Raw genomic sequence first — 72,089 nt, forward strand, 5'->3', positions numbered from 1 at the left:
CACTTCCCTGACCCAAAAAAGCACACCGTACTATATGCCCCTACCCTCCTCTTTGAAGAGGTTGAGCGGTGTCATATTTCTACTGGGGCTGCTTATTATGAGGGGTTCCCACCATCCCTGTGCTGTGCTGACTTCCTCCTGGGTGTTCTTATTATGAGGGGCTCCCACCATCCCTGTGCTGTGCTGACTTCCTCCTGGGGGTTCTTATTATGAGGGGATCACACCATCCCTGTGCTGTGCTGACTTCCTCCTGGGGCTGCTTACGGTGCTGCTGTCAGCGCTGTATGTCACGGAGCTGCTGTCAGCGCTGTATGTCACGGAGCTGCTGTCAGCGCTGTATGTCACGGAGCTGCTGTCAGCGCTGTATGTCACGGAGCTGCTGTCAGCGCTGTATGTCACGGAGCTGCTGTCAGCGCTGTATGTCACGGAGCTGCTGTCAGCGCTGTATGTCACGGAGCTGCTGTCAGCGCTGTATGTCACGGAGCTGCTGTCAGCGCTGTATGTCACGGAGCTGCTGTCAGCGCTGTATGTCACGGAGCTGCTGTCAGCGCTGTATGTCACGGAGCTGCTGTCAGCGCTGTATGTCACGGTGCTGCTGTCAGCGCTGTATGTCACGGAGCTGCTGTCAGCGCTGTATGTCACGGAGCTGCTGTCAGTGCTGTATGTCACGGAGCTGCTGTCAGCGCTGTATGTCACGGAGCTGCTGTCAGCGCTGTATGTCACGGAGCTGCTGTCAGCGCTGTATGTCACGGTGCTGCTGTCAGCGCTGTATGTCACGGAGCTGCTGTCAGCGCTGTATGTCACGGAGCTGCTGTCAGCGCTGTATGTCACGGAGCTGCTGTCAGCGCTGTATGTCACGGAGCTGCTGTCAGCGCTGTATGTCACGGAGCTGCTGTCAGCGCTGTATGTCACGGTGCTGATGTCAGTGCTCTGTATTACGGTGCTGCTGTCAGTGCTCTGTATCTCCTGCACCCTCTTGTTTGCCTACCCTGGTCCCTGACCTTCCCTCTCCTCCATTGCCTTCATTAGCTCCATAGTCCTGAATTGTCAGAACAATTTCCCAAATAAAAAAAAAATGCTTGTAGTTATCGATCCCAAATTCACCTCATACATGTATTATGCTATTGTCCAGGTGGTGGGACTACGTGCTACCCCCTAATAATTACCCCGTGGCCGCAAATTCGACCTAAAGGTTTGCGAAATTCGCCTCCCATTGAAGTCAATGGAGCCCGCGGCGAACGGTCGTTTTCGCGAACGTTTGTGTCCGTTCGCGTTTCGCGTTCGCGAAACGTCCCGTCGGAAGTTCGTCCATCACTAGTGAGGTGTTCAGCCCAGCCACAGGGGGGCACTGTCTCTTCTGGCAGGCGTGGAACTATGGTCTGGTCAGGTGCTTAAATTACTCTCTCTCTCTGAGCCAGGTCAGCGGGAGTGGCCCTCTCGCTGTGCCCTCTGGGATAGGGTATTTAAGATGCGGATGTCATGTGGTTCGGGGTTCCAGTCCAGTATGATGTACTGATTACATGGTCCTGGTCCTCCTGACCAGCCCCCAGGAAGGCTATGGCCTGGGGTGCGGATTCACCTGACTTTGATGCCTCGGGGCTGGTTAGCCCAGGGTAAGGAAACTAAAGGAGGATTTTGAGGCGGTTGGGTGCCGTCTCCAGTTTGGGAGAGACCCATTGTACTTTGAGCATTCCAGGGGAGGATTCTTTAGAAGAACACCACGTACGGGTTGGTTTTCTTAACAAGAGCCTGGAAGGGCTGAAGTTACTGAGAGAATCCAGTCTTGTGGATATCGTCAAGCAGGCTGAAAGATCCAGGTATCCTACAAGTGTTCTAAAGCTTAGTTTCCCTACATGTTCTGCAACAACGTCTGTGACAAAGACTTTGTTCCTGAGTAAGCACGTTGTTGGCTGCTAGGCCTTGTGAGAGAGGGACTGTCCAACCTGGGTCTTCATCCAGCTGCGAATGGCTATTCTCTGGATGCAGTCAAAGCAAGCAAGTTCTTAACGTTTTTGGACTTTGACATTGAGAGTACCTGAACTCCCTTTCCAACCCTCTGATCCCAAGTTGAAAGACTGTTCAATGGTTCAAGTTTTGCAAATAAAATCCATTCAAGTGGATCTATTGTCAGTCTCAAGTTACTGGCTCATCTACCATGGGACATTCCCTAGACATGCCAAAAGGAGAACGGAAGGTAACGGTAAGCCCAAAAATAACCAGCATCTCCTTCGGGGGTTAGTGCTACATTAATAAAATATTACTGTTTATTTTTCTATGATTGGTGACTAGAAAGTCAATTTTTCCAGCTTCCTTTATTCATTCAACTAATATTTAGGACGTTGCACTGCACTACTTTAGGCTCCCACAGTTCCATCCTGTGTTGGTGCCTTTTGCAACTCTTTGATTCAGTTTTACAATGTTGATGCGGCTTTTTCTGCATCAGTGGAAAAGATTATATATGGCGGGGAATCAAAACAGGTACATGCCCAGTGAATAAGTTGTATCGCTCTGAGTTGTTCCCAGCCTCTCAACCTGTGGGGAACCCAGTTTGGTTAGGGTGAATAATATGGGGCATAAGGATCTTCAGTTGGGTTGCAAGGATTTTCGGCAAAAAAAATTATATCCACATTTAGGAGGGATATAGGTCTGTAATTTTTTGGGCACGGTAGGATCTTTGCCATCTTTTGGGATCACTGAAATATGGGTCAATAGTGCCTCTGGGGGAATGGCAGCGCCGACTTCTATGGAGTTAAAGTAGCTACACATCCAATCTGACAGCAGAGGGTAGAATAACCTATAATATGCTTTAGTAAACCCATCAGGGCCAGGAGTCTTCCCATTAGGCAATGACTTCACCGTTAATGCAATCTCAAGGGAGGTAATGAGAGACTCCATAGCAGAGCACTGTTTGTCAGTCAGCGGCTGAAGGCCAGAAGCAGCCAAATATTCCCGAATAGCAGTCGGTTTTGTCACCAGTGTGTCCGAAGATAGATTGGAGCCTATGTCATAGAGGGCAGCATAATAATCACAGAATCCTGAGGCAATATTAGAGGACTAAACCCAGACTTCTCCGGAAGAGGAATGCACCCTGTGTATATACATCTGTGCACGTTTCTTTCGAAGAGAACTTGCTAGCATTCGGCCACATTTGTTGCTGTGTTTGTAGTATTTATGTGACATGTATCAGAGTTGCCTACCAGCCTGTCGATCGAGCAGGAATAAGAATATTTCCCTTAGTTCTGTCAGCCCCTTCAGTGCCTCGGAGTCTCCTCCATGTTTATGCTTAATTTCAGCCTGCTGGAGGGCTTGAAGCACTCTCTGGAAGTCAGCCTGCCTTGCTTTCTTAGGCTTAGAGCCTAAAGAGATCAGCTCCCCCCTTACCACCACCTTATGGCCCTCCCAGACAATCCCCTCATTATTGCCCTCAGTTCTATTTTCCTTAAAATAATGGGTCAAACCCCCTGTTACCCCTGCGACCACCGCAGTGTCATCCAGCAGATTCTCACTCAGCGTGGCCATTACTGGGGCATGATCCGAGATAGTTATGTTTCCAATGGATGAGGACTGCAATAGCTCTGGGGTCAGGTGATCTACGCAAAGGAGATCTATACGAGTATACACGTTGTGGACCTTAGAGTAGTAGCTGAAATCAGAGGGGTGAAGCACTCTCCAGCTATCTATCAAGATGAGTAGGCAGACTGCAGAAAAATCACCTGTTCTCCTGACCGCTTCAACTCCCACCACAGCTTACTTCATTTACATGGTGAGCAGAGACCCCGAACATTATAAGAAATTACCTGAAGGGTCGCCATAAAGGATCCAGAAGTTGGGCAGAGCGCTTGAGCACACAGCACTGGAGGTAACTCATGGAGCCATGTGCTCTACTAGGGACAACCTGAAAAGTGTGCTTGATTCCAGTCCTGGTCTTGAGTCAGGGGACAGCATCAGGGGGCCAGATCGCCTCCTAAAAAAACAAAAATGGTGGAGATTGTCATTGAGTTTTCCTTCAGTCCCTCTGGGATGATGAGTTTGGAAGCAAACCAGAGGGAGGATGTTGCGGCTCTCTCTTGCAACTTCTGCGTTTAGCGGGTAGCCAGGTTTGGGGAAGTGAGATGATGGGGTAGTCCAAAGATCCTCTTCAGTCCGGAAAAGCTACTGGATCAAATCCATGGTTGGACAAGAAGTGCGGAAGGTCATCTTTAGTGCGCAGCGTAACCTGACTGCCATCTTTGGTCACCTGGAGATAGAATGGGACACCCCAACAGTAGGGCAGGCCTGCCTTATGGACATCAGCCAGCAGGAGGCAAAGGGCTCTGCTTTGCATTAGGGTACGCCTTGATATATCCTGATAAAACAAAAGGTGCGCTCCATCAAAGTCAAAGTATGGCTTCTCATGCATTTTCTGCATAATGCGATATTTAAAGGTATATTTGTGCAGTTTACAGATGATATCTCTTGGGTTATCCACATCTTGGGAAGGGTGTCTGAGTGCCCTGTGGGCACGATCTATTTCACTGTGCATTGCAGCGGATAGCCCCAAAATTTCCCAAAATATGTCCACCAATGTAGGGAATGGGATGATATCCTTAGGAGTCATGGCTTCTGGCAGGCCATGAATGTGGATGTTTGCCCGCTGTCTGAGGTTCTCAAAGTCATCAAGCAGGCATTAAAAAAGTCTACATTTTTATTACTTCTAGGCTGGAGCGTAGAGATGGCAGGCAGAGCCTCATCAAATCTGCGTTCTAGTGTTTCCAGTTTAGCCCCCAAGTGATCAGTATCAGACTTGAACTGTGCTATGTCCTCTTTGAAGGCTTTCTCCACACTGTCTGAAAATCTCTCCAGGTCTGCCCGAGTAGGAAGGGAGAAAATATGGCGCTTAAGCTCTTTATCATCTAGCAGATCTGCCATATCCGAGCCCCTGTCCTGAGAGGCTGTGGATCTCGGGAGGCTGGTCACTCACCGATGGGATCTGAGACTCCGTGTTCTGCTGGAGCTGGGTTGCGGCGTGCTGTGCAGCCTTAGTAACTTTCTGCTCTGGCGCAATCTTGGAAGCCACACGGCCCGATTTGCGGGTCCTGGAGAAGAAGGCATCTAGCTCCTCCTGCCTAGCTCCATCAGCCCTCTGTTGCTGGGCGAGTGCCCGCCATCGCTGGGACATGTTTGGTGCTGTGTGGGGGTGAAATCTCCCCTAGTTGCTAATGATAAGGCGGCCATGAACACGGAGCTGAGGAGATGCATGTTCTCATTTCTCCATAGCCAGACCACACCCCCAGTCACCATCAAATGTAACTGAACTTGAGCAGTTCTGCAAAGAAGAGTGCGCAAATATTGCAAAGTCTAGATGTGCAAAGTTAGTAGACACAATATCCCAACAGACTAAAGGCTGTAATTAAAGCAAAAGGTGGTTCAAAAATGGTGGTACAAAATACTGATACAATGGGGTGTGTTGATTTTTTTTCTGACTTGTTGGTGTTATATCTTTCACTTGGATGTTATATGTTGCACTAGTAAATACAACTGGATAAAAACAAAAACTGTGTCTGTCTTCATTTCATGCTGCAAAGAAACAACATGTGATTATTTTAAAGAGGGGTGATTTTTTTCTATTTCCACTGTAGATATACTGTGAGGTCATTGATAATCAGTATATTTCACCTCGCATTCATTCTATTGTAAGAGACTGAACCAGCCCAGATTTTTTCCAGCCTCTGTGGCAGGCTTGGTTTCGGTCCGGGTGTGGTGGTCAACTTGAGTCCATGCTCGGGTGGACTTTAGAGAGGAGCTCTGTTTGTTTGGCTTGGAAAAGAAGGTTTGCTTTACCTCATGTTTTGTGGGAGACGGGGACCAGCCCCACACCGCTTAGAGAGAAGTCTACTATTTAGTTTAGCGCCGGACAGCAAGGATTTGCTTTACTGTTTTTGTTTATTTTTATGACTTTGCAATCCCCTTGTAAATAAAGCTGGCGACCCGCCATATTTTAAAGAAACTGCCTGCACGCTGACCTTCATTTCGAGAAAAGGTGATCCCCACGAGCTAATCTCCCATACGTGGTGGAGAATGCGGGCAATTTCTAAAGATGGAGGAAATTATAAAGGCCCTGCTACATGCTAATGCAGCTGAGTGGGAAACCAACCACAAGGTTGCAGAGGCAGCACAACAGAGGCCCAGCAGGAGATGAACCGGCAGTTTGCAGACGCTCTAGTGGAACTGAAAAAGGGGTCCGCACCTCCTGAGCCAGTGGAACCAAAGATGGTATGTGCCTCCTACCACCTACAGAAAATGACACCTGCCAATGATGTCGAGGCATACCTTGAGACTTTTGAGCAAGTTGCTGTCTGCGAAGGGTGGCTCAAAGAACAGTGGGCGGGTCTCTTGGCCCCATTTCTGGCAGGAGATCCTAGGAATAAAGATGTAAAAAAATACTGCGCTGTGAAAAGATGTGTTCTACCCAGCTGCCATACTGAAGACTATACAGTAACATGCAAAAATTAAAACAAAAAAGTGTGGCGCTTAGGTGGCAACAAACCACATGAGCCAATAAGGCACTAATTCAAGCAAAGAAAATTACATACACTTCAAAAAAAGAAAATATGTGTAAATTCCGTTGTATATCAAGAGATCTTACTCCCAGGTGGAAGAGTGCATGAACCTCATGCACACAAAAGGTTAAAGTAAATAAAATTAATTTAACATATACAGTCCATCAAGTGAACGTCCAACAGTCCTTGAAATGTGTAATATCAATCACAATTCCAAACTTGAGGTGACGTAAAAAAAAAGGTGAAATTCAACTTCTGATGTGTAGAATAATACCACCACCACCGTGATAAAGAAGGAGAGAGGAGGCTTACCAAATGACGTGGACTCAGAGGAAGGCTTACGCTTCTCGAGTCATATGGGCCTGTAGGTTAGCAAACCAGATAATCATACATCTAGTGTGTAATCTTCTGCAAGTCTTCAGGTCATGAAATCATCCGTAGCGATCCTCCTATAGTGCTCATCCCACGAAAATAGGGGGCTCAGGTATCAAAGACCATGGAAGTAGAAAACTAGCATAGCGTGATAAGCCGCGTACACACGGGCGGACTGTCTGGCCAACTAAGTCCGTCAGACAATCTGACGGACAGTCCGTCCTACTTTTGAATGAACGGACTTGACCACACACGATGAACAGACAGTCCGTTGAAAGTTTGCGCGATGACGTGTACAGCACGTACGACGGGACTAGAAATACGACATCCAATACACTGCAATGCAACCTTCGGCCGTGTAAATCCTTTCTGAGCATGCGCCATACTTAGTCCGTCCAACTTGCCTACTCACGAGCGGACTGTCCGCTGAAACCAAAGTTGGACGGACAATATTACGGAAATTCCGAAATACTTAGTCCGCCAGACTGTCCGCTGAAAAAGTCCGCTGAAGCCCACACACGAGCGGACTGTCCGCTGAAATGTGTTTCAGCGGACTAAGTTGGACAGACAGTCCGCCCGTGTGTACGCGGCTATACCGTTTTAACATCCAATTTATTAAAAAATAATAATAAAATTACACTCACATTTGGTTCAATCGTAATAAAATAGTCAGAAAGTAGCGATGTCTGTAAGGGGGTCCACCCGACGCGTTTCAACTAAACAGTCGTCCTCTGGGGTCGACTGTTTAGTTGAATATATATATATATATATATATATGTACATTTCATTCTGTGTATTTTTCTTGCTAAAATCAATTTGGCCCTATTGCTTACACATGCTAGGAACTAGGAATCTTGCTAGCAGATATAAATTGGGATAAAATCTTAGGAACAAAGCACATGGAGGAGAGATGGGTTCGTTTTAAGAGCTTATTAAATAAGGGCATTGGCCAGTGTATCCCATTGGGTAATACATTTCAAAGAGTTAACAAAAGTCCTGGATGGCTTAAGGCCAATGTAAAAATGCATATAAAAGCAAAAGAGAAGGCCTCCAAAAAATAAGAGGTTGAGGGATCATTATCAGCATTCAAACTTTATTAAGAATGCAACAAGAAATGTAAGGGTGCAATTAGGGTGGCTAATATAGAACACGAAAGACACATAGCATAGGAGAGCAAAAAAAATCATAAGAAATTCTTTAAGTATATAAACAGTAAAAAAGGGAGGGCAGACAATATTGGCCCCATAAAGAATGAGGAAGGACATCTAGTTACAAAGGATGGGGAGATGGCAAATTTATTGAATTTATTCTTTTCCTCAGTCTTCAAGAGGGAATTGGGTGGCATCAGTAACAACAACTGCAGTGTTCATCCTCGTGACACATGACAGGAAGCACCCTCATGGCTAACAGAGGACAGAATTAGACTTGGGAAACTTAACATTAATAAATGACCAGGACCAGATGACTTGCACCCAAGGGTACTTAGGGAACGTAGTCAAATAATTGCCAGACCATTGTTCCTAATTTTTACTGACAGTCTACTGAGTGGAATGGTACCAGCTGATTGGAGAAAAGCCAATGTAGCACCAACATTTAAAAAAAGGCACAAAATACATCCCTGTGGATTTACGGACCAGCTAGCGTAACATCAATAGTATGCAAGCCCTATAGTCCCTTATCATGCAAGGGGATGATAAGGGACTATATATGAGATTTTAGTAATGAGAACGCTATCATTAGCAGTAATCAGCATGGATTCATGAAGAATTGTTCTTGCTAAACCAATCTATTAAGAGAAAAGAAAAAAAGACTGCTCTATGCCTCAAAACAATACAGACCTAAAAGCTGCCTACAAACAAACTAACAAAGTCCTAATCATATGCGGGTCAACGGACTATATGGCACTATATATGAGATTTTAGTAATGCGAACGCTATCATTAGCAGTAATCAGCATGGATTCACGAAGAATTGTTCTTGCCAAAACAATCTATTAAGAGAAAAGAAAAAAAGGCTGCTCTATGCCTCAAAACAATACAGACCTAAAAGCTGCCTACAAACAAACTAACAAAGTCCTAATCATATGCGGATCAATGGACATCTGGACTGGAGGCTCACAGTACCATCGGTAGAATGCAGTGTATGAGGAAAAGAGATGCAGAAAAAAAAACCGGAAAGACTCCGATAGTGCAGGTCTAGAGATATGCCCCAGTAGAAGACCCATTGAGTCGAAACGCATCGGCCCAGCTTGTCTTGTGCTTTTCACATTGCCTTTTTATGCATTGAGATCTCTTTTTATTGTCACATTTTGATGTGGATAAATCCAATTTTTTAAGTTTGGCCTGCACTATCGGAGTCTTTCCGTTTTTTTTCTGCATCTCTTTTCCTCATACACTGCATTCTACCGATGGTACTGTGAGCCTCCAGTCCTGATGTCCGTTGACCCGCAAGGGGATTGTCATCATCCTTTAAATCTGGTTCCGGTCCTGGAGTCCACCTTACCCTAGCGCAGGAGGTTGAGCACTGTAAGCCTGTATGACACACCGCTGTAGGGTGGCTGTGTCCAATGGATTTGGTAAGAGTACCTCATTATTTGCTTATTGTGACACCATCCTTGAAGTCTACCTCTGCAAAGTCTGTTGGAGTGTCAACGTTTGACTACATAGAGACTCCTGTAGACATCCATTGAACATTTGGCACTTTATGGGACACTTTATTCTATCTTGGGAGTAGTTGCACACCAATGCAATTACTCCTCTTATTCATTTATTTATTTCGTTTTTGTTACAATGTTTATTATTGCTTTTTACGCTTGAGAGTTTTGGCATGTATATGCTTTTCCTTTAATTCATACAAGACTTTAGCGCCACAATTTTTTGTTTATATACAAACCAATCTATTAACCTTCTATGAGGAGGTGGGTTGCCATCTAGATAAAGGAAGGCCCGTAGATGTAGTGTATCTGGATTTTGCAAAAGCATTTGACACAGTTCCCCATAAACCTTTACTGTACAAAATAAGGTTCGTTGGCATGGACCATAGGGTGAGTACATGGATTGAAAACTGGCTACAAGGGCAAGTTCTCGGAATGGTCAGGGGTGGGTAGTGGGGTCCCACAGAGTTCTGTGATGGGGCCAATCCTATTTAATTTGTTTATAAATGACCTGGGGGATGGGGTAAACAGTTCAATTTGCGGACGATGCTAAGCTAAGCAGGGCAATAACTTCTCCGCAGGATGTGGAAACTTTGTAAGAAGATCTGAACAAATTAAAGGTGTGGGCAACTACATGGCAAATTTTTAAATAATGCATTTGGGTGGCAAAAATATGAATGCAATCTTTACACAGAGGGAATCTAGGATGGAAAAGGACCTGGGGGTCCTAGTAGATGATAGGCTCAGTGATGACATGCAATGCCAAGCTGCTGCTAACAAAGCAAACAGAATATTGGCATGCATAAAAAAAATTGATTGTCTCCAGAGTATAGGGATGGAGGGAGGGAGGGGAAAGGAGATAATGACTGAAAAAGAAAATACAATTAATATACAATATTGAAATATATATTAACATATCTGTGTTCTTAATGTGTCCGTTAGGAGGAGAAAAACTCTCCCTCCAAGGGTACATGAGCCACTGTCAACTGTCCGGTGTACACCGAGCTGCTGAGGGTAGCAAGAGAGGGCGCAAGGAACTTCCCTGCAGAACACCAAGAGCCAATCATATAATTTCATTTTTCAAGCTAAAAATAAAAATGTAAGATTAAGGCAACCTCAGAGACAAAGAAGAGAAGAGAGAAAAAAAAAACTGTTATAATAAGGTGCCTAAATTATTAGGAACATTTCTTAAATAAGATTATGATAAAAATATTGATTGGAAGTCAGAGAAAAAACTCGGCAGTAGCCATTCTGTTGAAAAGGCAAGATAGTAGCCTCAGTACAAGTGTTTATCAGTCCACAGTGTCAGCCAGATCTGGATCCGGAGGTGGAGATTGTATGCGACTTCTTTTCTGTGGATTGTAGTCTTCTTCTCCTCTGGAAGCAGAGGAGGGATTATCAGCATATGAGGATGATTTTTGGCGAGTGTCCGCAGCATCTCTTGATGTGTTTATCATCCCTAGTTTCTGTAAAGTAGTTTGCAGGTCCTTAGCTGTTCAGCACATATATTTTCGACTTTGGAAAGAAAAACGCACTGAGAAAGGAAAGCCCCATTGGTAGATTATGTCATTTCGCTGTAATATTTGCAGTAGTGGTTTCAGGGTTCTTCTTTTGTTGATTGTAATTTGTGAGAGGTCTGTGAATAATTGATATTTATGACCCTGAAAAATTAGGGGATCTTTATTTCTAGCTGTATTTAGCAGTAGTTCCTTAGTGCGGTAGAAATGCAATTTTGCGATAATGTCACAGGGAGGACCATCTGTTTTTTTGGTGCTAGGGCTCTATGAACCCGGTCCATTTCAAGACGCTCTAGTGGGATAGCTGGTTGTAATTCTTGAAAAAGTGCAGTAATAGCACCGTTTAAATCAGTCACAGATTTAGGTATTCCTCTAATACATATATTGGAGCGTCTTGCACGATTTTCGAAATCCTCCAATTTGGATTGTAATATGTAATTTTCCTCTTTAAGAAAATCAATTTCTGAGGCAATGTTAAATGTATAATTTTCCAGATCGTCTGCTCTAATTTCCAGTGCTGATGTACGCTGACCAAGTACTCTAATTTCTTTAGTAAGATTTGTGGTGATGGTTAGGCTTGTGCAATTCGTTTCGTAACTAATCGAAATTCAGCCAAATTTGCATCTTTCGGACATTCGGATGCATCCGAATGTCCGAATAAAAAAATAAGGGCCGGTTCACACAGTGAGGCGCGGCGAGGCGTCTCCGACTTGCCTCGCCGCGACCTGCGGGGACCTCAGCGGCGACTTGCAGAGGACTTCTGTATAGAAGTCAATGCAAGTCGCCCCCGAAGTCGCCCCGAAGTAGTACAGGAACCTTTTTTCTGAGTCGGAGCGACTCGAGTCGCTCCTCTCAGAACGGTTCCATTGTACAGAACGGGGGCGACTTGCGGGAGCGAGGCGAGGCGAGCCGTGTCGCCTCGCATCGCCTCTCTGTGTGAACCGGCCCTAACGAATAACAACGAAAGAAATATAACAAATGAATTCGGTAATTCTTTAAAGATCTAATAAAACAAAAGGTCAGCTCAAAGTAAATCTTATAGTCCAATCCGCTAATTAATTTTGTGCCGGAGGATGGATTACTGGCAAAGTGCATTCCTGAGAACTGAGTTAGAAGGGTGTTGTATTGTATTTGAGCCGAGGAGAAGAGACGTTGTCATTGTGTGTGTTAAAAGATTCAATAAACAAACGACTTTCCAAACTACGAATCATTATCACGAATGTATATACATACATAAATAGCAAATTTCAACGAATACGAACAAATGAATTCGACACTCTACGAATAATAACGAATTATCAGAAAACGTAGTACTGTAACATAACGAATATAACAGAACGAAATGATGTATTTTACGAATGACAACGAACCGAAACTAAACAAAATTTTACGTTGTGCATAAGTCTAGTGATGGTATCTGCAGTGGATTTTAGTGATTTTTGAAGCAGATTTTCTATTTGTTTCAGCGTTACAGGAGGGGATAAGTCTTTTTGTGTGGAAAGTTCTAAATTCTCCAGAACTGACATATTTTTTCTCAGGTATTTGATTAGAGAGACTATGTGCCTTTAATGAGAGAACATTTTTATATAAAGCAGCAGAAGGGGCTGTCTGTTTGTTCTCCTCACTGTGCCTCCCCTCAGAGGGGGAGGGTTTCAGTGCCATACTGCTGTATGTGTGAGGCGGTGCTTTCTTGTTAATTTTCTGCCTCATGAGTCTCCTCTGACCCCCCCCCCCCCCCCCCCAAATGTCACCTATGTAAGGTAGGGATATTTATCTACCGTTTGGTATGATATATATGCGGAGGGTCAAGTTACCTCCGCTGTTATATGGCTCTGTTGTCCTGCTGACAATGGAGCTCTAAGCCAGCATTACCTCTCTCCTCGGCTCCGCCTTCTCCACCTACAATTCTTTTTTAGACTCATCATTTATACATTTTAGATTTCAACAATATATCTTTTCCAATTTTTAAAAAAATATAAAAAATTCTAGTGATTTCCATTTTCTTTTGGGGGAGTTTCAAGTTACCACAAAAATATTATTATTTTGTATTTTTTCTGAACCTTAATGAGGTTGGTGTCCCTTGTTAATTTGACATAGAATTGTTATTTACAAAAGGCAAATTCATTTAGCACTACAAGTGCAAAGTGCACTTGAAATTGCGCTGAAAGAGCACTTGGAAGTGCATTCGCTGTGGATCCGAGGGACACATGCAAGGAAACTAAAAAAAACAGCATTTTATCTCGCCCATGATTGGATGATAAAATCAGTAGAGCTTCCCCTCATTTCAGATCTTCCCCTCAGATTTACAGTGACTGCACTTCCAAGTGCACTTGCGATGCAATTTCAAGTGCACTTTGCACTTGTAGTTTGCACTTGTAGTGCGAAATGAATTTGCCTCTTGTTAATAACCCCCATAGTCTTTTTGACATGTACCTGCCTACTCACAAACAAACTGTCCTTTTTTAACCACTTCCCGACCAGCGCACGATGATGTACGTCGACAGAATGGCACGGGCAGGCATATTGGCGTACATGTACGTCCAATATTCGTTGCCGCCGTGCCATCGGGAGCGCGCCGCCGGCGGCGCGCTCCCGCGCTGGTCGGGACCCCCGTGAGTCCGGTCGCGGGACCCGCGGACTCGATCGCCGCGGGCATACCCGCGATCGTCTCACGGAGCGGCCGAATGGAGGAAATGCTGTATAAACAACATTTTTCCATTCTGCCTAGCAACTAGTGACGCTGATCTCTGCTCCATGTGATTGGAGCAGAGATCAGTGTACACTAAATGAAAGCCCAACCCCCCCACAGTTAGTAACACACCCCTAGGAACACTTAACCCCTACACTGCCACCCACTGGTTAACCCTTTCACTGCCAGTGTCATTTACACAGGAATCACTGCATTTATATAGCAGTGATTACTGTATAAATGACAATGGTCCCAAAAATGTGTCAAAAATGTCCGATGGGTCCCCCACAATGTCGCAGTCACAATAAAAATCGCAGATCGCCGCCATTACTAGTAAAAAAAAAAATAATAAAAAATTATTAATAAAAATGCTATAAAACTATCCCTATTTTGTAAACGCTATAACTTTTGCGCAAACCAATCAATAATCGCTTATTGCGATTTTTTTTACCAAAAATATGTAGAAGAATACGTATTGGCCTAAACTGAGGGAAAAAAAATGTTTTTTTATATATTTTTGGGGGATATTTATTATTACAAAAAGTAAAAAATAATGCGTTTTTTTCAAAATTATCGCTCTATTTTTGTTTATAGCGCAAAAAATAAAAACCGCAGGGGTGATCAAATACCACCAAAAGAAAGCTCTATTTGTGGGAAAAAAAGGACGTTAATTTTGTTTGGGAGCCACGTCGCACGACCGCGCAATTGTCAGTTAAAGCGACGCAGTGCCGAATCGCAAAAAGTGGTCTGGTCTTTGACCAGAAAATTGGTCCGGTCTGAAAGTGGTTAATAAAAACACATAGTACATTATTTTTTGAAAATTAAATAGCCATTTATTCTGGTTAACAGAATAAAGAGGAAGGCAACACTGGAGACACTTTTGGAATTTGTGAAGCCTTTTGTCCCCCAGGGCACACATCAAGTCAGTGGAAAACAAAATTGGGATCTTTTGCGGACTACGTATAATAGGGAGCACAATCTGATCCAGGACTCCCAGAGATCAGGAACAGCAGCAGATGACATATATGTCCCCAGCCTGTGGTATTACAACAGCCTGCATCTTCTGTCACATCAGACTGAAGCCAGGCAATCACTTTCGACTCTTCCCTGCAGCTTTCCCTCCACGCTTCGCTGCAGCCTTCCTTGGAGGCTGTGCCTCTGGTGGTGAACTTGTGGCAGGAGGAGGGGGAGGAGGGGGAGGAGGAGGAGGAGGAGTAGGGGCTTCATTAGAAATATGACTGGATTCTGTAAGCTGGCTCCTCAAAGCTTTCTTAAGGGCCTCATAATAAAGACCCCCACAGAGGAGGCGTTGGCCCTTCTCCAGTTCCATCAACCTGGTGGCCAAATATGTACCATGGGCCTCTTCAGCATTGGGGGGGTACTGAGGAACTGGCTGGATCCCGAATGAGGGCAAGTGATTCGTCCTCAGTTCTAGTCATCTTCCTGGTCCTTTTGGTGGGAAGGCGGAGGGGAGGCCCCTGGCATTCTGTGAGGCTCCTACTGGGCCCAGCCACCTCCTCTCTTCCACTGTTCACGGCCTCCTCCTCTCTACTACTGGGCATGGCCTCCTTCTCTACCAATAGGCTGTGCCTCCTGGCTGAGCTCATCCTGTGTATAAAAAAAGGGACATAGTTGTATTTTTTGCTTCATCAATCACACACAATTTTCAGCTTATGACTTGCAAATTGAATTTGAAACAAATAGAAAAGGCTATAATTTTGACACCAGAATTTTAATAGCTGTTCACCAATATTTTAACAACATTTTTGGCCACTACTGTCTACTGATATGTATACATAATATGTTTGTGATTAAATCATTACATGTAAGCAATTCAAACATTTTAGTTTACATCATTAATATTAGGACAATCAATATTTTCCTAAAAAAATATACCTGGCTCCATCTGGGCGCATCCACTTCTTCAAGGATGGAAGGGCCCAGTTTATCCTGGGACGCCTCAGCTGGGGTGGAGGGAAGGGTTGAAAGCGATTGCCTTGCTTGAGTCTGGTCATCGAGAAAACAGAGTTTGTTGAAGTACCACAGCTTGGGCACATAAACCTTATCCGCTGCTGCTCCTGATTTGAGGGACTTCTGTATCTTATTGTGCTCCCGCCTGTACATATTTCGCAAGATCCCAATTTTACTCTCTGCCAACTTAATGTCTGCCTGGGGGACTCGAGTCTTCACAAACTCCAGAAGTGTCCCCAGTGTTGCCTTCCTTGCTTGCTTATTTAAATACAAGGGGTGTTTGACCTCCCACAGGTTTCGGTTAGCTTGACATAGGTCAATAAAATGATTCAAAAATCCTCCTCCTTAAAGGGAGTAATTTTTTTCTGAAAGACAATACACAAGACAAAACACTAATGTCAGTCCAAGCTCACAGTATTATGTTTATCCCAATAGAGGGCACACACACACACACACACCCCACACAGATAAGAAACAAAAACACCAATGTCAATCCAAACTCTCAGTATCTTACCCCAATATGGGCCTTAATTTTTAAGCAGTATAGATCACTATGATGGGCCAAGTTTAAATCTTACCTTTGTTTATGAAGCTCATTACTTCCGTTTGAACATACATACGACAGCGTACTAGCTTTATATACACTGCGCATGTGTCAAGCTCCGCCTGCATCACCAGAGTCACTCGCCACTGATGTTTTTTGCGACAAATTTTCCCCGCTCCTTCTATCTTCGTTGCGCAGTGTATATACATAAAGATGGCGGAGACATTTTCAGGAACTAGCGCAGATTAAAGCCCGAAACCCCAAACAACCAGATCCAGGAGGAGATTTAAGGCCACCAACATGGCCTTTGAAGAAATGGTGGAGATGGTGGACATCCTGAGGAGGGAGGACTATGATGGCAAAAATGGTCCGTACACCTGACCCAATTTGCGGAAGGACAAAATAATGTCCTCAGTTGTGACCACTCTAGAGCAGCACGACATGGTACGACGGGCTAAAGACCAATTAAGAAAGCGCTGGTCCGGCCTTAAAATGAGGGAGCCAGATCAGTTTCAAAGAATCATGAAGGTGCTTAAAAAAAGTAAGTACTTATCATGTGTTCTTATTCTGATACTTAACTTGCATGCTGATCCATGTGCTTTTCATTCATACTGTCCGTTTATATGATCATTCGTAAATATCGTTTGTTTGCCAATACATACACATCTGGAGCACTAATGTAGTGTGGGACACCAGAGAACATTTTTTAGGATAACCCACACAGGGGCTCCAGGGGGTACTTGAGGTGTCTCCATCTGTGAAACTTGGGCAAAAAAGGTAAGTATTACAGTTTGTTTAAAAGGGAATTTAAATCATGTCTTCAGCTTGGATCTTTTCCCAAACAGACAATTGTACACCACTTCAAAGCAATGTTTCATATTCCTATTTGTGGACTCAAATATCTGTGTGCTAAGGTATACCTTTTGTTTCATTCTCATAGCAAATTAGCTTAAGCCCCCCTGAGGATCTGGAGGAAGGAGAGGTGGAGGAAGTGGGTGAGATCTGCACCCCACCACATGAGTGTCTGACACCCCAGCTTAAGGTAATCTATTTATGCGTGCGTATTTCTAAATACATATTTTCTTCAAAAATTTTAGGTGATGTTCTGGTTGTGGAAGGGCAAGCGGCGGACCCATTTACCACCAACAGCGCCCAAAGACTAATTGGGCAGATCATGGCCTGGAATGAGCACATTGATGAAATGCGCAATCGCAGAGACAGCATGAGCAATCACATGGACATCATGCAGCTGGAAATTAAGAACATGATCAATGTTTTGGGGAGAATCGAATCCCTTTTTCCCCAAAACGCAATCAATCATGTTCTTCATTTCCTTAGTAAATAAGAACATTGTTCTGTTTTTATATTTTTAGAATTTTAAAAGCCACATTTTGAGGATGCACACTGTGTGTCAACATGTGCTATCTGCCATCAGGGGATCTCAATGTACGTGTTTTGTGTTTGCAAACCCTTCCTCATAATGCTAGTAAGTGAGAGGAAGGGATCGCACCCACAAAACATGTCCATTGATCCCCCATGATGGGAGATAGCACATGTTGACATTACCCATTTGGACTCCCAATTTGTGTGCATCTTCAAAATTTGGCTTTTACATGGATGACAACTTTTTACATGTTGAACTTTGTAAGTTTCAGAGTTGGTTATGTTGGTTTTTTGTAAAAACACTTTTTTTAAACTAAAAATGTAAAAAAGAAAAAAAATATATGCAGAAAATAACAAAAATATATATATATATATTGTTCCCAAAAAAAAAAAAAAATGATATTGAGTAAAAAAAAATATTCCCCCCCCCCCCCCCCAAAAAAAACACAAAAACATTGAATGACATTTTAAAAAAATGCACATGTTTGAATGTGCACACAGTAAAAATTTGAAACGACAACAATGTGTGTGGCTTCTTCTTTCAATACTCAATATCAGTTTTGTAATTCATTTTGTGTTTTCAGTGACAAAGGGAGTTATTTACTAAAGGGAAATCCACTTGGCACTACAAGTGCACTAGGAGAACCTAGGAGACAGCCAAAAAGAAAAGCAAACAAGAATAAAAACTCAACATTTTCTCATAAAAAAACTTTTTTATTAATTGAAATGTGAAATATGTTCTGCCATTGCAATGGCCCCCCTACCATTAAAATAATTGACATATCTGTGCCGTGCTTGATGGGCGGTTTGGGGGTCCAAGCCAGTACGGCCAGTAGCCAGGCCTGTGAGTACAGATTCTGCAAGTCTGGGCTCAGGCCCAACTGAAGGAATATATGTTTGAGAATGTTTGCGTAAAAAATAATGGAGTATGCAACAGCACACATTATATGATTGATTTTATAGTCCGCCATATTGATGGCTGAGAGAAACAAACGAAACCAGATGGCCATAATCCCGAAGGTATTCTCCACAACTCTTGTCACTCTGGCCAGCTCTGGTAGTTAAAAACCATCCTCTCCGGGGTGAGGGCTCTCGCCCAGACCAAAGGCTTCATCCGCAATGAAGACAAAGGGGAGTCCTTTCACGTTATCTGTATCAGGTGACAATCCCAGGCCACCAGTCTGAAGACGCTGGCAGAACTCCGCCTGGGCGAAGACTCCTCCATCCAACATTCAGCCGCTCTTACCCACGTCCACGTACATAAAATCATATTGTGCCGACACCACCGCCATCAACACTACACTATGGAACCCCTTGTAATTGAAGTAGTAAGACCCTGAATGGGGTGGTGGCACAATGCGAACATGCTTCCCATTGATCGCCCTCCACAGTTGGGAAGGTCCCAACGGTCAGTGAACTGGGAGGCCACAGTCTGCCATTCCTGTGGCGGGGAAGGAAACTGTGGAGTCAAACAAGAAAAAAAAAATTATAAGTACTTTTAAACCTAACTTTGTAAGCAAATTACACAAAAACATTCTTGCACAACAGCAGCATTACATTTTTTATAAATAGTATTAAAAAAATTTATAAAACCTTGTGTTGTGTTTTATTTAAATTTTTTTCACCAGGTGAACGGGTATGGGTACATTGTACCCCATACTCATTCATATAGGGTGGGGGGCCGGTATCTGGGGGCCCCCTTATTAAAGGAGGCTCCCGGATTCCGATAAGCCCCCTGCCCGCAGACCCCGACAACTAACAGCCAGGGTTGTTGGGAAGAGGCCCTTGTCCTTATCAACATGGGGACAAGGTGCTTTGAGGCGGGGGGACGCACGGCCCCCCTTTCCCAAAAGCACCCCTATGTTGAGGGCACGTGGCCTGGAATGGCTGGGGGGGCGCTCGCTCGCCCCCACCCCCTTTCCTGACCGGCCGGGCTGCGTGCTCAGATAAGGGTCTGATATGGACTTTGGGAGGGACCCCCACGCCATTTTTTTGGCGTAGGGATTCCCCTTTAAGTCCATACCAGGTGACGGGGCCGGCAAGGTGTCAATCTTGCCCATGGAGGCGGCGACATTGACCTCCTTCGCTAGTCCCGTCTACCTGGAGCCGCGTTCAAAATGAACAAACTTTCCTCCTTGTGTGGGCAAGTCCGTTCATTTCAAAAGTCCAGCGGACTCCCGCCATAGTCCATATCTGCCGGACTTAGCCCGCCGGAAAAGTAAGGTCGTTTATGGGCAGGTCCGTCGTTCGGAAAGTCCGGCGGACCTCAGCTGCAAAGTACGGCGGGTGTTCTGCCGGACTAGTTCGACCGTACTAAGTCCGCCAGATAGTCTGATTGTGTGTACGTGGCATTAGATGCACTGGTTGAATTACAGCAACATTTTTTTCTGATTTTGGGATAACGATTTGGTAAAAGATTTTCATAGGCAAATGGTTTGTGTCAACCCTAACTGCTACATCTGCAGGATAGCTTGTTCTGTGGAAAGACAACAGACTTACTGGCCGGATCACCAAGTGAAAATTAAAGCCTAAAAAGGATCATGAATGCAGCTAACGTATCTAAGAATTGGTAAGCTACAATATAATAAATGTTTGTTTTTGGGTTTAATAGCGCTTTAAGTCATCATGCTTTAGTACGCACATCTGAATGATGATATTATTTTGCACAAACTCCACCTTTTTAGCCATATAAATATTCTAAACATTATTGCTAAAGTGAGCTATTAGAGGAAACATGCGGTCTGCTTTATACACGTAGCTATTTTAAATGTACAGACCATAAAACAAGTGAAAAACTTGTAAACTATACAGATCCTCTCAACGTCCCATAATCCCTTTTGATCGTACTGTTTCTTGCTAAATTTAGCCACAAAAGTCCAGGGGTGGACAGAAGATGGAAATAAATCAAGAAAACTAATTTTTACAATTTGCAAACATCGAGGCTCAGTGTTTGCCCCTATATATCTGCTGCCCAGCCACTGGCCAGTAAATGCTTTTATTGTAAATACAGCCTTGGTGTTAAACCTTACCAATCTATTAAACGCTTAACCACACCTAGCCATCAACATCAACTTGTTAAGGTTCTAAAAAAATATAGGTTTTACAAAGAAAATTTTGTTAATCCAATCTTTGCTATCAGTCTAACCAAGTTTTTTTAGAACAGACTTACCTCCATAGAAGACCCAGCCTGTCTGGAAAGTATGGTCATTTGCTGACTTTACACTATCCGCAGGCAACCTAACTCTTCAATAGAGATGGGCCGAATTACCCCCCTGTTTGGTTCGCAAACGTTTGGAACCGAATAACGAACCCTATTGAAGTCTGTGGGACCCGAACTGGAAAAACCAAAAGTGCCCCTTTTGTAGGCTTATATTCAAGTAATTGGGCATACCATGGTTATTGGAGTCTGGGCACTGCCCTGGGGGAAATTTATCAATGAAAAAAAGTATTTATAAAAACATCATTTTTAAATTGATCCTTAAGGCTGGGTTCACACTGCTGCGATGCGGGAACGCTGCGAATCCGCTGCGGGTTCCCACATCGCATGCGTCCTGGCAGCAGTTCACACTGCCCTATGCAAACTGCTGGGAGTGTCAGTGAAAAGTTAATGACACCCCCAGATCAGTTTGCATATCACAGTGCGATCTGCAAACTCGGACAGGAATCGGATCGCATGGTGTAAACACCCATGCGATCCGATTCTGCTGTGGACCAAAAAAAGGGTCCTGTGCGAGTTTGGGCCGGATGCGATGCAAATTCAGCCATACTAACTGTATGGCTGAACTCGCATCGCACAGAGATCGGATGTGATTTGCACTGCAGTGCGGTGCGAATCACATCCGATCTCGTCACTGCAGCAGTGTGAACCCAGCCTAAAGTTTAACCAGAAAAATGAGAAATAACAATAAAAATGAAACATTCCTATCTATATAGTGCCAGGGAGTCCACTTAGTCTACCTGTAATGTGGCACATCTGTACCACGTATAGAGCCTGCTGCAGCAATAATGACATTTATAAAGCCAACAAAAATTACATTTTCTATTCAAGCTTTCTCTATTTTATAAACAACAGCTGTATGATGAGGTCACAGTTTAGTGAACTCAGAACAATATTAGAGATTTTTTGGATAAATTCTAGTGTCTTTCACAGACTTTGGATAGAAGTAATAGGTGTGGAAAAATTGGTCTTTGGGTTTCGGTGATCCCTTTACACCTTAAACCTTAAGACATACTCTTGATGGAAGCAAAAATTGGTCTTGATGTCAGAAATTGAAATGATATGCATCTGTCAAACAGCCTAGACAGTCTTTCAGAGATTCCAGATCCAGAAAGTACTTATCAGCATTAGGGGCTTGATAGCTGCTGTCAATCCAAGACTGATTCATTTTGATAAATGTCAGCCAGTCCACGGAGTCTGTGGACAGGCGCACTCTCTTATCTGTCACAAAACCTCTGGCAGCACTGAATGCCTGTTCGGAAAGCATGCTGGATGCAGGGAAGCCCAGCAGCTCAATTGCATACTGGGCAAGTTCTGACCAGTGGTCTATTCTCATGACCAGTAACTCAATGGATCCTCAACTGGAAAGTTCTCCATGTCTGTTTTCGCCCCTAGATAATTTCCCATCATATGATGCAGACGCTGCCAAAGGAATGACGAAGCTGACAGCCCTGGATGCCAAGGACTAAAAAATTTTGCATCACTGAGGCCCACTTCTCCACCGTTCCTCTCTAGACCAACAGAAGACTCAAAACTACAATTTCCACCAGACTGTAACCTACCAGAGTCGGGAAAGGCATTACATAAACTTATCTGGAAAGTATCCTCAAGTGATTTCATCTTCTGCTCCCTCTGTGGGAATGGGATGAGTTCTGAGACTTTCCCCTTTTAATGGTGTTCAAAGAGGTTTTACCAACCGTGATCCTTCTCCTTGATGCCACATATTCTCGGGTCCTTTCGCAGGCTTTAAAGAATGAGAGAGTCCATGCACTGCAAGTTTGCGGATGCACGAGAAGCAGACTCCTCGAGTCACTGAGGTTTACAGTATCTGGAACTGTCTCCTCCCAGTGAAGTAACTACTCAAAAGGGTTCTGAAGATGGAAAACCATCTGTTAAGGACTGGCTAGGGATGGGAAAACGGTTTGGCCTGAGCATGAGTTAGGGCTGAACTTTTGGTGTTCGCCCATTTGCCGAACAAGCAAATTATCAGGTTGTTCGAACCATTTGTTCGGCTCACCGAACAACCACAATGCACTGCACAGTGGTTGTCTTTTTGGCTGATGAAATTAAAGCTTCACCCAATCAGGGCACAGAGCAATATCAGAGCCATGACTGGATGCTGTCATGGTGACTGTATCCAATCATGCTCATTTCTCTTAATCCTGCCCCACTTTCAGGGCTGGCTTAGCCCTTCCTCCCCTGGGCTGGCCGCTCAGCTGTCAGCTAATTGCCAGCTCTCTTCTCTTTCCACAGTCACCAGCTGTTCCCGATGATGCTCGTCTGACCTGCCTTTTTAAAGCCTTCCAGCTCACTCTTTCCTTTGCCTTCGCATTGGTCACATCACTAGGAACCAACTCCTGCTGTTTGTTTCATGACTGGCTTTCTGACATCCCTCCTGGCTTCTATCCTGCTTGAAGTTGCTCTCCTTGGATCCCTGATGTCTGGACTGGCTGATTACCCGATCTGATTTATGAACTTTGGACTGGCTGACTACCCGATCTGGCTACTGGACTCTGGCTATGCTTGACTACACTTTTTCCTATTTACCTTTTTATTTTTATTAATAAACAAGTGTGATTTGATTGTACTTCTGTCTCTGTCTGTTTCATGGTTCCTGACAGTACGCGAAGGCCATGAATTCAGAAGATACAATCAATCCACTTTTTTCCAGATTGGATGAACAAGATCACCGCATGGATCAGTTTGCCTTGGCGTTACAAATGCTCCTGAATGGCACAGCTCACCTGGAATCCCCCACGATGGCTGCTCCGGTACAACCTGAGTCGCAGGCCATCCCTGCTGCTGTGCCAGTCTCTGTGCAGGCACCCACCTCAAGTATTACCTCTATAAGAGGTATGTCTGGTTCTGCTCCGCTTCCCCAGCGATTTGGGGGTGATCCAGTTCAATGCAGAGGGTTTCTCAATCAGGTTGAGATATACTTCGAAATGCTGCTCCAGGCGTTTCCCACGGACAGAAGCAAAGTAGGTTTTGTGATATCTTTGTTTTCTGAGAGAGCCATGGCCTGGGCTAACCCTCTATGGGAGACGCAAAAACCTGTTGTCTTGAGTTACCCTCAGTTTGTGGCCTCCTTTAAAAGGGTTTTTGATGTTCCCGCATTGCTTCGCTTCTGCTGCCAAGTGCCTCATGTCCATCAAACAGAGTATGAGAATTGTTGCCGACTACGCCATTGAATTCCATACTCTGGCAGCAGAGGTTGCTTGGAACAATGAGGCCGCGTACACACGCGCGGACTGTTCGCCCAACTTTGTCCGTCCAACAGTTTCGGCAAACAGTCCGCTCAAACTTAGCATGGACGGACATGGCCACACACGACGGACGAACAGTTTGCTGAAACCGTGCGCGATGACGTGAACGGCACGTACGACGGGACGAAAAATACGACGTCCTATACACTGCATTATAGCTTTCGGCGTGAAAATCCTTTCTGAGCATGCGCGCAACTTTGTTTGACGAACAAGCCTACACACGGGCTGACTGTTCGCTCAAACAAGGTTTCAGCGGACAGTTTTTCGGAATTTCCGAAAAACCTTGTCCGTCCAACTGTCCGCTGAAACTGTCCGCTGAAAGCCCACACACGAGCGGACTGTCCGCCCAAACACTGTTCAGCGGACAAAGTTGGGCGAACAGTCCGCCCGTGTGTACGCGGCCTGAGGCCCTCGTGGCTGCTTTTTCTCATGGTCTTTCGGATTCCATCAAGGATGAGATAGCAGCCCAAGATATACCCACTGAGTTGGAGAGCTTGATCTCGTTTGCCATCCTCATTGACTCCAGACTCAGAGAAAGACTTTCTCTTAAGGAGTGCTTGCGGAAGCCTCCTGTACGTTTGCCTCCGAGCTTTGTAGTCCCACCCATACCTCCCTCACCTCCCATGCCTCCTGGTACCAAGTTGGTCAGTGAAGATGAACCTATGCACCTGGGCTTCACGCAACTCTCTGCGGATGAGAGAGCCTTTAGGAGGAAGGAGAGATTGTGCCTTTATTGTGGCCTGGCAGGTCACTTTTTGAAGTCTTGTCCTACTCGTCCAGGGAACGCCCAAACCTTGAGGTCCTGTCATGGACAGACCTTAGGTGGCGTTGTTTCTTCCCCAGTTATCCAGAAGGATAAGCCCCTGGTTTTGGCCATCCTTTCTTGGGCTGTGTCGTCCATCGAGATACAGGCGCTAATCGACTCTGGTGCTGCTGGCCTGTTCATTGATGCTGCATTTGTTTCGCAGCACTCGATTCCGCTGCAGCTGCGTGACACTCCACTTGCCATTGAGGCTCTTGACGGGAGACCTTTACAGCCTGCCCATGTGACTCATGAGACGGTTCCGTTGTCCATGGCCGTAGGGGCTCTTCACCATCAGATAATCCAATTCCAAGTTATTTCCTCACCCAGATTTCCGCTGGTTATTGGTTATCCTTGGTTACAGAGGCACAACCCCTCTTTTGATTGGCTCTGTGCTGAGGTTCTCTCCTGGTCACTACAATGCAGTGAGACATGCTTCCTGAAGGTATCCAAGGTCCTGTGCACCGCTTCACTCCCCTCCCTGACGGAGAAGTACCGTGATTTTGGCGATGTCTTTGATAAAGGTCAAGCTGGTAGTTTGCCTCCACACCGACCTTATGATTGCGCAATTGACCTTCAACCTGGTGCCATACCTCCTCGTGGCCGGGTTTACCCTTTGTCTGTCTTGGAGGATAAGGCCATGGAGGAGTTCATCTGCAAGTCCTTGTCTCCTGCTGGTGCTGGTTTCTTCTTTGTGAAAAAGAAGAGCGGTGAACTGAGACCTTGTATAGATTATAGGGGTCTCAATTGTGTCACGATTAAGAATGCCTACCTGATTCCATTGATTACAGAATTATTTGACCGCCTCAAGGGAGCAACGGTTTTCACAAAGCTTGACCTGAGAGGGGCATGCAATCTCGTGCGCATTAAGGAGGGCAACGAGTGTAAAACTGCAGTTAATACCAGAACAGGCCATTATGAATACCTGGTAATGCCTTTTGGCCTTTGTAACACCCCGGCAGTTTTCCAGGAATTTATTAACGATGTCCTCTGAGATTTGTTGCAATTGTGTGTGGTGGTTTATCTCGATGATATCCTCATATTTTCCAAGTCCCTGGAGAGCCACCACACAGATGTCTGTCATGTACTTCAGAAACTAAGGGAGAACAATCTCTATTGTAAACTGGAGAAGTGCAAGTTCCATCGTGAACAGGTTACATTCCTGGGCTATGTCATTTCCACTGCTGGTTTTTTGATGGACCCAGAGAAACTGTCGGAAGTCCTACAGTGGCCTTGACCCATGGGTTTACGTCCTCTGCAGCATTTCCTGGGCTTTGCCAACTACTATCTGAAGTTTATTCGTAACTTCTCGTCTCTGGTCAAGCCTCTGACTGATATGACCAGAAAGGACGGTAACCCACAGAGTTGGTCTCCGGAGTCCATTAAGGCCTTTGAGACTCTCAAGGCTGCCTTTGTTTCTGCACCTGTGTTGGCACATCCTGATCCTACGTTGCCTTTTATCCTAGAAGTTGATGCTTCTGAGACTGGAGTGGGCGCCCTTCTGTCTCAACGTCCTTACTCTGAGAGCGCTATGCATCCGTGTGGTTACTTTTCCAAGAAATTGTCACCTGCTGAATGCAATTATGAGATTGGTGACAGAGAGCAGTTGGCGATCATTTTAGCCCTGAAAGAATTGAGAAATCTCCTTGAAGGTACCACTGTGCCCATTCTTATTCTTACTGACCATAAGAATCTTACATTCTTATCTGAGGCTAAGCGACTCTCTCCTAGAAGGGCACAATGGGCTCTTTTCTTGTCGAGCTTTAATTACATTGTCTCATTCTTACACGGTACTAAGAATGTAAGGGCTGATGCCTTGTCACGACAATTTTCCTCCACTTCCAAGTCAGAGTCAGTTCCGGTTCCTATGATTCCTCCTGATCGTATCTTGGCTACGGTTTGCACCAGTCTTACTTCTCCTTTGGGTGATAAAATTCTTGCTGCTCAGGTCCATGCTCCTCCTGATAAACCTTGTGACCGCTGCTTTGTCCCAGAGAGTCTCCATACTGCAGTGCTCCAGACTTACCATTCTCCCAATGCAGCTGGCCATTCTGGGAAGAATCAACTCATTTGGGCCATCTCCCAACAATTCTGGTGGCCTAGTCTACGGGCTGATGTTACTGCCTTCGTAGCTGCCTGTCCCGTGTGTGCTCAGAGTAAGACTCCACGACACCTTCCAGTGGGCCTCCTACAACCCATACCCAATGGAGAGAGGCCCTGGACTCAACTCCCAAGGCAACACTGTTATCCTTATGGTGGTTGACCGGTTCTCAAAGATGTGTCATTGTATTCCACTTAAGAAGTTGCCCACCTCTAAGGAACTGGCTTCCATTTTTGCTCGGGAGATCTTTCGCTTACATGGGCTACCCAAGGTAATTGTCTCAGATAGGGGCAGTCAGTTTGTCTCCCGGTTCTACCGAGCCTTTTGTGCACAGTTGGGAACCCAGCTTGCGTTCTCTTCTGCGTATCACCCGCAGTCTAATGGAGCCGCAGAATGAGCCAATCAGTCCTTGGAGAAATTCCTACGTTGCTATTTCTGACCATCATAACAACTGGTCTGACCTATTACCTTGGGCAGAGTTTGCTCCCACCAGTGCCTTGAATTCTGCCTCCCGATTGTCTCCATTTATGGAGAATTATGGTTTCCAACCTTCCATGTTGCCTGACTCGTTTGTTCCGCAGAGTATTCCTGCATTAGAGGAGCATATCCGTGGTCTTTGTTCCACTTGGGTACAAGTCCAGGAGGCTTTGCGTCATGCTAATGATAGGTACAGACTCCATGCTGACCGCAGACGCCTGCCTGCGCCTTCCTACCAGGTTGAGGACAGGGTCTGGCTGTCATCTCGCAACCTCCGGCTTCATGTTCCCTCACTGAGGTTTCCACCTCGGTTTATTGGGCCTTTCCGTATCCTTCGCAGGATTAACCCAGTAGCTTACGCATTGGCCCTTCCTCCTAGTATGCGCATATCAAATGTGTTTCATGTCTCCTTATTGAAACCATTGGTCTGTAACCGATTTACCACCTCGGTGCCACGTCCTCACCCTATTCAGGTTTAGAACCATGAGGAGTATGAGGTACAATCCATTGTTGACTCCCGTAGGTTCCGTGGGCGCATACAGTACCTGGTGCATTGGAAGGGGTACGGTCCGGAGGAACGCTCCTAGGTTTCATCCAGTACATGCCCCTGTCCTCCTCTGCATAGAAGGTTTCCCCTCAAGCCCGGTGGCCCTCCGAGGGAGAGGGGTCATTGAGGGGGGCACTGTCTGGGCTGGCTTAGCCCTTCCTCCTCTGGGCTGGCCGCTCAGCTGTCGGCTAATTGCCAGCTCTCTTCTCTTTCCACAGTCCCCAGCTGTTTCCCGATGATGCTCGTCTGACCTGCCTTTTTATAGCCTTCCAGCTTACTCTTTCCTTTGCCTTCGCGTTGGTCATATCACTAGGAACCATCTCCTGCTGTTTTGTTTCAAGACTGGCTTTCTGACATCCCTCCTGGCTTCTATCCTGCTTGCAGTTGCTCTCCTTGGATCCCTGACGTCTGGACTGGCTGATTACCCGATCTGGTTCATGAACTTTGGACTGGCTGACTACCCGATCTGGCTACTGGACTCTGGCTATGCTTGACTACACTTTTTCCTATTTACCTTTTTATTTTTATTAATAAACAAGTGTGATTTGATTGTACTTCTGTCTCTGTCTGTTTCATGGTTCCTGACACCCACACTATAAAAGTATTCTTTCCATAGCGGCCATATGTAGTGTGATAACAGCATAGAGAGAGATAGAACAGTGAGCTATAGTGTGTGCTGTACAGTTCAGTGTATTACAAGTTTAATGCTGTATATTTCAGTGCGTTATGTGCCATTTAACACAGTACATTTCTGGGCGTTACTGCATGCATAGCGCAGTATATTTCAGTTGCATTACTGCAAGTTTAACGCTGTACAGTTCAGTGCATTACTGAAAATTTAACACCGTATAGTTCTGTGCGCTACTGCAAGTTTAGCGCCGTATATTTCATTGCATTACTGCAATTTTATTGCCTTATATTTAATTGCGTTACCGCAAGTTTAATGCTGTATAGTTCAGTGCGTTACTGCAAGTTTAATGCCATATAGTTCTGTGCGTTACTGCAAGTTTAACGACGTAGAGTTCTGTGCGTTACTGCAAGTTTAACGCCAAATAGTTCTGTGCATTACTACAAGCTTAACGCTGTATAATTCTGTGCATTACTGCAAGTTTAACACTGTATATTTTTGATTACTTTACTGCAAGTTTAACCACACATGTGTTGAGGGTTCAACATGCAGAGCATAGTCTGTTTATTAAGTACAAAACATACACCTTTATACACAGTTAGGGACACTCCCCTTAGCCTTGTCATAGAGGGGGTAGGGGACAAGGAAGAACCAATGGAAACTCTACACTTGTACATTCAAACAAACTACAGTTGAAACACACAAAGGGATTATAATAAGCAGGCAGCCCCTCCTTACACATCCCCCGCTGGGATGTGTATCTATACCGTTCGTCCTGCCATGACTTAACATAATTAAAACACAGTAACAAGAGGAGGATGGGGAAGAAGAGATGCAACTTATTTAAAGACATCATTACATTATTATTATACACAATTTATATAGCGCCAACAGTTTACGCAGTGATTTACAATGTAGAGGGGGACAGCACAATTACAGTTCAACACAGAAGGGACAGGATGGCCCTGCTCGTAGAGCTTACATTCTAAAGGGAGGGGTGGTGGTACAAAAGGTAATAGATGCAGTTGTTAGGTGGGTGTGGGATAGGCTTCCCTGAATAAGTGCGTTTTCAGGGATCTCCGTAAGGTGGACAGGTTAGGGGCTTATCAGATATACCAGGGCAGGGAATTCCAGAGGATGGAAGAGGCTCTGGAGAAGTCCTGAAGGCGAGCGTGAGAGGAGGTAACAAGGGAGCTAGAGATTAGGAGGTCCTGGGAGGAGCGGAGGGGACAATTTGGGTGATATCGGCAGATAAGGTAGGCCATTAAGGAGAGAACTGCAGTAGTCAAGGCGGGAAATAATCAAGGAGTGAATAAGTTGTTTTGTGGTGTCATTAGTCAGGAAAGGCCAAATTCTGGAGATGTTGCGGAGGATAAGGTGGCAGGATTTAGCCAGTGATTGATTGTGGGGGCTGAATGAGAGGTCAGAGTCTAGGATTAGACCCAGCACCCTGGCATGTGTGGAGGAACCAATGGTTGTGCTCTTGATCTTAATGGTAAAGTCATGGGGGGGACCGGGAAGGAGGAAATATTACTAAATATTCTTTTAGAAAGATTGAGTTTGAGAAAGTGGTGTAACATCCATACCGATATGTCATTCAGTAAGTAAATTACATTATCCCAACACCATTTTGTCCCCAAGTCTCTCGTTCTCTTCTGGGCCATAGTCTGTGGGTAGGAGGCCAGCTCACAGCCCCCTCCAAAACAAGCAGTGACAGTTGGTTCTGTCACATGCCATATAGTTCTGTACATTACTGCAAGATTAATGCTGTATATTTCATTGCGTTACTGCAAGTTTAACGCCATTTATTTAATTGTGTTACTGCAAGTTTAATGCCATATAGTTATGTGAGTTACTGCAAGTTTAACGCTGTATATCTCATTGCATTAGTGCAAGTTTAATGCTGTATAGCTCTGTGCTTTACTGAAAGTTTAATGCCATATATTTCATTGCATTACTGCAAGTTTAATGCCATATAGCTTTGTGCGTTACTGCAAGTTTAAAGCCGAATAGTTCTGTGCGTTACTGCAAGTTTAGCACTGTATATTTAATTGCATTACTGAAAGTTTAAAGCTGTATAATTCTGTGTGTTACTGCAAGTTTAACGCCATATAGTTCTGTGCATTACTGCAAGTTTAACACTATATTAAATTGCGTTACTGCAAATTTAACTACATATATTTCATTGTATTACTGCAAGTTTAAAGCAATATATTTCATTGCATTACTGTAAGTTTAACGCTATACAGTTCTGTGCATTACTGCACGTTTGACGCAGTATATTGCAGTATATTATAGTGTATCCGTGGAGCGTGTCTGTGTAGTGAATACTCAAATTAAAGTGCACAAAACACCACTTTCCTTTGATTAAAGTGCATCCAGGTACACATTTACACATCTTTATTACATTTTTTTAATAAGCACCCACCTACCCATCATGTCTGGGAGGACAACAAGGAGAGGCAAATGTTCCCATGGTACTGTAAGGGGGCCAGCCACGTACGTGTCCACAGGCAAAGGTGAATGTGGTCAGTCCTCAGGCAGGGCATCATTTCCTCTGTTTAGTGATATTGCCCATGCTACCCAGCCACAGCATGCAGAAGAGGCAGTGGACTGGCTTACTAAACCGTCCTCATCCTCTGTCACCGAAGCAGAGACTAGTGCACAGTCCCCTGCACCTGCCAGAGTGGCTAAACCTGCCTCCTTGTCCACAGTTATTCCTGCCATAGCTCCAGCATCAGGCATGGAGGAGTCAGCGGAGTTATTTGAACTCAGCATCAGCCACTTGTTCCTTGATGCACAGCCATTACTCAATTCAGATGTTGGTTCTGAGGTTGAGGAAGGCAGGAGGATGAGCCAACAAAGAGGGGAGAACACTGGTACACAAATTGGCATTCATGTTCCCCCAGCCGCAGTGTATTGTCACGTTGCCTCCAGTGGTAATAAGGATGGAGGAGATGATGATGATGAGGTCAATGACTCGACTTGGTTGCCAGATAGAGCAAAGGAGGAAAGCGAGGATGAGGCACAACCCCAATGTAGAGAGCAGCCACCCTATTCAATCATATTGTGGAGCTGTTATCTCCTGGCCCACTTCAGCTGTCTGGGCCTTTTTTAATACACGTGCAGCCAATTGCACTGTTGCTATTTGCAAACTTTGCCTCAAGCACATCAAGCGTGGCAAAAACATCAGCCATTTGGTAACCACATGCTTGACAAGGCATTTAAACTCCCACCACTCAACCCATTGGTAAGAGCACCTAAAAGCTACACAAAAGGGGCACAAATCAGTCCCTCTTCCTCCCTCACCTTAGTCTGTCCCTGCTATACCTCATGACCTATCAGCAGTAGGGATGAGTCCAATGACTCGAAAATTGGGTGTTCGTCTGTTCACCGAATGTAGAACATTATGGGACATTCACAGGAAATTCGAGCACCCACAGGATGCTCCATAATGAACAGCGAGACCGTCAATGCACTGCGAGATCGCAGTGCATTGACAGAGCTGATTGGTCAAAGCATGCACCTGACCTGCATGTTTTGGCCAATAAGAGCGTGCTCTGCTGTGAGAGCCATAATTGGCCAAAGGCAGTTTGCCTTTGGCCAATCATGGCTCAGGGGCTGAGTCCACGCTGCACAGTATGTTAGTCTGCTTACATAGCGACCGTACATAGTTTTATAAATGAGAGCAGCAAAATGAAATTTTTAAAGGAAAAAATTTAATGTAAAACTGCTTGAGGCTGTAATGTATTACCAGATCCCAGCAATATAGATGAAAATCATTGACATAAACAGCATAGGTTCCCCAGTCCAGTCCATTACCAGGCCCTTTGGGTCTGGTATGGATATTAAGAGGAACCCTGCGCTAAACAATTTTTATGGCAATAACATGCATATAAGCCTTTAAAATTAGCACTTTTGATTTTTCATGCTTGTGTCCCATAGACTTTAACGGTGTTCGCACCGACCGAATGGGGGGAGGGGGGATTGTTCGGCTCATCCCTCCTTAGTAGTCTCCACTGACAAGGATGATGGTATAGCAATGCAGGGTGTCTGAGGTCCTTGCAGCACATCTGACAGCAGCACATCACCACCTGTAGACTATAGCCGGTAAATTTCTCTGCCCCATCTGCTGCAGCAGAAAAGAAATACAGTCCCTGACACCCACATTCCCAGCTCCTAAATGCAAGCTTGTCAAAGCTGCTGGCTCTGCAACTTCTGCCTTTCTGCTTGGTGGATTCTGCCCCCTTCCGTGAATTTGCAGAATGTGCTGTAGCACAATGACAGGTCCCCAATGGCTATTTCTTTTCACGTAAGGCCATTCCAGCTCTCTACCATCATGTGGAAGGCAATGTTGTGGCATCGTTGGGCAAGGCAGTTAGCCGCAAAGTCCACATTACTGCTGACACGTGGTCCAGCAATCATGGGCAGGGATGATATATTTTATTCACAGCACACTGGGTAGGACAGGGCTGAGTGTTGCAGCTTGTTGTGCCCCCATGTCTCCATACAGCTGGTGATGGTGTGAGATTTGTCAACTCTACCCCCTCCTCCTCCTTCTCCTCCATGCCCTCCCCTGCTGAATTGTCCTATGAACCTCAAATACTCCCTACGCGTTCAAAGGGCTATTCAATGAGTCAGGCTAAAAGGTGCCATGCAGTGCTTCAGCTAGTGCATCTAGGGGATAGGAACAACACCGGCGCAGATATTCTTGCAGTTCTGCAGGGACGGGCCCAGATGTGGTTCATGCCACACCAGCTGTAGCCAGGAATGGTGGTGTATGATAAGGGAAAGTTGACACTCAATTTGGTGTTACAGCATTTTCTTAAATAGATACAAGGGGTTGGAAGATCTACTAAAGCAGACCAGAAGAGTCTGTAGCCATTTTAGGTGATCATACACAGACAGTGCTCGGTTGGCTGAACTTCAGTGGGAATTCCATCTACCTGTTAACCACCTAATTTGTGACATGCCCACCAGGTGGAACTCGACTTTGGCAATGCTGCAGTGGTTGCACATGCAGCAGAATTCTGTCAACGAGTATCTGTGTGAGTATGGCATAATGACAGGTTTGGCTTTTTTCCCCACACCAATGGCTGCTCATAAAGGATGCATGCACTGTACTGTCACTATTTGAGGAGGCCACAAGGATGGTGAGCCGTGACAATGCATGCATCAGTGACACAATCCCTGTTGGGTTCCTGCTGGAGCAGACTCTGTGTGGCATTTTGGACAGGGCACTCGACGCAGAGCAGCGGGAGGAAGACGAGGACTTCCTTTCCTCTCAAGGCCCATTTTATGCAGACACCAGTGTTCCTATGCCACATAACACACACAAGGAGAGAGAGGATTCTGGCACTTTTGGAGGCATTGAAGCAAAGGAAGACATATGTCAAACAGTAAGAGATGGGTTTCCATCCCCAGAACCCTTGGGAGTAGTACGTGGCTGGGAGCAGGCAGTTCCAGATACTGTAATCCTCAGTGACCCCGAGGAGTCTGCTTCTCATGCCTCCGCAAATTTGCGGTGCTTGGGCTCCCTCATGTTTCAAATCCTGCGAAAGGACCCAAAAATATGGGGCATAAAGGAAAAGGATCACTATTGGTTTGCAACCCTCCTTGACCACCGTTATAAGGGGAAAGTCTCAGAACTAATCCAGTCCCCACAGAGAGTGCAGAAGATGAAATCTCTTGAAGACACCTTAAAGAGGAGTTTATCAAATTATTTTCCCAACTCTGGTAGGTTACAGTGTGGAAAATGTAGTTTTGAGGCTTCTGTTGGTCAAGAGAGGAGCAGTGTGGAAGGTGGCCGCCTAAGTGATGCATTTCTCAATTTCTTTTAGTTTTCCCCACCCTGTGCTGTCAGCTGCCATATCCCTTTGGCAGCATCTGCATCACATGGTGGACAATTATCTAGGGGTGAAAACAGAGATGGAGAGATTTCCAGTTGATGATCTACTGGCTTACTGGGTCATGAGAATAGACCACTGGCCAGAACTTGCCCAGTAAGCTATTGAGCTGCTGGGCTACCCTGCATCCAGCGTGGTTTCAAAGACATTTTGATTGTTTTTTCTGATTTTTACTGGTTTAACGAAATTTTCTCTTTGCTTATAACATCCTGCTGTTGGACTTGCAATATACACTTGTGATATACTTCCACTTAGCGATTTCGGAATCGCATAAAGTACACGATTGCAATTCAATGAGATTTTCTTTTTGCTTATAACATCTTGCTGCTGGACTTGCAATATACACTTGCGATATATCTCCACTTAGCGATTTTGGAATCGCATAAAGTACAGGATTGTGATTTGGTATTTTATTTTTATTTTTTACATATATTTTTTGTTTTTTGTGTTCTTTGTTTTTTGTATTTTTGTATTTTTGGGTATTTATAATTTTCAAGAGCACTATGCGTTTTTCATCAAGCACCTTTTATTAACAATATGCACTCCTAGGGATTTTTTCAATATTATATTAGGTATAAATAATTATCACCCAATCTACGGGTCATCACGTATTTCGTTTTAAGATATTCTATTATGTGATTTTCATCACTTGATTTGCAATTTGCACATATTAGTAGCAGGTGTGCGCCGTTGACTACCCCTTTGATACACCAATATTGTATGCCAAATTACTTGCATATAAGCCTTCAAGATGAGCACTTTAGATTTTTCCCATTCGGGTCTTATAGACTTCAATGGGTTTGTTATTTGGTTCTAAACTTTCACAATGTGCAAAAGTTGTGGTGCGAACCGAAAAGGGGGTCGTTTATCCCATCCTTAAGGCTGACGTATATCTTTCTCTGCTTCAATGCTTCCAAAACGGCTAGAATCCTCCTCCTCCCTTTCCTCTTGTGTGTTCTGTGGCGTGGCAAGAATGGCGTCTGCATAAAATGGGCCTTAAGAGGAAAGGAAGTCCTCCCCTTCGTCCTGCTACTCTGCCTCGAGTGCCTGTCCATAATGCCAGAGTCTGCTCCAGCAGGGACACAGCAGGGATTGTGTCACTGATGCATGCATTGTCATGGCTCACCATCCTTGTGGCCTCCTGACAGTACAATGCATGCATCCTTTGTCAGCAGCCATTGGCATGGGGAGAAAAAAATCTGAGCTGGCATGAGCCTGTTGTTGTGCCACAATCACAAAGATACTTGTCGATGGCCCTCTGCTGCATGTGCAGCCACTGCAGCATTGCCAAAGTCAGGTGGCTTACAGGCAGGTGGAATTCCCTCTGAATTTCAGTCAACCGAGCACTGGCTTTGTATGACTGCCTGAAAAGGCTACAGACTCTTCTGGCCTGCTTTAGCAGATCTTCCAGCCTTGGCACATGTGTCAACTTTTCCTGTCTAGGGGGGGACAGGAGGTTTGTGCCATTATCGCACACCATCATTCCTGGCTCCAGCTGGCATGGCGTGAACCACCTCTGGGCCTGCTGTACAGAGCTGCAATGATGTAGTTCCTGTCCCCTAGACAGGTCAGCTGAAGCACTGCATTACACATTTTAGCCTGACTAATTGAATAGTCCTTTGAATGCTTAGTGGGTACTTTTGGTTCATAAGACAATTCAGCAGAGGAGGGCATAATGGAGGAGGAGGAGGAGGGGTAGTGCTGACAAATATTGCATCATCCCCACTAGCTGTATGGAGACATGGTGGCACAACAGGCTGCAGCGCTGAGCCCTGTCCTGCATCCTTCCGAGTTGCAAGCAAAGTTACCCAGTGTGCTGTGAACAAAATAAATAGTCACTAACAATGCATGCTGGACCACAAGTCATCAGTAACGTGGACCTTCTGGCTGACTGCATTGCTCAACAATGCCAAAAAATTACCTTCAATGTGATGGTAGAGAGCTGGAACTGCCTTATGTGAAATGAAATAGCGAATAGGAACCTGCCGATGTGGTAGAGCACATTCTGTAAAATGATGGAAGGGGGCAGAATCCACCAGACGGGAAGGCAGGAGTTGTAAAGCCAGCAGGTTTGACAAGCTTGAATTTAAACGCTGGGAATGTGGGTGGCAGTGACTGTATTTTTTTCCGCTGCAGCAGATGTGCTAAAAAAGGCCCAAACAGCTAAGCTGTGGGAAGTGGGCCAGGAGATAACAGCTCCAAAATGTGGTGGAATAGGGTGGCTGCTCTCTACTCTTCCAGGATGGCTGCCTCCTCTGCTCTATCCAGCACTGAAATCGCATCATCATCATCATCTCTATCATCATCATCATCCCTATCATTATCATCCCTATCATCATCGTCCCTATCATCATCCCTATCATCATCATCCCTATCATCATCATCCCTATCATCATCATCCTTCTCCTCATCCCTATCATCATCATCCCTATCATCCCTATAATCATCATCATCCCTATCATCATCCCTATCCCTATCATCATCTCTATCATCATCCCTATCATCATCATCATCCCTATCATCATCATCATCCTCATCATCCCTATCATCATCATCATCCCTATCATTATCATCTCTATCATCATCATCGTCCCTATCATCATCATCATCATCCCTGTCATCATCATTACCCCTATCATCATCCCTATCATCATCATCATCATCATCATCCCTATAATCATCATCATCCCTGGACACAACTTGGCAGTATGATGTGGCTGGGGAAACATGACTGGCAGTTTGTTGTTTACCAGTGTTCTCCCCTCTCTATAGGCTCATGTTTCTACCTTCCTTAACCTCAGAACCAACATCTGAATCAACTAATGGCTGTGCATCGTCAAGGAGCAAGTGGCTGATGCTGTGCTTAAATAACTCAGCTGACTCCTCCATACCTGATGCTGGGGCTATGACCGGAGCTAAATACAGGTTTGAGTAAGTGCTGTATTTAGCCCATCACATTTTTGTGTTCCTGCCATACCTTAGATGTTTTTTTAATACTTTAATACAGATATAAAGGCAGGCAGAAAATTCTGGAGTTTTGCAATTTCACTTGGTCTTCCCTTGATTCACACTCACAATTGTTCACCTGGAGGGGCATTATCTTGGTTTTGTTTTTCCGAAAGACAATGGCTTACTAGCCTTGTCTCTGCGTTGAATAACATTGACTGAGGTCCAGTTAGTAGTATACTAACTAACACTGAATTGGAGGGGAGAAACGGAGGGATGCACCAAATGCAAAGGTAAACATGTTGTAGTGGTTGTAAATGAACACTAGATGTCAGCATGTATAATGTCCCATACACACTATCAGATTTTCTGCTGATTTTTTTCCTTCAGGTTTACCAAAACCATGTAGTGCAAGGGCCTGCCTGATTGCATACAAATTGAAACTCTTAAGGTTTTACCTCCCACTATATGGTTTTGGTAAATCTGAAGGAAAAACTCAGCAGAAAAAAAATGATAGTGTGTATGGGGCTTAAGACATAAATAACACAATACAGCGAAATGCAGTCAACAGAAAACACTTCATAGGTAGGACAAAACACATTTCATCAGATGTGCAGCATACCTGATTGGCTCCCAGTATTGCCTCTTCCTGTCATCCTTATCCTTGCATAGATTAGAAGTCCCTACACCTCCTTTGCAAATGATTTTTACATGTTCATGGCTCGCCAGATAGAAAAGGAAAACAAAACAACCCAGAACCTACAAAAACAGGTCAGCAATGGCAGCTCTTATGTTAGGTTCCATAAAGGGTGTTTTGGCTGTAATTTAAATATGAATTTAGCAGATTTCAGGCAGCAATTAACAATCTTTGGGGGGGGGGGGGGGGGGGGCAGCAATTAACAATCTTGGGGGGTGGGATTGTTAGTCTGAGCTTTGCAGCATATTACCAAATGCTCTGTAAATGTCTGCTGGAGCTTTCTAAAAGCCTGTGCATTGTGATCTTCAGCTCTTCAAACTAGCATTTTTGAGCTAATAATTGATGGATTATGTTTTAGAGAATGTAATGACGCCAGTTTCTCTGTACTAGCCATCCGCAGAAACTGAAAACAAGTGGTTGGTGGCCAGAATGAGTTAAATATTAGATGTGTGATTGGAATGTAACTCTGAGGGTCGGTTCTGCCCTGACATCTTTTGTCTCATTATTCGGTCCATCAGCTCAGGGATTTAGAAATACTTGGTTCCCGTGTACACTTTGTTACATTATTGACATATTTCTGGAAGAAAAGGCTAGGTAAGTATGTGTAGGTCATGGTGATATGATTCTCTGGGAAAAACACTATGGCTGTCTGTGACAGTCAGCACAGAGTGACGGCCTTTTCTGACAGAAAAACACTCTGCATGCTTGTGAGAAACTGAACAAAAAAAGGGGAAAAAAAATAAAAATAAATAACTAATTTAAAAAAGGAATTTATATTAAATTACCATATTGTCAATAGAGATATATAGTCACAGCATACACTTCATTTTTTTAACATAAGTATTGTAATAATAATAATACAAACAGTAGATATTTTTGACAATCCAGCATAAGTTTAGTTGAAAAATTTCCTTTCATGTTGTGACTGTTGCCTGTCAGCTGGCTATTATTTTTCCACAACCTCCTGGCTTCCCTGCATGCTTTGCAGCTTCTCCTCCGCTGTATATTTTTACGGTCTAAGGACTACATATCCCATGGTACCATGCTGCCTGCAAGCTGGTATTCTTGTACTGACCCCGCCTCCTGAAACACCTCCTCTATAGCTCAGAAGGCAGACTCTATAATATGTGTGACACAGCAGTGCCTACTTACAGGGCATAGTGAATACATATCTGAGAATTCAAGGAATTAAATGTGTAGGGATCTTAAATAAGTAAACTTCAAGATCATTTAGAACAGGGGTCTCCAAACTTTCTAGACTGTGGCCAGTGGCAGTGGAATTTTTTTCTGGCGTTAGTGGGTGTATATAAACACATTTGGTATTAGGGGGAGGAATAGTGCCCCTTTGTTGGTATTATTGAGAGGTATAGTGACCCATTATTGGTATCAGTGGGAGAAAGGGTGCCCCATTGTTGGTATCAGCTGGCAGAATAGTAAAATGGGAATAGTGCCCCATTATTGGTATCAGTCAGAGGAATAGTGCCCCAAGGGCCAGTTAAGGGCAAACAAAGAGCCAAATCTAGACCCAGGGCCAAAGTTTGCAGACCACTGATTTAGATGAATATGCGCTGGGTAGAAATAATTAAAATGTAACCTGGAATATAATATATCATAATTATTGGATTAGAGTGTGTTGTACCCTTGTTTGTTTGAATAGTTGTAAATACTAGGGATGCACCAATACAATTTTTTTTACGAGTACCGATACTTTTTTTCTAGTTCTCGCCAATACCAATTAGGGATACCTACTGCAACTGTTTTGCTAATACTTCAGCTGTAAGCAATGGTAAAAAGCATTGAAAAGTTGTTTATACAAATGAAATATATATATATATTTTAATTTTCCTTTTTTTCAACGTGAAACGTGTAAATATAATATGTTAAAGGTGTAAAAAAACAAAGAAAAAAAAAGTTTTAATTATTAATAGTTTATAAAATAGAAGTGAAAAAAAAAATCAGCAGGAAAATATTAATTAAATGGAGAAGGAGAATAAGGAGTTAATTAAGGCTGATTTGAGTAAATTAAGGGTTAATAAAAGGTTAAACCGAGGAACATTTAATAAAAAAACAAAAACAAATCTTTTTTTACTTGACAGGTTGCTTTAAACTGACTTCATCTGCAGATCAAAGTTCATCCTGCAGTCCACCTACATGTGTTAGAAAAGCAACTGAATATTTGCTAATGCTGGATTGGTGCTATTTATGTGTACATGGGCTCCATGGGACAACAAGCTCCAGCGCACACGGCGCACACAAGGCAGTGGTAATTTGAGTTTTATGAGATGCATGCTCATGGGAGTAATCCTACCCTTTGGTTCTTGCAACACCTGAGTTCTGGAGCATTTGGATCTTGGCTAATCGGGAGAATCATTTACATGGCAGTGGTCATATCCACACAACACACTTTTTAGAGGGGTGATAGCCAACTAAATTGTGAAAAAAGGAGTGGATTGATAATATTGAGGGCAATTTTACTTTGTATGGAAGGAACACCCCTAAACATGACCTTGGCTTGTTCTGGTAGTAAAGGGCCCAACACTCAGTCACACTTGAGGATGTTCCAATGCCTGTTAATAATGACTCTAATCCCTCTATGTTGGAATGAGAATGAAGTTTGTATTGACCATTTGAAGGCATCATCAGTCTCATGTTGGGGTTTGTCCGCCAGTAAGGAACACCTATCCACTTTTAGAATATTTTTGAATTCCAAGTCGACTTCCACTGGGTCATAACCCTTTTCTACAAACCTCTGTCTGAGGATCAAAGCTTGTGTTTTGAAAGTCCCAGTATCAGTACAATTCCTACGTAATCGCAGGAACTGGCTGCGTGGGACCGAAGGGAGCCAAGATCTATGATGACAGCTATCTGTGGGGATAAAGCTCTTATGGCCAGTTGGTTTGAAATACGTCTTGAATTTAAAATGGCGTGAACTAATCTCAATCTCAAGATCCAAAAAGTGGATTTTTGTGAAATTAAATTCATAAGTCAGAGATAGCTTGATCATTCATATTTAAAAAGGAGAATTTTTTTCAAATACTCTGGGCTGCCATCCCATAGGAGGAGCGTGCCATCTATATATCTAGCCCACAAGACTAGTGATAGTCTGTCCTCAGAATAGACGGCATCCTTCTCCCAATTGGCCCATTGCAGACTCCAAGCATGTATGCAGGTGAGGTTTATTTGCTGCTTCCTTCAAGTTTGTTTTTCTAAAATGAGGCTTGATTTCCCTTTCCGGCACCTGATTGTGAGGCTTGGTCAGACATAACGTGTACGATGACTCGGTGCACGCGGTGACATAATTTCCGCACACTACCAATGCCATTTGAACCGCATGCTACCACGCCATTTTGGCCATGACAGGAAGTAAATATTAACACATCCAATTAACTCCACAGAGCTGTATCTTGTTATGGGGGACATATTACTCTATTTGAACGCAGTGCTTGCAGCGCACCAGCTCCCCAGATGATGTTTTATTAGACCAAATGAGTCAGAACGGGCTCTGCTGATGCCAATGCATCATAGTTTATACCAAGCATTTTTTTATCTTCACAAATGTGAGTGTCCCTTTTATACAATAAATACCCTTTTTTTCTTAAATGGAATAACACTATGTGGCCCTTTTTCCTTTTTTCCTTATAACTACATAACACAGGAGAGATTATTCATCTGGCTCTGTGTCAAAATCCATCTGGCTCTCCATCTCAATCCTGTTGGAGGGCTATCCTTTTGGAGTGTCATGACCACTGGACCACTGGAGTTTATACCCCTATCAGGAGGTCATGTGTGTTGAGGCCGTTATGCCCTGGGGTGTTACAACTTTTCTGCACAACCCCATATTTGAAGTCACAATGATGTTTTACCCATCCACGTATGGATTCTGAATTACTTTTGGATTTTTGCTTCATTGTCATTATGTTCATTTGTTTTATTTTATTCACTTGACTGTGTGTAGATTAGAGATATGTCACTCTAAGTCAAGGGTCTCCAAACTTTTTACGCCGAGGGCCACACTGTATATTTTACAGATATTTGAGGGCCGAAATTTTTTTTTTTATATAAATTGATCCTCAGCCATGGAATAAAGTAGAAATTCAAAAAAGGCTGCCATCAACGGCGCTGGATGACGAATCTGTATCATCCACACCACACCTAAATGCCAGAGTCTTGTGCACCAGGGCTAAACGATAAGTGTGCATGAGGCCTTACGTCCGTGTTCCTGTCAGAGCCTCCCTGCCCTTTTGTGTCCCTAGCAGAATCTCTCCACACAATTGAATCCTCATAAGACTTTCCGTACACGCTTGTGTCCCCATTAGTACCCACCTTGCACAATTCTGTTCCCATCACAGCCACCCCACACACATTTATGCCCCCATCAGAACTCCTGCCACATGCTTGTGTCCCCTCAGAGCCACCTCCCCACACCCATTAAAACCCTTCCTACTCATGTCCCAATCAGCACCCCCACATGTGTGTCCCCATCAGAGTCCCCCCCCACACTTGTGTCCCCATCAGCGCCCCCTCCACACTTGTGACCCCATCAGAGCCCCCTTCACACTTGTTTCCCCATCAGAGCCCCCCTCCACACTTGTATCCCCCATCAGAGCTCCCCTCCACACTTGCATACCCATCAGAGCCCCCCTCCACACTTGTGTCCCCCATCAGAGCCCCCCTCCACACTTGTATCCCCATCAGAGCCCCCCTCCACACTTGTATCCCCATCAGAGCCCCCTCTTCACACTTGTGTCCCCCATCAGAGCCACTCCTTCACACTTGTGTCCCCCATCAGAGCCCCCCTCCACACTTGTATCCCCATCAGAGCCCCCTACATTTGAGTCCTCCTTCACAGCCCCACACACATTGTTTTGTCCCCCCCCCCCCTCTATATTTGTGTCCCCAGCACATTCCTTTCCCGATCACTGCTATTTCCTAGTAGATCAGCGTGTTCATTACCTCCTTACTGGCATTAGAGCAGACCTACTGCACTTCCCGGGTCCCACCCCACTTCTACACAGACATGCTGTTACACAGCAAAATATTACACTGAATCTAATTGCGGGGGGAGGAGCTGGGAGGTACAGCAGGTCTGCACTGAAATAACAGGCTTTGCTGGCTTTCTTGAGTCTTGGGACTTGTGCTGCACACCCCTTCAATAGCTGTCAGAAGGCAGAGCAAGACCCACAACTCGATTAGAGTCCGTCCCCGCAGTGAGTCTGATGACTGCAGCTGTGGGCCAGACAAAACATCCTAGCAGGCCGGAAGTGGGCCGCGGGCCATACTTTGGAGACCCCTGCTCTAAGTATTACATTGAGTGCCATGTCCCTTTAAGATTTGTTCTCACCAATTAGCCTTGTATATTGTGTACATTTAATTTGTATGCAATCCTATTTATTTCATCACAAGTTTTTTTTTATCATATAAGGGGTTCACATATAGTGTACACCTTGCACAAATATTCAGCCTTGGTTTATTCTAAGACAGTATATCAGAGCTGCACGTATTATTAATTTTTTTCACAGAACAATAGTAACCTGATACATTTCTATACAACAACAGAAAAAAATACAGATAGGTGGGACAGAACAGTTCGAATGAATCTTCCCCTGTAGGGACGTGGGCAGCAATAAAAACTTGATAGAGGGACTAACTCTTCGTCACTCTCCCTCAGAAAGGCAGAGGGAGATTAGGGGAAGTAAATAAGTGGCTGAAGAGCTGGTGTAGTAAGGAGAGGTTTGGGTTACTGGGGGACTGGCCCGACTTCTCAGTCAATAACCGGTACTATAGAAGGGATGGCTGCACCTAAATGAGGAGGGTGCAGATCAGCTGGGAATGAAGATGGCTAAAAAGTTAGAGGGATTTTTAAACTAGGTGTTGAGGGGGAGGGTCCAGAGGTAGAGATAGTCAGTGCAGAACATATTACAGAGGGTTGTATTGGGGGCATTAGTGGTAAGTTGACCAAAGCACATAAACCCAAGGTAAGTATAGTAGCAAGTCCTAGTTGCAGTCTCGGAACACCCAATAATAATAATATGTAACCGGTCTAACCTACGTGGCATGATCACCAATGCCAGGCGCCTGGTGGACTAAATGGGTGAACTAGTGATACTGTTGTACGAGGTGGATTTGGATTTTGTGGGAATTTCAGAGACCTGGTTCAATAGCTCTCATGGTTGGCTGGCAAACATTCAAGGGTATACCCTTTATCGCCAGGATAGAGAGGGTAAAAAGGGGGGAGGGGTATGCCTAAATATCAAGAATAATGCACAAGTGAATGTGGGAGATGACATCACTAAGGGAGCTAGGGAGGAGGTGGAATCCTTATGGGAAGAGCACCAAAGGGATGAAGCTAAGGGGAAAATAATACTGGGAGTATGCTATAGCCCACCTAACCTGAGGGAGAAAGGGGAGACAGATCTCCTATCTCAATTTGGATTAGCAGCAGGGATGGGAAGTATTATCATAATGGGGGATTTTAACTATCCAGACATAGACTGGGCGGAGGGAACCACGCATTCATCTTAGGCTCGTCAGTTCCTAAATGTCTTGCAGGACAATTTTATGGGTCAGATGGTAGACGCACCAACTAGAAACCAAGCGTTACTGGATCTAATGATTGCCAACAATACAGATCTGATCACGGATGGGGAAATACGGGGCAATTTAGGAAACAGCGATCACAGGTCAATTGGCTTCAGTATAAATCACACAAATAGGAAACAAGGGGAATACAAAGACACTGAATTTCAAAAGAGCCAACTTCCCTAAACTACGAACCTTGCTAGAAGGCATACATTGGGATAAAATATTAGGAACAAAGAACACGGATGAGAGATGGGTTTGTTTTAAATAAGGTCATTAGCCAATGCATCCCATTGGGTAATACATTTAAAAAAGAGTGAACAAAAGTCCTGGATGGCTTAACTCCAATGTAAAAATACATATAAAAGCAAAGGAGAATGCCTTCAAAAAACACAAGGCTGAGGGATCATCATCAGCATTCAGACTAAAGAATGCAACAAGAAATGTAAGGGTGCAATAAGAACGGCTAAGATAGAACATGAAAGACACATAGCAGAGGAGAGCAAAAAAAAAATCCCAAGAAATTCTTTACGTATGCAAACAGTAAAAAAGGGATAACAGACCATATTGGCCCCATAAAGAATGAGGAAGGAAATCTGGTTACAAAGGATGGGGAGATGGCTAAGGTATTGAATTTATTTGTCTCCTCAGTCTTCACGAGGTAATCAGAGGGCTTCAGTAACCAAAACTGCAGTGTTTATCCTCATGACACATCACAGGAAGCACCTCCATGGTTAACAGAGGACAGAATTAAAATTAGACTTAGGCAACTTAACATTAATAAATCACCGGGACCAGATAGCTTGCACACGAGGGTACTTAGGGAACTCAGTCAAGTAATTGCCAGACCATTTTTCAAATTTTTACTGACAGTCTACTGACAGGAATGGTACCAGATGATTGGAGAAAAGCTAATGTAGCACCAATATTTAAAAAAAGGGCCCAAAATACATCCCTGGGAATTACAGACCAGTTAGCCTAACATCAATAGTATGTAAACTCTTGGAGGGGATGATAAGGGACTATATACAAGATTTTAGTAATGGGAACGGTATCATTAGCAGTAATCAGCATGGATTCATGAAGAATCATTCTTGCCAAACCAATCTATTAACCTTCTATGAGGAGGTGAGTTGCCATCTAGATAAAGGAAGGCCCGTGGATGTGGTGTATCTGGATTTTGCAAAAGCATTTGTCACAGTTCCCCATAAACATTTACTGTACAAAATAAGGTGTGTTGGCATGGATTTTATGTAAAATAATGCATTTGGGTGGCAAAAATATGAATGCAATCTATACATTGGGGGGAGAACCTCTGGGGGAATCTAGGATCGAAAATTAAGTTACTGGGGGTGTTAGTAGATAGGCTCAGCAATGGCATGCAATGCCAAGCTGCTGCTAACAAAGCAAACAGAATATTGGCATGCATTAAAAAGGGGATCAACTCCAGAGATAAAACGATAATTCTCCCGCTCTACAAGATTCTGGTCCGGCTGCACCTAGAGTGCTGTCCTGTTCTGGGCACCAGTCCTCAGGAAGGATGCACTGGAAATGGAGCGAGTACAAAGAAGGGCAACAAAGCTAATAAAGGGTCTGGAGGATATTAGTTATGAGAAAAGGTTGCGAGCACTGAACTTTTTCTCTCTGGAGAAGAGACGCTTGAGAGGGGATATGATTTCAATATACAAATACCATACCATGCATACTGGTGACCCCACAATAGGGATAAAACTTTTTCGCAGAAGGGAGTTTAACAAGACTCGTAGCCACTCATTAAAATTATAAGAAAAGAGGTTTAACCTTAAACCACGTAGAGGGTTCTTTACTGTAAGAGCACCAAGGATGTGGAATTCCCTTCCACAGGCGGTGGTCTCAGCGGGGGGAATTAATAGTTTCAAGAAACTATTAGATAAGCACTTAAACGACCGTAACATACAGGGATATACAATGTAACATTAACATATAATCACACACATAGGTTGGACTTGATGGACTTGTGTCTTTTTTCAACCTCCCCAACTATGTAACTATGTAATTATTCAATACAAATAAAAAAAAGTTTTGCCTATACATTTGCTTCAAAGGAAAACTGCACCTTTGCTACAAGTTGTCCATGGCCCCACAACCACAGGTCTGATATTTACCTCCTCCCTCTTTCAGAAATCTTCACTGTACTGTTCTACTCGGACGTTGCACATGTTTTTTTGCAGAAAGTATCTCCACCACATTCTCTTCATTCAGCATATGCACATTGTGGTCCCATTCTTTCCTATCAGGAGCTGTATTCATGATGCCCTTCAGTGGTCCTGTTAAGGCTCTCTACATAGGAATGAATGGGGCCACATACCTGGCAGAATGAAGAAAACTTGGCCAGGAATAGGGATTGTCCAGATATTCAAGTAAAATTTAAGTTCGACTTGAACATTGGGTGTTCGCCCATTTGTCGAATACTGAACATTATGGGGCATTCGCTGCAAATTAGAGTGCCGCGGAATGCCCCATAATGTACTGTGAGATCACAGTGCATTTATGTCTGATAATTGGCCAAAACATACACCTGGCCTGCATGCTTTGGCCAATCACAGTGTGCTCTGCTGTGAAAGCCATGAATGGCCAAAGGCAGGGTGTTTTAACCAATCTTGGCTCAGGGGGCTAAGTCCACACCCCGCACTATATAAGACTGCTTACACGGCGGCCATATATAGTGTTATGAATGAGAGAACGTTAGCTAGAGGCAGGTTAGTTAGTGGCATGCAGGCAGTTTTACCCTTTCATGACTAAGCCTATTTTTGGAATTTGATGTTTACAAGTTAAAATCCATATTTTTTGCTAGAAAATTACTTGGAACCCCCAAACATTATATATATTTTTTTAGCAGAGGCTCTAGAGAATAAAACGGCGATTGTTGCAATATTTTATGTCACACGGTATTTGCGCAGTGGTGTTTTAAACGCAACTTTTTGGGAAAAGGGACACTTTCATGAAAAAAAAAAAAAAAAAAAACAGTAAAATTAGCCCAATTTTTTTGCGTAATGTGAAAGATAATGTTACGCCGAGTAAATAGATACCAAACATGTCACACTTTATAATTTCGCGCACTTGTAGATTGATGACAAAGTACGGTACCTAAAAATCTCAATAGGCAACGCTTTAAAAAATTTTTACGGTTACCAGGTTAGCGTTACAGAGGAGGTCTAGTGCTAGAATTATTGCTCTCGCTCTGACGATCGCGGCAATACCTCACATGTGTAATTTGAACACCGTTTACATACGCGGGCGCGACTTCCGTATGCGTTTTCTTTGCATTTTAAAATGACTAAATTGTTTAAAAAAAAAAAATTGATCACTTTTATTGCTGTCACAAGGAATGTAAACATCCCTTGTGACAGTAATAGGTGGTGACAGGTCCTCTTTATGGAGGGATCGGGGGTCTAAAAGACCCCCCACCCCTCCTTTACACTTCAATGTATTCAGATCGCTGAAAACGGCGATTCTGAATACCGGATATTTTTTTAAAACCGGCGCCATTGGCAGCCGAGTAAACAGGAAGTGACGTCATGACGTCGCTTCCATGTTTACGATGAGGAGACTGGAACGAAGCCGATTACGGCTTCGTTCCAGTTCCTCCGCAGCAGCCGGAGGCGTCGGATCTCTGATCGGTGCTCCCGATCGAGCGGGAGCACCGGTAACAGCGGCGAGAGGTGGCGGGAGGGGGGGACGTCCCCTCCTGCTCCTCCGGCATAACAGCCGAGCGGCTTTTAGCCGCATCGGTTGTTATGCCTGGATAGCCAATCGCCTGCTGCAAAAAACGGTACCGGGATGATGCCTGCAGGTGCGGGCATCATCCCGGTATAACCCCCGGAAGCCAAGTACGCATATCTGCGTACGCTCGGCGGGAAAGGGTTAATATATATATATTGCCTTGCAAAAGTATTCACCCCCCTTGGCTTTTTACCTATTTTGTTACATTACAGCCTTTAGTTCTAGGTTTTTTTTATCTGAATTATAAGTTATGGATCAGAACACAATAGTCTATATTGGTAAAGTAAAATAAAATAAAATATATACATAAAACTATTTTTTAGAAATAAAAAACTGATAATTGGCATGTGTGTATGTATTCACCCCCTTTGTTATGAAGCCCATAAAAAGCTCTGGTGCAACCAATTACCTTCAGAAGTCACAGAATTAGTGAAATGATGTCCACCTGTGTGCAATCTAAGTGTCACATGATCTGTCATTACTTATACACACCTTTTTGAAAGGCCCAAGAGGCTGCAACACCTAAGCAAGAGGCACCACTAACCAAACACTGCCATGAAGACCAAGGAACTCTCCAAACAAGTAAGGGACAATGTTGTTGAGAAGTACAAGTCAGGGTTAGGTTATAAAAAAAATATCCAAATCTTTGATGATCCCTAGGAGCACCATCAAATCTCTCATAACCAAATGGAAAGAACATGGCACAACAGCAAACCTGCCAAGAGACAGTAGCATGTCAAAACTCACAGACCGGACAAGGAGGGCATTAATCAGAGAGGCAGCACAGAGACTGGAGTATCTGTACATAGGATAACAATAAGCCGTACACTCCATGGAGTTGGGCTTTATGTCGGAGTGGCGAGAAGAAAGCCATTACTTTCAGCAAAAAACTAAATGGCACATTTTGAGTTTGTGAAAAGGCACATGCGAGACTCCCAAAATGTATGGAGGAAGGTGCTCTGGTCTGATGAGACTAAAATTGAACTTTTTGACCGGCAAAGAAAATGCTATATCTGTCGCAAACCCAACACATCACATCACGCAAAGAACACCAACTGGGAAACTGGTCAGAGTTGAGGGAAAGATGGATGGTGCTAAATACAGGGATATTCTTGAGCAAAACCCATACCACTCTGTGTGTGATTTGAGGCTAGGATGGAGGTTCACCTTCCAGCAGGACAATGACCCCAAACACACTGCTAAAGCAACACTTGAGTGGTTTAAGGGGAAACATTTAGATGTATTGGAATGGCCAATCAAAGCCCAGACCTCAATCCAATAGAAAATATGTGGTCAGGCTTAAAGATTGCTGTTCACAAGCGAAAACCATCCAACTTGAAGGAGCTGAAGCAGTTTTGCAAGGAGGAATGGGCAAAAATCCCAGTGGTAAGATGTGGCACGCTCGTAGACACTTATCCAAAGCGACTTGGAGCTGCGATAGCTGCAAAAGGTCACTCTACAAAGTATTGTCTTTTGGGGGGTGAATAGTTATGCACATTCAGACTTTTTCTGTTTTGTTTTGTCCTATTTGTTGTTTGGTTCACAATAAAAAAAATCTTCAAAGTTGTGGGCATGTTCTGTAAATTAAATGATACTAATCCTCAAACAATCCATGTTAATTCCAGGTTGTGAGGAAAGAAAACATGAAAAATGGCAAGCGGTGAATACTTTTGCAAGGCACTGTGTATGTATGTATATGTGTGTGTGTGTGTGTATATATATATTATATACACTCTGCATTCAGTGTAGGCTATATATACAGTGCAGGCAGTCTAGTATGTATGTATATATATATATATATATATATATATATATATATATATATATATATATATATATATATATATTGTGAGGGGTTAGCTCGGCAGCGGGTGTGTGTGACCCCCTGGATGGGTTCACAATACAAAATCAGGCACAGCAGACAGCGTAGTAGGTAAAAAAAAAAAAAAAGATGCGGTTTATTCATGCTACATGCAGTAAAAAATATAACAGCCAAAACAAAAGAAAAACATGAAAATAAATCCTGGTCAGCTTGACCTCTAAATACACACATAGATTCCCTGTCTAACAACTGAGTGCAGCCTTGTGTTGCACCAGTCCCTGTCTCTGTTGTAGAGGTTTGCCACACAGGCGTTAACTCACCGCACAGAACAGGTGTCACACTCCCCAGTCTATACAACACAAAACTGGTTCCAGGATGGAGCCTCTCCCTAAGCATGCTGGGGTTTTTCGTAGAGGTCTTAATGAGCCCACTTACTTCAGCTGGGCTCATTAACTCTTCTCCTCTAGTTGTACAAGTCTGCATAAAGCCTGAATCTAGGGCACACATATTTCCCATCCTGGATACAACCAGGTGACTTTACCTGCCTGCTGCCACATACCCCCCCCTCTTGTTTCAACCTTGGGGTTGTAACACAAGCAGTCAGACACGCATGTATCCGAGACAAAGCATCCACATTCCCCATTTTAACACCAGGGCGATGCTTAACTGTAAAGTTAAATTCCTGTAGGGCCAGGAACCACCTATTTACCCTTCTATTGGTCTCCTTGTTTTGAGCCATCCACTTTAAAGGAGCGTGATCAGTCACAGGTCAAAGTGCCTACCTAGCAGATAGTACCGAAGGGAATCTAGAGCCCACTTCACTGCTAAACATTCCTTCTCAATCGTGGCGTAATTTACCTCATGGGACTTCAACTTCCTGCTGAGGTAAATGACTGGGTGCTCTTCCCCGTTCCAGACCTGGGATAACACTGCCCCTAACCCAACGTCTGATGCATCAGTTTGTACCATGAAGCCCTTAGAGAAGTCTGGTGAGTACAACACTGGCTGGCTACATAAGGCTGTTTTTAAGGACTGAAATGCTTCTTCAGCCTCTGGGGACCAGGGGCACAGCCTGAGAAGCAAAATGGGGAATGAATCGTCGATAATAGCCAGCGATTCCCAGAAAGGCTCGTACCTGTTTCTTGCTGTTGGGACGTGGCCAACTCTGTATGGCCTCGACTTTATTGACTTGGGGTTTTATCACCCCCCTCCCAATAGTGTACCCAAGATATTTGGCCTCCTCCTGTCCAATGGTATTCTTCTTAGGATTGGCCGTAAACCCAGCTTCCCGGATAGAGTCTAGGACTGCTTGTACTTTTGGCAAATGTGAGACCCAGTCTGTGCTATGGATAATCACATCATCCAGGTAAGCTGCAGCATATTTCTGATGGGGCCTCAGAACCTTATCCATTTTCCGCTGGAATGTTGCCGGTGCATTCTGTAACCCAAACGGCATTCTCTTATATTGGAATGCCCCATCTGGGGTTACAAACGCAGTTTTCTCCTTGGCCGACTCAGCCAGGGGAATTTGTCAATACCCTTTGGTGAGATCAAGAGTTGTCATATATCGGGCTGTTCCCAGCCGGTCAATCAACTCATCTATACGCGGCATGGGGTAGGTGTCAAATTTTGTAACTTTATTCAATTGTCGAAAATCGTTACAAAACCGCCAGCTCCCATCAGGTTTGGGCACTAGTACGATAGGACTGGACCAGTCACTCTGGGACTCCTCTATCACACCCAATTCCAGCATCCTTTGAACCTCCCCACGTATTGCCTCCCGTCTGGCCTCTGGTATTCTATAAGGTTTTAGTTTTACCCTTTCTCCTGGCGGGGTGATAATGTCATGCTCTACGCCAGATGTTTGTCCCGGCAGCTCAGAAAAAATCTCTTTGTTACGAAGTACAAACTCTTTAACCTCCTGTTGTTGGGCTTTCGATAAGGTGTCTGCTATTCCAACCTCAGGAACTAAGCAATCAGGCTGTGCTTGTGACAAAGTCTCTGCGACTAGGGATTCCCTATCCCTCCAGGCTTTCAGCAGATTGACGTGATAGATCTGCTCCGGCTTTCGCCTTCCTGGCTGTCTAACCCTGTAGTTCACCTCACTAATTTTTTCAATTACTTCGTATGGACCTTGCCATTTGGCCAGAAATTTGCTTTCAACCGTAGGGACTAGCACTAAGACCCTATCCCCCGGGGAAAAAGTACGGGTCTTGGCCCCACGGTTGTACACTCTCTGCTGTGCTAACTGCGCTTGGGTCAAATGTTCCTTTACGATTGGCATTACCTGTGCAATTCTATCTTGCATCAGGGCGACATGCTCAATCACGCTCCTGTGAGGAGAACTCTCATTTTCCCAAGTTTCCTTGGCGATATCCAGCAGCCCTCTTGGGTGTCTCCCATAGAGCAACTCGAAGGGTGAGAAACCCGTAGAGGATTGGGGTACCTCCCTAATGGCAAACATCATATAGGGTATTAGACAGTCCCAATTCTTTCCATCTCTATCCACCACCTTCTTTAACATTTGTTTTAGGGTTTTGTTGAATCTTTCAACTAACCCATCTGTTTGGGGGTGATACACAGATGTACGCAATTGTGTCACTTTGTACAACTTGCATAGTTCTTTCTTAACCCTGGACATAAAGGGTGTACCTTGGTCCGTAAGCAGTTCCTTACAAATACCCACGTGGCTAAAAACAAGAGATAGCTCTTTGGCTATGGTTTTGGCCGAGGTATTTCGAAGAGGAATTGCTTCCGGATAACGGGTGGCATAGTCCAATATAACCAAAATGTACTGATGCCCCCTAGCAGACTTCATTATTGGACCTATCAAATCCATTGCGATCCTCTCAAAGGGGACCTCAATGATAGGAAGAGATACCAGCGGGTTACGGAAATGTGGCATAGGTGCCGACTTCTGACACACAGGGCAGGAGGAACAATAATTTTCTGTTTCCTTCATGACCCCAGGCCAATAGAATCTCTGCAGTACCCTCTCTCTGGTTTTCTCGGCCCCCAGATGACCTCCCAGAATGTGCCCATGGGCCAATTCTAACACCAACTTCCTGTAAGGTTTGGGCACTACAAGTTGCTCAATGGTTTCTTCTGCCCTTTGAGCCACTCGATACAGCAGGTCCCTTTCCATAGTGAAGTAAGGATAAGTGCAAGTCTTATCTGGGTTCACTAACTCGCCATCTATTTTCACCACATTTTCCCGTGCCTTTATTAGGGTGGGGTCTTTTAACTGTTCTGTGGCAAAATTTTCCCTGTGAACCTCAAGATCCGAAAACTCCACAGATGGCATGTTTTCATCTGAGGATGTTGGCTCCTCCCCAGTTTCTCGAGTTTCCCCCGCCAATACCGACAAGGGAAATTCAGGAGAGTCCTCACCACTCCCAGAGGAATTCTGGTCATCTTCCTGGTTTATAGGGGCACCAGTGGGGGGCTCAGGACAATCCCAGAGTTCCCAGAATTTTGGAAAATCCCTTCCCACAATAGCATCATGTGGCAAGTGAGACACTAACCCCACCTGATGAGAGAGGTTACCTTTGGGGGTCTCAAAAAACACTGAAGTTACAGGATACTCTCGGGTGTCCCCATGCACACAAATAACAGCCACCTTGTTCTTCCCAGAGAACTTTGTAGTAACTAATTCAGCTTTTATCAATGTTATCAGGCTACCTGAATCCAGCAACACATCAACATTTCTACCATTAATACACATTTTACATAAATGTTTCTCAGGTCCCCGAATGGCAGTGCATGCAACTGTCGCAAACAGCGACTGACGTCTCTCCCTTATAAAGTCACATTGCATAGGCTCATCCACAACTGGGCAATTGGCTGCAATATGTCCCTCTTGGTGGTAGCAAATAATCTTTTTCGCTGCCTCTTGCAGCCTGGGCTTCCCGGGCTGCTCCCGCCAGACCTTAGGTAGAACTCCCACTCTCTCACTCTCTCCACCCTCACCCATTGGAGTCATCTTACCCGCCACTGGGGATGATCTGGTCTTAGGATGGAAAGTCCGTGAGTCCCTGGAAGAGGTGGTCAAGTTCTCTGTAGCCAAGTACCTCTCAACCAGATCCACAAGTTTATCTGCATTTTCGGGGTCTCCATGGCTTACCCATTTTTGGATGGCAGTAGGAAGAGCTCTCAGGAAACGATCCATAACAACACGTTCCACAATGTTTGGTGCGGTCAAAGTCTCTGGCTGCAGCCACTTCCTGCTCAGGTGAATGAGATCATACATTTGAGACCTGGGGGGTTTTCCAACCTGAAAAGTCCAATTATGCACACGCTGAGCCCGGATGGCCAGGGTGACACCCAGCCGTGCCAATATTTCTGTTTTTAGCACCACATAGACTTTTGCTTGGTCAGGCTCTAGGTCATAATAAGCTTTCTGCGATTCCCCAGTTAACAGAGGGGCCACCAGTCCAGCCCATTGCTCCTTAGGCCACTTTTCCCTTTCAGCAGTCCTTTCAAATGTGGTCAAAAACACCTCCGGATCATCCTCTCCAGTCATTTTTGTCAGTAATCGGCTCACACCAAAGGATGCGGTATTATTGTAACCACTTGCTTCATTGGTCTGCGGACGTTGCTGTATTAATGTCTCTATTTGCTGTTGAAAACTCTGCTCTTGCTTCTGCAACAGGTCTATAAAGCGGGCTTCAGATTGCTGCTGGGCTTGTTGCTGAGCTTCCAAACTCTGCAGGTGAGCTTTCTGCTGAGCTTCCAGACTCTGCTGGTGAGCCTTCTGCTGAGCTTCCAGACTCTGCTGCAAAGTTGCATTTGTCTGCTGCTGGGCTGCAAGGCTCCTTTGTAAACCCGCATTTGTTTGCTGCTGATTTGCATTTGTTTGCTGCTGATTTGCATTTGCTAGAGCCAGCTGTCTCAGTATCTCCTCCATGCTGGCCTTTAAAAAAAAAAAAACTGCCAAAATTCTCCACCAACTGTGAGGTGTTAGCTCGGCAGCGGGTGTGTGTGACCCCCTGGATGGGTTCACAACACAAAATCAGGCACAGCAGACAGCGTAGTAGGTAAAAAAAAACAAAAGATGCGGTTTATTCATGCTACATGCAGTAAAAAATATAACAGCCAAAACAAAAGAAAAACATGAAAATAAATCCTGGTCAGCTTGACCTCTAAATACACACATAGATTCCCTGTCTAACAACTGAGTGCAGCCTTGTGTTGCACCAGTCCCTGTCTCTGTTGTAGAGGTTTGCCACACAGGCGTTAACTCACCGCACAGAACAGGTGTCACACTCCCCAGTCTATACAACACAAAACTGGTTCCAGGATGGAGCATCTCCCTAAGCATGCTGGGGTTTTTTGTAGAGGTCTTAATGAGCCCACTTACTTCAGCTGGGCTCATTAACTCTTCTCCTCTAGTTGTACAAGTCTGCATAAAGCCTGAATCTAGGGCACACACACATTTCCCATCCTGGATACAACCAGGTGACTTTACCTGCCTGCTGCCACAATATATATAATCAGTGTACAGTATATAAAACACTGTATTGCAGTGGTTAAAGGGAACCATATGACAAAAAAAGTCCATATCAGGCACTTTCGGTCTGGTAAAGATTTTAAGGGAAATGCCACGCCAATTTTTTTTTTTTTTTTTTAAACAGCATGGGTTCCCGCCAAAATCCATACCAGGCCCTTTGGATCTGGCATAAATTTAAAATTAAGTGGAACTCCGAAAAATTGGCATGGAGTCCCCCCAAAATCCATACCAGACCATTATCAGAGCAAGCAGCCTGACAAGCCAAGTGTCAGGCTAGGTGCAGATAACAAGTAACAGTTCAGGTGTGCTGATTATACAAAGAGTTCAAAGCACATACCATGAGCAGGTCTAAGCAGAGCAGGTCAGCTGAGACTTGTAGTACACCGCTGCAGACGAAGGTAGATGATTGCTGGACCTTGTAGTTCACTGCTGTAGGTGAGGATAGATGATTGCTGGACCTTGTAGTTCACTGCTGTAGATGAGGATAGATGATTGCTGGACCTTGTGGTTCACTGCTGCAGATGAGGGTACTAGTAGAATCAGGCAAAGCGTAGTCTAGGCAAGCTGGGTCATACACAGGTAGATCAGAATCCAAACGGTACAGAATCAGAAGCAAGTACGGAGGGTCAAACAAGCCGGGTCAAACACGAAAGTCACAGAGCAAATATCAGCTGGATCAAACACGAGTGAACTCTAACACGAGCGCTGACTGAATGCTGATACAGGTGATTTAAACGTGAGCAGGCCAATCACTGTTGTTTCCCAGACACAGGCTGTGTCAGGCGAGTTGTGCTGGGTCCTAAAGGGATTCTAGTACTGACAGTACCCCCCCTTTCTCGAGGGGTTGCTCCTGCACCCCCAGGCTTACTTGGATAACGGAGATGGAACTTCTTCTTAAGTCGGTCAGCATGAAGATCACGAGCTGGTACCCAAGATCGATCCTCTGGACCGAACCCTTTCCAATGAACAAGATATTGTAAGGAATTGCGCACCCGTCTGGAATCAAGAATAAATTCCACTTCATATTCTTGACTGTCCAACATATCCACAGGTTCTGGTTCATTTACTAGGAGGCTGGAATGAACAGGTTTCAACAATGAAACATGAAAGACATTTGGAATGCGCATGGATGGGGGAAGTTTTAATCTGTAGGACACAGGATTAACAATCTCCGAGATTTCATAAGGCCCGATGAATTTTGGGCCAAGCTTTTTAGATGGAACATGCAGGGACAGATTCCGAGATGATAACCACACTTTGTCACCAACTTTATATTCTGGAGCCTTTAAGCGCTTCTTGTCAGCAGTTTTCTTAAAAGCCTGCACAGAGCGGGAAATAGCATGATTTACATCGGACCAGATTTTGGAGAAATGTTCAATAGTGGTGTTGGCATCTGGAACATCAGAGGGCGGAAGATCAAAGGAGCACACACGAGGATGCAACCCGTAAACACAAAAGAAAGGAGAGGTCCCTGTAGATGTGCTGGTACAATTATTAAAGGCAAACTCTGCCCATGGAAGGATGTTGACCCACTCCACCTCATCTTTGGCCATCAGACAACGTACCATCTTCTCTAGAGTCTGATTAGTCCTTTCTGTTTGGCCATTAGTCTCAGGATGATATGCTGAAGAATATGATAATTTAATCCCCAGCTGAGAGCAAAGGGCCTTCCAAAACTGGGCTATGAACTGAGAGCCACGGTCAGAGACAATGTTAACTGGTGCCCCATGGAGCCTGAAAATGTGCTTAATGAATAAAGATGCCAGTTCTTTAGCAGATGGAAGCTTCGGAAGCGGAACAAAGTGGGCCATCTTACTGAACCTGTCTACCACCACCCAGATCGTGGAACATCCCTGGGACAGAGGCAAGTCTGTGATAAAGTCCATAGATAAATGGGTCCAGGGACAGGTAGGTATTGGTAGAGGACGAAGGAGACTGGGGGGCTTAGAGGTACTGCTCTTGCTTCTGGCGCAAACTTCACAGGCCTGGACGAAGGCTAACACATCCTGCCTAAGCGATGGCCACCAGAGGTTGCGAGAGACAATCTCAAAAGTTTGTCTAAACCCTGGATGTGCTGCGGGTTTTGATGCATGTACTTGTTGCAATACCTGCAAACGAAGAGCCAGGGGCACAAAGAGCATACCAGGGGGAGTGGAGGGAGGGGCTTCAGCCTGTGCTGGTAACAAGGCCTCAGAGATGTCAGTCTGGGTAAAAGCCAAAATCCTATCCTCAGAGATAATGGGTTGAGGAGGAAGCGGAGGAGGAGACTCTGATAAAAAACTACGAGACAAGGCATCGGCCTTAATGTTTTTTGGACCTGGTAAATAAGAAATTGTAAAGTCAAATCTGGAGAAGAACAATGACCACCTGGCTTGACGCGAGTTCAGTCTTTTAGCAGAACGGATATATTCAAGGTTTTTGTGGTCAGTCAGAACTATGACTGGATAGCGAGCTCCCTCCAGCCAATGTCTCCACTCCTCTAAAGCTAGCTTTATGGCTAAAAGTTCTCTGTTGCCTATATCGTAATTGCGTTCTGCTGGGGAATATTTACGGGACAAGAAGGCACAAGGGTGGATGGCAGCGCTTACAGGATCTTTTTGTGACAAAAGCGCCCCCACTCCTACTTCAGATGCATCTACCTCTACAATAAAAGGTAGCTCAGGAACAGGATGGCGTAGAATTGGTGCAGAGGTAAAGGCTTTCTTTAACTGGGTGAAGGCTGCCTGGGCTTCAGTAGTCCATTTAAATGTACTAGGAGTCTTCCTGGTGAGAGAGGTGATGGGATGTGCAATGGTGGCAAAGTTCTTAATGAATTTTCGATAGAAATTTGCAAAGCCCAGGAAGCGTTGAACTGCCTTCAGGTCTGAAGGTGGTGCCCAGTCTAGAATGGCTTGAACTTTGGCTGGGTCCATGGTGAGGCCTGTGTCAGAAATTAGGTAGCCCAGGAAAGGTACTTGTTTAACATGGAAAATACATTTTTCAGGCTTTACAAAAAGGGAGTGAGTCTTTAGTCGGGCTAATACCGAGCAGACATGCTTCTGATGTGTTTCAAGATTGGGAGAGTAAATCAAAATATCGTCTAAATAAACAAGCATGAAGCGACCCATCATGTCACGGAAAATGTCATTCATGAAGTTCTGAAAGACGGCTGGTGCATTCCTGAGGCCGAAAGGCATGACAAGACATTCGTAATGACCATCCTTGGTGTTAAAGGCCGTCTTCCATTCATCGCCTGCACGGATTCGCACCAGATTATAGGCTCCCCTTAAATCCAGTTTGGAGAAGATTTTGGCTCCCTGGATTTGAGAGAACAACTCTGTGATGAGAGGGAGAGGATACCGATTGGGAATGGTTATTTTATTTAGACCTCTGTAATCAACACAAAGTCGCAGTCCTCCATCCTTCTTCGGGACAAAGAAGCATCCTGCTCCTGCGGGAGAAGTGGAGGGACGGATGAAACCCTTAGCTAGGTTTTCCTGGATGTATTCTTGCAAAGCAAGATTCTCTGGTTCAGACAGTGGAAAGACTCTCCCTCGAGGAGGTGTAGTGTCAGGCAAGAGGTCAATGGGACAATCATAACTGCGATGAGGAGGTAAAGTGTCAGCAATTCCTTTAGAAAACACATCCCGAAAGTCCTTATAACAAAGTGGAATCTGTTCTATTCCCACTTGACAGGTATCAAGTCGAACAAGGTGTTGGATGCAGCTCTTTTTACACTGATTGGACCAAGCCAGAATATCTCTTGTTGGCCAGTCAATTACAGGATTGTGCTTCTGAAGCCAAGGAAGGCCTAGGATCAAAGGAGTGGATGGAGAGTCAATGACAAGACAAGAAATCTTCTCCCAATGCAAAGCCCCTACTTGTAACTGGAAAGGGTTGGTGGATTTGAGCACCAGGTCTTGTGAGAGAGGCCGATTATCCACAGAGATCAGGCGGACTGGACAATCTAGAGCATGAGTTTCCAGGGACAAAGAGGTGATCAGAGTTCTATCAATAAAATTCTCAGCTGCTCCAGAATCCACCAAGGCCAGCAGTTCATGAGCCCCTGTCCCAAAGTGAATGACAGCGGGTAAAAGTATGCGATTATCCCCCTGGGGAGATGAGAGTAGACCTAAGGTTTCCCGGACGTGTAGGGCACGAACGGAGCATATGACCCTTGAGGCCACAGTATAAGCAGAGTCCCATATTACGCCTGCGTTTGTGTTCCTGGGCAGATAACCGGGTGGAGCCTAACTGCATAGGTTCTTCCTCAGATTTGGCACTGGAGATGGAATAATCAGGTGGTAAGGAAGGTATACAGTTTGCCACAGCCATTGTTTGTTCTCGCCTCCTCTCTCGCTGGCGGCGGTCAATTCTAATAGCTAGACACATAGCCTCCTCCAGTGAGGCTGGGTAGGAGAAGTTGACCAGAGCGTCTTTAATCGCATCTGAAAGGCCAATTCTAAACTGGCTGCGGAGAGCTGCATCATTCCAGCCAGATTCCGGGGCCCACCTGCGAAACTCTGAGCAATACATTTCAGCTGTGGTAGTTCCTTGTTTTAAGTTACGCAGGGTCGATTCTGCAGTAGCAGCACGATCTGGATCATCATATAGCAACCCAAGGGCTTCAAAGAAGGCATCTACTGTTAGTAAGGCTGGATGGTTAGGTTCCAGGTTAAAGGCCCAAGCCTGGGGGTCACCCTGTAGCAGAGAGATAATGATTTGAACCCTCTGAGTTTCATGGCCAGACGAGGATGGCCTCAACTTGAAATATAATTTGCAGCTGTTTTTAAAGTTGCAAAACGCTTTACGGTCACCAGAAAACCGGTCGGGCAAAGGAATTTTAGGTTCAGATGGAGTTTTAGTAATGGTGGTAGTAGAAGGAGATTGCACCTTGGTGAGCTCTGTGGCCATTTCCTGAACTTGATGTGATAAACAGCAAAGTTCTTGTGCAAACAACTGAGCCTGTTCAGGATTCATGATAGGTTTCCCTTTATGTATTGGCTCGTGTTAATGTCAGGCTAGGTGCAGATAACAAGTAACAGTTCAGGTGTGCTGATTATACAAAGAGTTCAAAGCACATACCATGAGCAGGTCTAAGCAGAGCAGGTCAGCTGAGACTTGTAGTACACCGCTGCAGACGAAGGTAGATGATTGCTGGACCTTGTAGTTCACTGCTGTAGGTGAGGATAGATGATTGCTGGACCTTGTAGTTCACTGCTGTAGATGAGGATAGATGATTGCTGGACCTTGTGGTTCACTGCTGCAGATGAGGGTACTAGTAGAATCAGGCAAAGCGTAGTCTAGGCAAGCTGGGTCATACACAGGTAGATCAGAATCCAAACGGTACAGAATCAGAAGCAAGTACGGAGGGTCAAACAAGCCGGGTCAAACACGAAAGTCACAGAGCAAATATCAGCTGGATCAAACACGAGTGAACTCTAACACGAGCGCTGACTGAATGCTGATACAGGTGATTTAAACGTGAGCAGGCCAATCACTGTTGTTTCCCAGACACAGGCTGTGTCAGGTGAGTTGTGCTGGGTCCTAAAGGGATTCTAGTACTGACACCAAGATAGGGGGGACAAGCGAGTGCCTCCCCTCCTGAAACATACCAGGCCGCTTTCCCTCAACATTGGGATGGTGCTTTGGGGTCCCCCCGACACCTTGTCCCCATGTTGATGGGGACAAGGGCCTCGTCCCCCCAACCCCGGCCTGTTGGTTGTGGTGGTCTGTGGGCAGGGGGCTTATCGGAATCTGGAAGCACCCTTTAACAGGGGGTCCCCAGATCCCAGCCCACCCCCCCCCCCATGTGAATGGGTATCGTGTACATTGTACCCCTACCCATTCACCAAAAAAAGTATCAAAAAGTAAAAACCACAATAGACAGTTTTTGACAATTCCTTTATTAAAAATAGAGAAAAAAAAAAGTGTCCCACAATGTCCATCCATCTTCAATCACGCCGATGTACATTGAGGGACGCTTTTTTTTTTCTTTCTTTTTAATAAAGGAATTGTCAAAAACTGTGCATTGTGGTTTTTACTTTTTGCCATTTTTTTCATGAATGGGTAGGGGTAAAATGCCCCCCTACCCATTCACATGGGGGGTCAGGATTTGGGGGGGGCTTCCAGATTCAGATAAGCTCCCTCCCCGTGTTGAGGGCATGCAACCAGGTATGGTTCGGGGGGGGGGCAACCTGCCAGGCTGCTTGCTCCCATAAGGGTCTGGTATGGTTTTTGGGGGGACCCCATGCCATTATTTTTACATTTTGGCGTGGAGTTTCCTTAAAATCCATACCAGACCTGAAAAACAATCTGCGGTGGATCGCTTTTCACCAGTGTGGCTAAGCTGCCACTCTCAGGCATTCAGATAGTTATCTTGCCACCTCCTGAATGTTTTTTTTTTCCTGACAACACTTTGTAATGGGGATAGTTTGCCACAAACATGAGCCAAGTGATTGGCTCATGTTTGACATGAGTGGCTAAGGCAGGCAGATGGTGCCACTTGTCAACTTGGCATGCAGAGCTGAATTTTACACTTAAAGCGGCTTTCCACTTAAAGAAAAAAAATTAAAAGTCAGCAGCTACAAATACTGCAGCTGCTGACTTTTAATAATTGGACACTTACCTGTCTCAGGGTCCAGCGATGCGGGGGATCGAAGCCCTGCTCCTCTCCCCCTCCACTTGGCGGTGCCAGCATTTTAACTGTGGGCACCCGGCTGTGGCTTCACAACTGGGCACCCACTGCACATGCCGTGCCTGGCTGTGCAATCATCTGGAACCTGTCACGTGTCCCAGATGATTGACAAGAGGGAGGGGAGAGAGGTGATCTCCCTTCCTGCGCCGAGGGAAGTGACATCAGGAGCCCAGGCGCCGAAGGTGGCAGACTATGAGGGACCCTCTAGCAACAGACATTTAGAGGTGAGAAAAAAATGTTTTTTTTTTTTTTTTTTTTAAGCACAGTAATATTTTTTTTTTTTTTGGGTGGAACTCCACTTTAAGACGTGTACACACGTTTGGATTTTCAGATGGGAAATGTATGATGACAGTCTGTTGGCGACAATCCGACTGTTTGTACGCTCCATCGGACAATAGTTGTCGAATTTTCCACGGACAAATGTTGGATGGCAGGTATTAAAATTTTCTGCAGGCATATGTCTGTTGTCAGGTTTTCCAAGCATGCTTGGAAGCAAGGATCAGCCTGAAGCAGTCGGTCTTGTAAACTAGCGTTCGTAATGGAAAATTAACATTTGTGACATGGCAAATTATGAAATCCCGAAATGCAGCGCACATTCTTCTTCTTTAATGTTATAGTAATGAAGCTGCTTTCATGGGCGTCCGCAGAACTTTTTCCAAGGGGGGGCATCATTTCAAGGCCACTCATGCTCCGCCCCTTTCCAACAATCTCATGAAAATCTTTACACTGGTAATACATATGTGTTATATAACAGATAATTCATCTTCACTTTGTATTGTAAGTTACTCTGACTGTGTTCCATGCCCATATAGCCTAGAGAATGTACATCTTTTTACATTGCAATACATCTGTTGTGGCCATATTTTGATCTCATACTGTCACTGTATAGACTGTTTTCATCAAGATAAAAATATGGCAACAACAGAGGTATTGCAATGTAAAAAGATGTACATTCTCTAGGCTATATGGGCATGGTACGCAGCCACCTGAGTAACCTTGCGGACGCCCATGCTTTCAAAAACCAGCCCTGGAAAAAATTTCATACCAGCCTCACAGCATTATTATACCAGCCCAACAGCATAACGTCATTATTTTCTGGTTCATGAAAGGGAAAAACCATACATTTTAAAGCACCTTTGATGAAGAGAGTATTAGATATAGATATGAAATCACATAGGGCTTTATATATATATATATATATATATATATATATATATATATATATATATTCAAATTCCAGTTAATAGTGGTAAGTGATCAATCATCAAGGGGGACCCCAGAAACTCAGAACGTGGGGGGGAACCACCTTCTTCAGAAAGAATACTCTAAGGTAAGGGGGGTGGGTTACTAATATAAGGAGGAAACCCTTTATGTCAGTGCCCCTTACATTATCGTATTCACTCCCCCCTTACATCAGTGACCCCCGACTGGCCTGGCGGTGCTTTCACTGACCTCCTCTCAGGTGCACTGTGCAGGGCTCAGTCAGTCGGCTCCAGCTTGGAGGTTTTATCCTATAGTCTCCTATCCACAGTCCACACAAGTCTGACTTCTCCCATGACCCCCATCCCGACGGTGCTCCCACTTTTGACTCCTCTCCAGACTCCCTCAGAGACTTCAGACATGCTACAGGAGATGGACAGAGACTGCAGACTTGATGCAAGAGCTCAATGCAGCCTCACCAGTGCCCATCAAATTCAGCCTCACTGTGCCCACCAAGGCAGCCTCACTGTGCCAACCAAATGCAGCCTCACTGTGCCCATCAAATGCAGCCTCACTGTGCCCACCAAATGCAGCCTCACTGTGCCCACCAAATGCAGCCTTACTGTGCCCTTCAAATGCAGCCTCACTGTGCCCTTCAAATGCAGCCTCACTGTGCCCTTCAAATGCAGCCTCACTGTGTCCATCAAATTCAGCCTCACTGTGTCCATCAAATGCAGCTTTACTGTGCCGTGAATGCAGTCTCACTGTGCACATCATTGCAGCCCCTCCTGTGCCCCATGTCCCAGTCTGCAGTCCCTGTCTGTGGGAAGGTGTGTTGTTTATGCTCGGTACAGTACCTTGCATGCCAGCAGGATATCCATGACGGCCAGCAGCAGGCAGGGTCTGTTCTCGTTTTGGATGGGGACGGTGCTCCTTCCAGAGGATTTGTCTGCTGTGAGATGGAGTGGTCCCTGGCCACCTGCACCTTCAGCCTGCCCTCTGGTCCTGGGGAAGTGGAGAGCACTGAGTGGGAGTTGGAGAGAAGGGGGAGCAAAGAGTACTGGCGGGGTTGGAGAACACATGGGTAGGGGCAAAGAGTGAGGGGGAGTGGAGATCACAGGGGTGGGGAGCAGAGAGCACTTGGGGGGAACTTGAGAGCACTGGGGGGGCCAACAAGAACAGGGGTAGAGAGCACGGTAGGCTGAGAGCACTGGGGGGGCTAAGAGTGTGGGGTGGTGAAGAGCACTGGGGGGGGCACAAAAAGCAGGGGTGAGTGGGGAGCAATGGGGGGGGAGCTTGAGAGCACCAGTGGGGGCCAGAAAGAACAGGGGTGGAAAGCACGGGGGACTGGAGAGCACTATGGGGGGTGGAGAGCACATGGGTGGGCGCAAAATGCAGGGGGAGAGGAGAGTACAGGGGTGGGGAGTGGAGGGTGCTAAGGGGGAGCCAAAAAGAACAGGGGCGGAGAGCACGGAGGGTAGAGAGCACTGGGGGGGGGGGCTGGAGAGCACCAGGGGGGCAGATAGAACAGGGGTGGGTAGTAAGGAGGGCTGGAGAGCACTGGGGTGGGGGCTAAAGAGTGATGGGGAGAGCTGAAGAGCACTGGGGGGGGGAAGAACAGGGGAGGAGCATTGGGGGGAGGGGAGAGCACTGGAGGGGAAAGAACAGGGGGAGAGAGGAGAGCACTGGGGGAGAGCACTGGGGGGAGTGGAGGGCACGGGGGGGAGAGCACTGGGGGGAACAGGGGCGGAGAGCACTGGGGGGGAAAGCACTGGGATGGTGGCTAGAGAAGGATGGGGAGAGCTGGAGAGCAGCAAGAACAGGGGAGGAGAAAACTGGGGGGGGGGGCAGGAGAGTGTGGTGGTGGTGGTGGAGGAGAGCACTGTGGGGGGGGGGGGGCAGGAGAGTGTGGTGGTGGAGGAGAGCACTGGAGGGGGTGGCAGGAGAGTGTGGTGGTGATGGAGACCACTGGGGGGGCAGGAGAGTGTGGCGGTGGAGAAGAGCACTGGAGGGGGTGGCAGGAGAGTGTGGTGGTGGAGGAGAGCACTGGAGGGGGTGGCAGGAGAGTGTGGTGGTGGAGGAGAGCACTGGAGGGGGTGGCAGGAGAGTGTGGAGGTAGAGGAGACCACTGGGGGGGCAGGAGAGTGTGGTGGTGGAGGAGAGCACAGTGGTGGAAGAGAGCATGGGGGGCAGGAGAGTGCGGTGGTGGAGGAGAGCACTGGGGGGGGGGGCAGGAGAGTGCGGTGGTGGATGAGAGCATTGGGGGGGGGCAGGAGAGTGCGGTGGTGGAAGAGAAGAGCACTGGGGGGGGCAGGAGAGTGCAGTGGTGGAGGAGAGCATGGGGGGGCAGGAGAGTGCAGTGGTGGAGGAGAGCACTGGGGGGGCAGGAGTGTGCGGTGGTGGAAGAGAAGAGCATTGGGGGGGGGCAGGAGAGTGCGGTGGTGGAGGAGAGCACTGGGGGGGGGCAGGAGAGTGTGGTGGTGGAGGAGAGCACTGGGGGGGCAGGAGAGTGCAGTGGTGGAAGAGAGCACTGGGGGGGGTCAGGAGAGTGCGGTGGTGGAGGAGAGCACTGGGGGGGCAGGAGAGTGCAGTGGTGGAAGAGAGCACTGGGGGGGGGGTCAGGAGAGTGCGGTGGTGGAGGAGAGCACTGGGGGGGGCAGGAGAGTGCAGTGGTGGAAGAGAGCACTGGGGGGGCAGGAGAGTGCGGTGGTGGAAGAGAGCACAGGGGGGGCAGGAGAGTGCGGTGGTGGAAGAGAGGAGCACTGGGGGGGGGGCAGGAGAGTGCGGTGGTGGAGGAGAGCACTGGGGGGGGCAGGAGAGTGCGGTGGTGGAGGAGAGCACTGGGGGGGCAGGAGAGTGCAGTGGTGGAAGAGAGCACGGGGGGCAGGAGAGTGCGGTGGTGGAAGAGAGCACGGGGGGGCAGGAGAGTGCGGTGGTGGAGGAGAGCACTGGGGGGGGGCAGGAGAGTGCGGTGGTGGAGGAGAGCACTGGGGGGGGCAGGAGAGTGCGGTGGTGGAGGAGAGCACTGGGGGGGGGTCAGGAGAGTGTGGTGGTGGAGGAGAGCACGGGGGTCAGGAGAGTGAGGTGGTGGAAGAGAAGAGCAGGGGGGGGGGGGGCAGGAGAGTGCGGTGGTGGAGGAGAGCACTGCAGCCCCCCTCCCCCCTCGATCCTCCTATCCAGGCACTGTAGCATGGATGGGCATCTACTCCTGTGTATCACAGCGCTGGATGGCTGTGTTCGGCGGCCGCTCTGTAACACAGTCCCGCCCCCCCCAGACCGGCTCATGTGATAGGCGGAGCGTTGATTCTCTCTACTATCACACAAGATGGTCTGGGGGGGCGGGACTGTGTTACAGAGCGGCCGCCGAACACAGCCATCCAGCGCTGTGATACACAGGAGAGAGCGGACTCAGAAAAAAAAATAGTGCAGCATGGCGGCGGCGGCAGTGGCAACACCTTGGGGATTCCAGGGGGGGGCACTTGACCCCCCTTGCCCCCTGCTGCGGACGCCCATGGCTGCTTTGCTGGTGATACTGATGGAGTTATTGCAAACTAATTTTCAAAGGCTTTTTTTTCCTAGTGATATCAAGAATAATATTATTATGCTTCTTTTTTTGGGGGGCAAGTTACCAAAACACCATTATCCCGTAGTTTTTAAGATCAAAGATACAACTATGTTGGTGTCCCTTGCCCCTTGTCAATTTTACATTGTATTTTTTAAAATGTAACTGCCTACTCCCAAACTGTAATTTGAAATAAAACATGTAGCCAAGTATTATTCTGCAATTTTTTTAGAAAAAGAAAACAAATAAAATTAGACATGCTATCTGCCAATAGAACTTAACCAAAAAGTGCATTCTATGCATCCAAAATGATAGAAAATATAACAAATCAAATCATTCTTATTCAACCAAAAAATAAAATAAAAAACTCTTGAATGTGTTCTGCTTCTTAATATAGGGGGTCAATGTCAAAAATCATGAACCAGACCGAGACATAAGTATAACTAAATCACACTTGTTTATCAATAAAAAAATAAAAAGGTAAATAGAGTAAACGTAGTAAAAGCATAGCCAGTATAGTACAGTAACCGGATCGAGTAGTCAGCCAGTCCGGAGTTCAATAACCAGATCGGGTAATCAGCCAGGCTAGGAAGTCAGGGATCCAAGTGGAGCAACAGCAAACAGGGTAAGGAGCCAGAAGGGATGTCAGCAAGCCAGTCTTTAAACAGAACCACAGGAGATGGTTTCTTGTGATGTGACCAAGGTGAAGACAGAGATGAAGTGAGCTGGACAGCTTTAAGTAGGCTGGTCAGACGAGTAGGATCAGGAACAGCTGGGTGACTGTGGAGAGAGATGAGAGCTGGCAATTAGCCGACAGCTGAGCAGCCAGCCCAGAGAAGGAAGGGCTAAGCCAGCCCCGACAGTCAACAATGCCAAGAGTTGGTGAAAGCAGGGGTCCGTCATCCGAAGATAATTCCAAAAATCATCTGAATTATTCTCCTGGAGCTCCCGCAGCAAAGGCATATGACACAATTGATCACGATTAATAAAGCAACCAATTTTTGGTCCAAGAACTTCTATTCTTCCTGGACTGGACTTGGGTCAAAGCAATAACTCCAAGACCAATAATAAATAACACGTTATCTCCTCCGAATCCGCAACATGTCTGGTTAACGAACGGCCATTCAGAAATGAAATGAAAAGCACAAACTGAAAATCCCTAAATGAAAAGCGAGAAATGAAAAGCGCAAATCAACACTCACCAAAACTTCTGCTAACACGAAATTAGCAGAAGGAGCCCAAAGGGTGGTGCTAAAGAGCTGAAAAACCACGTAGTACGTCACTACGTTCGTGTTTGTTGGCTAACAATTCCTTGCTCTTTGTATGCAAGACAAAATCCAGGCACACGCCTTTGGACAAAAGTCAGAGGTTTTGTCTGCGGAAAATCTGATCGTATGTATGAGGCTTTAAAATGGTTGTAAACCTCAGACATGAAATATGAACAAAGCATATCTCTCTATAGTGTGTACTTCTCTCAATTAAGAGCACTAAGGGGTTGAGTTACTGAAGGCAAAAAGACTGTGTACTCTGCAAGTGCAGTTTCTCAAGAGCTTAGTAAAGGAGCAGGAGCTTTGCTGACTTCCATCGTCCAATCATGTGCAAACAAAAATGCTGTTTTCTTTATTTTCCTTGCATGTAAATGGGTATTCATTGCAAAGTGAAGCCTTACCTCATTTACTAAACTCTGGAGCAAATGCACTTGCACTTTGCAAAGTGTACAGTCTATTTGCCTTTTAAATCAACCCCTATAGCCCCGTACACACGAGCGGACTTTTCAACATCCAAAGTCCGACGGACTGAGTCCGTCAGACTATTCGATCGTGTGTGGGCTGCAACGGACTTTTGACTCGCCAAAGTCCGAAGGACTTTAGAATATGGAACATGCTTCAAATTTTTCCGAAGGAACTCCGCCGGACCTGGTCCCTTCGAAAAATTCGCTCGTGTGTATGCTATTCCGACGGACTAAAACCGACGCTAGGGCAGCTATTGGCTACTGGCTATGTACTTCCTTATTCGAATCCAGTCGTACGTCATCACGTTCGAATCCGTCTGAGTTTAGTGTGATTGTGTGTGGCCAAGTCCGCTCAGCCGAAAAGTCTGTCAGAACTCCGTCGGAATTCCAGCAGAACTCCGACGGAACTCCTTCGGAAGTCTGTCGGACATAAGTCCTCTCGTGTGTACGGGGCTTAAGTCTCACTTTTGTCTGCTGCTTCATTCCTCTGCTATCAGCATGAATCACTTCTGACAAGTTTTCCTGACACCAAGAAAAAAAGGTTATAGGGGAGGGAGCTCCAGCTGATTGACAGTCTCAGATCTGTTCCTGTGTGCTGTGTGAAGGGGGATGTGTCCCTTCCCTCCAATCAGCTCTCAGAGCTCTCCTCACTGAGCTCTGCAGAGTCTAATATCTGCTCTCTGCCCTCTTTTTTCTGAACTCCCAGACAAGCTTTAATATTCAGGACTTTCAATAGATGTAGAAAAGAAAGGGCTGCAAATAGACAGGTACAACTTATGAAGGAGGATTTGTTTAATCTCCTTGTATCACCTGAGGCGAGCCACTTCACTGAGTATATGTAAGAATTTACAACCACTTAGTTGTGGTGGGCAGCTAGGGGGCAGTAACAACCTGCAGCTCAGCCACATTTTTTATACCACCCCCCGCAGCCCGTGTGAAAGAGGCCTAACAGCTCCAACACACAGAACTGCTCTGATTGATAAAAGTGATCTGCTGATTAAAATATGGCCTGCTACTGGTCAAATATGGTTCAGTTACTGTATTTCAGGTGTGCTTATATCAGGAACTGGGGACTGAGGTTTTCCTTTACTATCGGTATACGTCTTTGTTAATGAAGTTGATGTGATTTGAAGTTCTGTTTTACCGGTGAACATGAAATCTAGATTTTTCACCTCCCACATCATTTTAATGCAATCAAGTATCTAAAAGTGATGAGCCCGCTGTAAGAATAAAATGTGTTACCCCATTACTAAAAAAAAAATAGATTATCTGTTTTCTGGTATATGTGATTAGCTTTTAGATGTTAATGCATTTTTACTAAAAAGAGTTCAATTGCAAGAGTTCAATATAAACCACTCAGAGTGCAGTGCCCTCCATTTTTCAACAGCTGCTGCTGGAATTCTTCAGTATATTCAATTTAGGCAATAAAGGATGCCTTCTCTATGATGGTCTAACAGTCTCTAAAACGATAGAGCATAGTAAATAAGTATGCACAGAATTAGAGAGTAAGCCCAATTTAAAACTATTTAAGCTCTATGTGGATTTTGAAAAGCTGATTTGACAGATTTTGTGTCTGTTTACAGAGATCTAAGCCTCCAATCACATCGACGCCTTTTGCAATGCGATTTGACATATTAAAAATTGCATGTCAAATCGCCGGCTATTGCTGGCAATGACACTGTCCAAATCGGTGCGACGCCGACTTTACGGCGATTACCAATTCCCAAATGTGGTTCTTCTACTACTTTTGGCGACTTCGGGGGTGATTTGAATAGACATTTGTGCATGAACCCGTACAGATGTCTGTCAAATCTCCCCGAAGTCTTGACTGCATTGACGGTTTGAAATTGTGCGAGTTCAGCTGAACTTGCATGATTTCAAATCCACTCTCGATGTAAACCTTTAACTTTATTGCTATTATAAGGGGACTAAGAAGCACCCTATGTGATAGCATTGGGCAAGTGACGGGTTCTCTGTTAGACACCCATGTCTCCACCTACCCTTCAATGCAACTAATCAAGCAAAGATCAGGAACCACCGTGGGTGTTAGTTGGGAGAAGGGGGGAAGGTTTTGAGTAAAGAAAACATACTTGAATAGGATTTTATATTTAAAATCAGAGTTTAGTGTCACTTTAACATGACATAGCTTCTCTCACTGGCCAAGGTCAATGGGATGCATAGTTACGATAAAATTTTAAATGATTTTCATGGACACTTTGATTTATGAGCTGGAGTACCAAATTCAGTCACCTTAGCAGACAATGTACTGTTTTACACTGGAGCAAGTGCATGAAACATTTAGTGGTTAACAGAGTCTAGAGGAGATCAGATGTGCTGACATGCAAAACGTGGTTAAAAAAAGATTAAAACATGCATTTTATGGAGGAAAACATGGCAATTGTGTATGATATGCACTGCTTTAGCAAACTAAACATAATATACTGTTGTTGGGGTTTACCTCTACATTAAGAATGCAAAACTGTCCCTGGCAACAATGTATGCCAGAGAGATTATTTTCATAGCTGGTCTTCTTTTAATTCCCAATGCGGAAAATGTAGCAGTAGAAGTGAGATTTAATTAATTCTTAGTTTTAGAGTTTTCAAAATGAAAGCCATTGACTTCTATCTAGAAGCGAATACTTATTGGACTTTTTTTAGGATTTTTAGTATTCCAAAAGTACTTAAATGACAAAATGCTACCAGAACTGCAGAGAGTCTGGATACATCTTATGCCGCATACACACGACTGGACTTTCCAGCAGAATAGGTCCGATAGAATCATTCCGTCGGATAGTCCAGTCTTGTGTGGGATAGTCCGATCATTTTTCTTTAAAAAATTCTGACGGACCTAGAAATAGAACATGTTTCAAATGTGTCCAAAAACCGTTTGTCTGTATGCTGGTCCGACGGACCAAATACGATGCAAGGGCAGCTATTGGCTACTGGCTATTGAATTTCCTTTTCTAGTCCCATCGCACATCATCATGTTCAAAA

The sequence above is a fragment of the Lithobates pipiens genome, unplaced genomic scaffold (assembly GCF_037356315.1).
Source record: "Lithobates pipiens isolate NorthernLeopardFrog02 unplaced genomic scaffold, aLitPip1_a1.2 Scaffold_16, whole genome shotgun sequence".
NCBI classification, from domain to species: domain Eukaryota; kingdom Metazoa; phylum Chordata; class Amphibia; order Anura; family Ranidae; genus Lithobates; species Lithobates pipiens.